At 40.6% G+C, this 72,089-nt stretch overlaps 3 protein-coding genes across 3 annotated transcripts in view; all 3 read left to right on the forward strand.

Moving 5' to 3' along the window:
- eif2b3 (eukaryotic translation initiation factor 2B, subunit 3 gamma) overlaps positions 1-9,479 on the forward strand; it is a 35,581-nt gene extending 26,102 nt beyond the window's left edge. The window contains exons 9-11 of the mRNA XM_037681324.1: positions 8-156; positions 2,978-3,081; positions 9,336-9,479. Coding sequence (XP_037537252.1) covers positions 8-156; positions 2,978-3,081; positions 9,336-9,388 — 306 coding nt within the window. The 3' untranslated portion in view covers positions 9,389-9,479. The remainder of the gene's footprint in view (positions 1-7; positions 157-2,977; positions 3,082-9,335) is intronic.
- A 17,011-nt stretch (positions 9,480-26,490) lies between these two features.
- On the forward strand, positions 26,491-50,751 carry ptch2 (patched 2). The gene is made up of 23 exons (XM_037682260.1): positions 26,491-26,643; positions 27,704-27,896; positions 36,131-36,320; positions 36,405-36,474; positions 36,573-36,664; positions 38,724-38,832; positions 38,949-39,035; positions 39,154-39,275; positions 40,279-40,426; positions 41,307-41,438; positions 41,528-41,683; positions 41,843-41,935; positions 42,024-42,149; positions 43,087-43,474; positions 43,562-44,086; positions 44,627-44,769; positions 44,895-45,075; positions 45,170-45,450; positions 46,084-46,221; positions 46,500-46,642; positions 48,915-49,320; positions 49,406-49,961; positions 50,079-50,751. Exons 1-23 carry the CDS (start codon positions 26,491-26,493, stop codon positions 50,111-50,113), a joined length of 4,467 nt encoding a protein of 1,488 aa, XP_037538188.1. The 3' UTR covers positions 50,114-50,751.
- A 20,190-nt stretch (positions 50,752-70,941) lies between these two features.
- The window catches only part of kif2c (kinesin family member 2C), an 8,469-nt gene continuing 7,321 nt past the window's right edge, over positions 70,942-72,089 (forward strand). Inside the window, exons 1-2 of the mRNA XM_037682265.1 lie at positions 70,942-71,021; positions 71,117-71,211. Of these exons, the coding sequence (XP_037538193.1) occupies positions 70,964-71,021; positions 71,117-71,211 (153 nt within the window). The 5' untranslated portion in view covers positions 70,942-70,963. The remainder of the gene's footprint in view (positions 71,022-71,116; positions 71,212-72,089) is intronic.

The raw sequence follows: 72,089 nt of genomic DNA on the forward strand, positions 1-72,089 counted from the left end.
CTCACAGATGGGATCAGACAGTATGGTCGGAGCTCTGTGCCAGATAGCAGATAAGACTTCCATAAAAAGATCCACTATCGGGAACTCCACCACCGTGAAGGAGAAGGTCAAAGTCGCCAACTCCATCATCATGCATGGAGTTACTGTCGAGGAAGGGTGAGAACACACACGTCTATAAACACACATGCACACACTTGTTGAAAACATGTACTTTCAAGTCCAGTGGTTTATAAGAAAATATTCTGAAACAAATGTGCTCTTTTCTGCTCAAGTTCCATGTGATTTTTGCCTTTTTTGTTAATATAGGTTGTGATAAACTTTCTCATTCGGTGCAGTTTTGTTTTTTATTAAATTTTCTTGATGCTTTAACCCAAATGGTGTGTGTGTAAGACAGATGCTCACATATATGTGTGTCTAGGAGGTGTAGCAGGTTTTGTCTTTTGTGCTCTCTGAGGTCAAATAGGAATCGCTGCGTGAACAAAGCATCTACTGGTGTGAGAGCAGCCAAAGACCAGTGCCAAACAAGCACAAAGCTGCTGAAGTCAAACAACACATGCATATGTTTCAGCTGGCATGTGAGAGATCTCTTCTTGGACGTTAAAATAAACACTTCTATTTTAATGGTTGTCCTTAAATGTGCTAAATGTTTCATTATCCCCAGAAATTTGACATAATGATTACAGCTTCACAACTGAATTTACTTTTCTATTACCATTAACTATTTTATTACTCAATTCTGTCCTTTTTTAAATTTCTTTGTGTTTGTTTTTTGTTGTTTGTAAAACAACAACAACAACAACAACAACAACAACAACAACAAAAGAATAATTTAGCAAAAATTTCCAACCACCACTTCAAAGAATTGGCCTAAATGTTTAAAAATGTGCAGCTTTTTTTTATTAGTGCAAATCAGACGTTTAAAAAGGTCTGTTCGAATTCTTTAAAAGTTGAAATGCCACATGAAGGAACTAAAACTGGCTCCAACTCCTCTGTGGAATAAAAAAATTAGTATAATCTGCTTCATAGTTTTATAATGGCAGTAAAATTAGTACTGATGTGGCTTGATGAACATTTGCAGACAACGAACATTGGGCTTAACTTGAAGAACGAACTGCTTTGTGGCTACGAGAACTTGCACTGGGAGCAGCAGTGGCTACAGTAAAATTAGCATCTAGATTGATCTGTTTAGCCTCATAGCCAAAAATCTTAGAGGAAAGACACTCATCTTGGCCTCGAGTCCAGATTTTAATGCACTCATTCATAGGCTCCTTTTCTTTTATCTCAATTTCTTACTCCTCCTCCTTTTCTTTTCATCAAGGCTCCAACACCATTGCTCCCTCTCTTTCTGTCCCTTACCATCTTTTCTTAAGCCTTTCAGGGACCCCAGCCAGCCACCCTCATCATGCCCGTGTAGGTGCACGCACAAAGCCATTAAAGAATGAGAGACAAGAGAAGGGAAGAAAGAAGCGAAGGGAAAAGCAAGCTAGCACGCAAGAAAGAAATTGCAATTCTTTCTTTTCTTGCTCTGAGGACATAAGAAGGAAGGAGAAAGAAGGAAAGAAAGAGCCAGTATGAGGGGATTAGCAGACCCTAGGCATGTCGCAAAAACCCCTCACATTTCTGGTTTCTTTGTTTGGAGCTGACCAGAGCTTGTTGACAAAGCACTGCGTGTTTGGGAGGGGGACTAGCAGGGGTCAACTTTATAGGGGGGTTGGCACAGGAGGTGGGGGTCGATATGTGTATATGTGTTTGTGCAATGTGTGTGTATGTGTGTGTTTGTGTAATGGGAAGGGAGGATGTGGGGGTCATGACAAGGAGGAGCCCTGGTGTTAGTAATTAGTGGTGTTTCAGCTTCGAAGCTTCTTTGGTGGTCTCTCTTTCTCTCTAATGTTACAAAACTCTGAATCTTGTAATCTCCCATCACCAACTACCACCACCACCTCCTAGGTAGTCACTTAAACGCACACACACACACACACACACACACACACACACACACACTGGCCTAACCACTTGAATAAAATAGAGCAATACGAACGTGTGTGTGCATGTGTGTGTATGAGAGAGAGAGAGAGAGAGAGAGAGAGGGGTACATGGGCCAAGTGTGTGTGCGTCACTGCCTGGGCAAGACCCACCTGTGTTCTCCACTGGGCTTCCAGAGCTACTGAAACACACACGTTCTCAATCTCACACACACTTGCACATACACGCCCTTTATGGTTAGTCGGCGGTGGACACAGAAGGCCGTCTGTGTCTGTCTCCAAGAATTTTATGGTGATGGTTTGGCTGAATGTGAGCATGCATGGTGGGTTGGCACTGCCGGCGTAGCGCAACACACACAAGACACTCACAAACTAGGTTGCTGTTATTATTGCCTAACATGTATGCTAATGACATGTCATTAAGTTCAGCTGATTGGATATTTTAGAGTTTTTATGGCAGGTCTGAGGATCCTTGATGTGGAGGGGAAAGTACGAGCTCTGTTGTGGCTCCCTGTCCACACTGTTTGCTCGGTGAGCAAGCAGCTGTGGAAGGAAGGCCATGGTTGGAGGTACTCCGGTGTGTGTATGTGCTTGGGCATTCATTTCTATACATAAGGGCCTAGAAAACATGCACCCAGGTTGAAAAATAATGTTTCAACACTCATCAGTCACTGACTCACCTCCTTGGAGCTTGGAGTTACCACGTAAGAGAAGTGTATTAGTGGATTTCCCTTCACAACTGTTTTACTACTTAGATTCAGTGAAGTCACTTTAAAGTCTATTTAAACGCTTTTATTTTATTTTTTGATCAAGCACTGCTGCGTCTGGTTTTAGGTGTCTTCTCTCTACCTAAAGGAGCGCTAGATTGTTGATATTAACTGTTTTCTGTGCACAGATGATCACCTCCTTACGCAGAAATTTAATGGGAAGTAGACACAAGTTTGTATAAATCCAGCAAACACTCAGTTCATAGAACTTGTATCTTTTATTTGCAGATGTAACATCCAGGGCAGTGTGATCTGCAGTAATGCAATTATTGGCAGAGGAGCAGACCTCAAATACTGTTTGGTGGGAAACGGACAAAGAATCGAACCAGCAGGTGAGACTAATAAAAACGCATGCACACGTAAAAGCAGATTCTGAATTTCTTCTTATTTTTTTAGGTTGTCAGCACATACCTTTAAGCCACACTTGATTTGTGACATATATTAATGATAAGATTTTTCTTTAAAACCTCCTAATTTGTGACGTTAAAGCAGAAAACACAGGATGTGGGTTGATTTTATTTTTTTTTTAAGCCAAATATAATAAAAAGTAGAAGCTCATCTGGTGTCCACCTCATGTGTTGTCATGTGAGTGGCTCTGCAATGCAGTGTGTTTGAGACTCTGTAAGCTGCTGTCTGCTGTGATTGAACAAACAACTCCACAGCAAACTTTGTAAAGTGTTATTTGTCCAGTTCCTATTAAGATCAGAGAGTTACTCAGTTGTTCTAATTAACACACTAGCAAATGTTAAACAAACAGATTTAACGATATATAATATTGGATCGTTGGCATGTTGTGTTATGAAAAATTAGAATATTTTTATACACCGTTCCAAGGCGGGACATATGGTATTTTCTTTGTACATCCGTTAATGTTCTCGTGCGCAAGATAATTTAACGAAACTTGATACACGCGTGCATCATCACTTGACGGGAGTGTCACATGCACTTTTCATCACTCCTGCTTCATGGTCAAGATCACAAATCAAGATCAAATGGTATACAAGATCTTTGATTGTCCAGATCATTGCTATAGATTGCTGTATAATAATTAGTTGATGGGCGAATAATGTGACATATGCTGTACTCTTTTCATACTTTATAAGGGCTTGACCAGCTGTAAGGTTAAAAGATTATATTTTTCAAAACAAAATGATTTTTCTTCTGCACAATAAATAACTGTCAAGGTTCTCATTTCCCAGTAAAAAGGACACATCAAAATATATCAAAATGGTTTAGGTGAAAGTGATGCATCAATTGCAACTGTATACTTATACACAAAGTGTCAAACTGTGTTATTTAATGATTCCAGTATCCATTGTAGTAAATAGCCACTACACTCAAACAAGTGCTATCAGTGAGAGGTTATGTCCAAGTTTTGTTGTTTTATTGCTAATCTCGTTTCATTTCTGTGGCTGACTCAAATAAAGTGTTAATTTAAGCGTGTGGTATCTGTTTATATGTGCCACCAAGCATTCTGAGCCAAAAAGAAGTTTATTCAGTCTGAAGTTTGATTTGTCAAATATTTATTTTGATATATTTTTTAATCTTCTTCTTGTCCCCAAAGCTAGCTGTGTGTACGACTGTGTCTTAGTGTGTGTTACATTGATGGAGGGGTTAGAGAGCAGGGCCAGAACAGGACCACCCGGAATTCAACAGCAGCAGCCTGCAGCCACATCCACATGCACGTGCACACACATGCACACACACCCTCAAACGTAAGAAATAGGGAGCAAGCTCGCCTACCAGACTGAGCAGCCTAATTGAGTGAACAGCAGGGAGCTCCAGGCAACAACGCTTTGAATTTGAGATAAAAACTTAATCAAATGAAACTGTTGAGACCTCTTTGGAGCAACGGGTGTGTCATTGCTCAGCAACAAAGCTTATCTTGCTTTAACATCCTTTTTTTATTTTAGTTATTTTTATTAAAATATTCGATTATGATACTAAACTCAAGAAACTTAAGTTCAAGTTCAAGTAGGTTTTATTATCATTCGCATTACATGTGGTACATGAGGTGGAATGAAATTGTGTACACAGGGTCCCAGTTACATCCAACAATAGCAAAAATATAAATTATAAAAAACGATAATTAAGGATCTAAGATATAAACTAAGAAATACGCTACACACTAATAGTGCAAAACAATACGCTGAACAACAGCAGCACGACCATGAGTCTGTGTGAGTGGATGAGTATGAATGAATACAGCAGCATGAAATAATCAGCAGCATGAGATCAGCAGCATGGATAATCAGCATCACATATCATCAATCAAACTGGCATTACAGTGATTTTTTTTTTCCTCTCACAGTGATAATCCAATATAGGGATCTATGAGTAACAGCTTCAGGGTAGAAGCTGTTCCTCAGTCTAGTGCTTATTCACTTAATGCTCTGCAACCTTAAGCCGAGTACACAAATGTTGCACAAAATACTGTAGTCGCACAAACCTCCAGCTTCTATTTATCTAATAGAATGTAGTAGGGCTGCACCAAATGCAGTTTTTTGGCCCATCACCGATCTCTAAAAAGTCTGACCTGCCTACTCAATTATGGCCGATACCGATTTAGTTTTATAAGCGACACTGTCAGGTGGTATAAGTCACAATGCACCTTCAATTTTCCAATATTATTTTATTGAAAATCATACCCTTGAAACAGTACAAACTTGTGTCAACTGGCCATGAGGTAGTGCTCTGAAATATAAATGAAGTTTAGACAATTGTTAAAACTACATAAAAATTGGTTTCTAAAAGTGGTATCGGCCGATATCCGATCACCCAAATTTAAGGAAATCAGGGCCGATTTATCGGTGCACCCCTAGAATGTAGATCTTTGTTTCATAATATCCGTCTTTATTGTCCCACATAATTTTAGTAAACACAACTGGCTTTTTAGAATGCACTTTTTATATTTTTATCAATATTTTATCAATAAATACATAATTTAAAAATAATCTCTTTAGTAGACTAGTAAACATGTGTTTTGTATTTGTATTGTGCGTAGTAGTGACAAGTCAAATGTATATAAATTGCTGGTGTTTTGTTAGCATAGAAACACGTAAGACACCACATAAATAAAAGGTTTGAATGAATAAGTATTTTACCATATTTGAAAGAAAGCACTGGAGATTTACAAGAGTTCACATCTGATGTCCTGGAATCATCCAGTTTATTTTATTTATATTAATCTGGCTTTTTTCCAGTAACACAATCAATATGAAGTACAACTAAATGAAAAAAATATCCTGATGCATGCTCAATAATCCAGGTAGAAAAATCTAAAAAAGTTAAATCTGGTCCTCTGGACCAAATTTATGATCCATCATTAGGCTGATGGTTCTTGACCATGTGATCAGCTGGTTTTGGTTGTCAGCAGCAAACCGGTTGATCCACTCTGAGAAGGTGTTATTTAAGAGACTGAGCTGAATACAGCACCTGAGACTGAGGAAGTCTTTCGGATGAAAGACTAAACATTTCTAATTTTTGTTGTTTTGCTTCGTTTTGTTTTTTGAATGTCCAGAGGACCAGATTTATCTTTTTTAAATGTAAAAAGTTTGTTAAAGATATCAACTGTTTAATTTAAATCTCTCCACAGCGGTTTGCAATCGGCTCCTGTCCTTGATTTTTATATTAAACTCTGTTAAATGGAAAGCTCCTCTCCTCTTTTTTATATTGTAGTCATATTAAATGTTTAAGTAAATACAATATTGCTTCTTGTTGCCAATGTAGCTGGCTGACCATAGGCTGCTAAAGACATTAGCCGCCCACCCCACTGCGGAGGCTGTTAGCAGCCAAAGACCACCCTGACAGCCTGAGACAAACAGACACACACGTTGCATTCATATTGGTCCATCGGGTGTTGATATGTAAAAGATGAATACCTCCTTCCAGCACGCTTTGATGTCCATTTATACAGTAACTATAGAGAAATACTCTTCTTTTCATTCTTTTAGCCTTCCCCACTGTGTTGATGAGAGCAATCTGTTCACAGTAAAATCACATCTTTCTGCATTTGTTGAGACAAATGCTGAACCGTTTTTATTTTAGGTTTACACTTTGCCTGGTATCAGCCTGAGTAAAAGAAATGTGGTATCCATGCAACACAGCGACACTAGTTTCTGACAGTTCATCTGGCTTTTCTTCCCTTTCACTCCCATCTCCTCTTCCTTCCCCTGCTGTCCCATGCTTCATTTGTCCTCCTCTTCACACAACAGTGGTAAGCTCATTCTGAGCAACAGATTCCTTCACACTAAAACCGGTCTGTGTGGATGGAACATTGCTCTCTGCCACCGTTTACTTTGGAACAGTACCGGTACCTTAGTGATGGAGGGATCTAAGGAGAAGTTGTGGCTGCGCTCCTTAAACCGAGTGTAGCTTTGGGTTAGGAAAGTTGATTAAGAAAGCCAAACTTGGTTCATTTAAAAATGAGTTGATTAGTTTGTAAGGGCCAGTGTAGCATTTAGAGTGAGTTGTATTCTATTCAAGATTCTGAAGCAGATATATATATTTTTTTTTATTAAATTTTAAGAACGAATTAATATTCAAACTACAGCACACTCTGTTTCATGGCTGCCTGGAACTTATAGATTTCATTTATGTATTTACTGTATCCAAATATATGCACCTGAAGTGATTTATTAAGTTGTCATTTAAAATGTTTTTGATAAATGAGATGTTCGTGACAACCTGCAGCAATAAATTTGTGATTGTGGCTGTTTTCCTTGTGTGTGGATCTGCTTAGACTGTTCCAACCTGCTGTTTTATCGCTTTAATGAAATTCCTAGAAAGTAATCATTGCATGTACCTCTACAACTGATTCACTTCCAAAGCAAATTAAAAGGCTGAATCCTAGTAGAATTTTTAATAGACCTAAACAAAGAGAAAATGAAAGGCAAAGTGAACAATTTAATGCTAAATGAATTCAATTTTGGTTAAAAAATATATATGATACAGGTCTAGACTAAGAAAAAAGTAAGTTTGAGGTGTCTGGTCTCTAACATCCCTTCCTGTATCAATATAGACCTTTTGCTTTTCTAATTGTTTGCAGTTATTTTTTTTTTTTTTTTCAAATAATCAATCAATTGAACATTTTGTGTGTAACTGAAACTGAACAAAAATCATGTACAAAAATAATAATTCTGATTTGGAGTATAATTTTTAATGTGCACAAAGTGTTCAAGCAGTCAAGTAGCTCTTGTTACATTAATTTAAAAAATTAAGTAGCATTGCTTAAGTATTGGTTCAAACTGTATTTGTGTAAATGTTCCCTGACTCTGTGCAAATATAGTAGTCCCTCACTACTTTGAGGTTCGACTTTTGCAGACTCACTCTTTCACGGTTTTTCAAAGTAAGATTGGACATGACACACAATTGGTTGATTGATGGATGTGCTACACGATTGGCACAGATTTTTATTTAAAATTAATTATTTTAAATTATTTAGCACATGCTGCACCTGTGTGCAGCCCACAGGTGCAGGGAGAAGCTCCCTCCTGCAAAGTGTCATGATCCCCACTCTGCAGGGGAGAAGTGGGTGTGGCCAAGAGTGCTGGCAGATTGCAGAGAGCAGCAGGTGGCAGAGAGAGGAGATCATGACATACTGTGCTCTTTTAGAGCGCTTAGAGTTTATTTGCTAGTTTAAGTTTTTATATATATATATATATATATATATATATATATATATATATATATATATATATACACTAAAATAAACTACTATTTTCACTTATTGTGGGGAGTGGGGCAGGGTATGGAAATGGAAATCCCTGCGATAAACGAGGGACTACTGTGTACAAAACACTCACCTGCATCACGTATTACATGTTCATTAGCACAACTTGTATTTGGTTGTGATGTTACAGTTGTAATTAATAATTTTGGTCTCAACACATTCAGATGGAGCATCATACATATTAAATTTATTAGTGACGTGGGCATTTTTACCTTTTTGATTTATTTATTTATTTATTTTTGTTAAAAATCTTTTACCGCAACTGTCAGAGGTGGACCGGCAAGTTCTGATGTCCATGTCTTAAAGTCTTTCATTTAAAATCAATACAATATAAAACAGCTTTATTTAACACTGTTGGCCAAAGTGTTGTACACTAACACATACAAGCATAAAAACTATAAACTCAACAGATACCATACAATTAATGAACTACCAAATCATAAAACAGCAAACTGTAAAAACAATAAAACAAATAACTTAAAAACAGTAAAAACCAACATTTCACGCTGATATAAAAGCCAAAGAGATGAAAAGGTGTCTTCAAATAAGATTTAAAAACAGGAAGTGAGTCAGCTTGTCTGACGTACAAAGGCAGCTCGTTCCACAGTTTAGGGGCGGCGACTGAAAACGCTTGGTCACCTCTCAGCCTCCTGTTAGACTTTGGAACGACCAACAGCAGCTGATCTGCTGACCTGAGAGTGTGTGAGGGAACGTACAGCTGGAGCAGGTCGGACAGATACTGTGGGGCGAGACCATGAAGACATTTAAAAACAAATAAAATAACCTTAAAATCAATCCAGAAACAAACTGGGAGCAAATGTAGTGATTCTAAATAAACGTTTCTTTCCTTTTCAGCTGACCGGACGAACGAGGTCATTGTTGGAACGGATCAACTGATGGAGATCTAACTTTTTCATGAAAGAAGAAAACCGCCTCATTAACTGACCTGAGAGCAGAAAACCAATTGAACAACTTATTTCCCAGCTGACTAACCAATCAGAAGCCTGGATGCTGCTTAACTGTTCTGCTCTCCTTGGCTTTATTTTATTTTTCTTTTTAATAAAGAGAAATTATCTTCAACTCATGAACGTTTGTGTTTATTTCATCAGTTGTTTTTTTGCAAGCAATGTTTGACTGAAGGTGATCTGTGGTGAGAACAGGGAACAGGTGGAAGAGAACTTGGAGAGGTGGCGGTATGCACTTGAAAGAAGAGGAATGAAAGTCAGCCGTAGCAAGACAAGGTGCATGTGAATGAGAGGGAGGCCGGTGGAACAGTGAGGTCACAAAGGTGCAGGACTTCAAGTACTTGGGGTCCACTGTCCAAGAAAATGGGGATTGTGGTAAAGAAGTGAAAAAGAGAGTCCAGGCAGGATGGAGTGGATGGAGAAAAGTTTCAGGAGTGATTTGCGACAAAAGAACATCAGCAAATGTCAAAGGAAAAGTTTACAAGACAGTGGTGAGACCAGACATGATGTATGGTCTGGAGACAGAGACATTGACAAAAACACTCACAATCCTGCCATCTGCAGAAGTTCTTGGATGACTCTGCCATTGTGGGCTGCATCACTGGTGACCAAGAAGCTGAATACAGAAGTGTGGTGGACAGCTTTGTGGAGTGGTGTGGACAGAACCACCTGCAACTCAACACTGGAAAAACTAAAGAGCTGCAGGTGGACTACAGAAAGAAGATCAGCCCCCCAACCCTATCAACATCAAGGGTACTAAGGTGGACACTGTGGACTGCTACAAGTACCTGGAGGTCCACCTAGACAATAAACTGGACTGGACAGCTACCACCAATGTCCTCTACAAGAAAGGACAGTCGCCTTTTTCTTCTGAGGAGACTCTGGTCCATTAACGTCTGCAGGACCATGCTGCAGATGTTTTACCACTTGGTGGTCTCCAGCGTCGTCTTCTATGCTGTGGTGTGCTGGGGCAGCAGGGTGAAGAAAGCTGATGCCAACAGACTCGGTAAACTCATGAAGAGAGCTGGTTCAGTTCTGGGAGTGGACCTGCAGTCTCTGACAGAGGTGTCTGAGCAGAGGATGCTGAGGAAACGGCTCCAGATCCTGAACAACACGTCACACCCCCTGCATGACACCCTGGACTCTTACCACAGCACCTTCAGTCGTAGACTGAGACCACCGAGGTGCTCCACAGAACAACACAGGAAGTCCTTCCTCCCTGTGGCTATCAAACTGTTCAACTCCTCCCCCTTTCTATAGGACAATAAAATTGATCCTGGACTACAATAAACACTTGACTGTTTTCACATCAAAACATTAAAACATTTTACACATGTATGCACTTGACCTGTTTTAGAACTTAATTGCTGGTATTTTTATATTCTCTAACTTTTTTTACATCTTGTGTGTTTCCTTGTGTATGTCCCTTTGTACTGAAACTCTGGCACAACAATTTCCTGTGGGATCCATCCATTATCTTTTACCCGCTTCTTCCATTTTGGGTCGCGGGGGTCGCCAGTGCCCATGTCCAGCAATCACTGTGGGAGGGGCAGGGTACACCCTGGACGGGTCGCAAGTCCATCACAGGGCCACATTTTAGAGACAAACGAGACAAACAACCATTCACTCTCTCACTCACACCTAGGGACAATTTAGAGTTACCTATCAGCCTAACATGCATGTTTTTGGTCTGTTGGAGGAAACCGGAGTACCCGGAGAAAACCCACGCATGCACGGAGAGAACATGCAAACTCCACCCAGGAAGGCCCCCATGCCAGGATTTGAACCGGCAACCTTCTCGCTGAGAGGCAGCAGCTCTACTAGTTGTGCCACCGTGCTGCCCTCCTGTGGAATCAATAAAGTTTTATCTTCTCTTGAGACAGGAGAAAGAACTGGAAGTGGCACAAATGAAGATGAGGTTCTCCCTAGGAGTGACAAGGATGGATAAGATTAGGAATGAGATCATCAGAGGTACAGCACAGGTTGAACTGGGAGATAAAGTTAGAGAGACCAGACTGAGATGGTTTGGACATGTCCAGAGGAGGGACAGTGGGTATATTGGTAGAAGGATGTTAGCAATGCAGCTGCCAGGAAAAAGACAAAGAGGAGATATATGGATGCAGTTAGAGACATGGAGGTAGTTGGAGTGAGGACAGAGGATGCAGGGGACATAGATGGAGGAGGACGACTCACTGTGGAGACCAATGAAGAGGGAAAAGCTGAAAGAAGAAGTTTGACAGAAGGCACTGAGCGGATCCAAGTGATCGTGTCACCACACTACCTATTATCAGATCATTACTGTCTCTTAATAGCAGTACTCAGTTACAGTGTTCCTGAGGGAGGAGCAGAAGCTCACACACTTTTGAATGTGTGTGTAGGTGTTTACACATGCACGCTGTGCAGCTGTGAGGACCAGAGATGGGGGAGAAAGCTGTAGGAGTGGCCACAATGGTGTGGGGGTTACGTTTATTTGTACACAAAAATGGTGTGTGCCTAGGCCCTGGACCACCCAGCTTGATCTTGTATCAGTTAACACCAACACCCCACCCTGACACACAGACATGGACACACACATAAATGCTGCAGAGGAGGAAACTGACTTGCGTCTGATGATATTCTCTTTCTTCTCATCTTCTGCTTTCTTTTCTCTCCACTGTCACAAAATTTATTGCATTCCAATGGAGTTTTTTTTTTTTTTCCCTTAAATTACAGGTTTTAAGTTTCTTAGTCATGTAGGAAGCAGATGCTGACAGGGATGTCTGTGGGGATACTTTGTGTGTATGCGTGTGATATTTTTTCTTCCTGTTGTGTCTGTGGCCTTGCTTGAGTCAGTTAAAGAGTCTCTTGTGGCCTGATTATGTGATGCATGTGTATGAGAAGAATGTACTCAACTTCAAAAACTTACTTTAATTCATGCCAAATACAGTGGTGCTTGAAAGTTTGTGAACCTTTTAGAATTTTTTTTTTTTTTCATAAATATGACCTAAAACAACAGATCTTCACACAAGTCCTAAAAGTAGATAAACAGAACCCAGTTAAATAAATGAGACAAAAATATTATACTTGGTCATTTATTTATTGACAGAAACGATCGAATATTACATATTTGTGAGTGGTAAAAGTATGTGAACTTCTAGGATTATCAGTTAATATGAAGGTGAAGTAAAGAGTCAGGTGTTTTCAATCAATGGGATGATGATCAGGTGTGAGTGGACACCCTGTTTGATTTAAAGAACAGGATCTATCAAAGTCTGATCTTCACAACATGTTTATGGAAGTGGATCATGGCACGAACAAATGAGATTTCTGAGGAGCTCAGAAAAAGAGTTGTTGATGCTCATCAGGCTGGAAAAGGTTAAAAAACATCTGTAAAGAGTTTGGACTCCACCAATCCACAGTCTGACAGATTGTGAACAAATGGAGGTTACCCTCCTCAGGAGTGGTGGACCAACAAAGATCACTCCAAGAACAAGGAGTGGAATAGTCAGTGAAGTCATAAAGGACTCCAGAGTAACTTCTAACAACTGAAGGTCTCTCTCACATTGACTGATGTTAATGTTCATGAGTCCACCATCAGGAGAACTCTGAACAACAATGGTTCATGGCAGGGTTGAAGGAGAAGCCACTGCTCTCCAAAAAGAACATTATTGCTCATCTGCAGTTTGTTAAAGATCACGTGGACACGCCAGAAGACTGTTGGAAGAATGTTTTGCGGACAGATGAGACCAAAATAATACTTTTTGGTTTAAATGAAAAGTGTTCTGTTTGGAGAAAGGACAGCAATGCATTCCTGCATAAGGACCTTCTCCCATCTGTGAAACATGGTGGTGGTAGTGTCATGGTTTGGGCCAGTTTTGCTGCATTTGGGTCAGGAAGGCTTTACCATCATTGATGGAACAATGAATTCTGAGTTACATCAGAGAATTATAGAGGAAAATGTCAGGACATCTGTCCATGAACTGAATCTAAAGAGAAGGTGGGTCACGCAGCAACACAATGACCCTAAACACACAAGTTGTTCTACCAAAGAATGGTTCAAATAAAGTTCATGTTTTGGAATGGCCAAGTGAAAGTCCTGATCTTAATCCAGTCCAAATGTTGTAGAAGGACCTGAAGTGTGCAGTTAATGTGAGGAAACCACCAATATCCCAGAGATGAAGCTGTTCTGTTCAGAGGAATGGACTCAGATTCCTCCAAGTCGGTGAGCAGGACTGATCAACAGTTACTGGAAATGTTTAGTTGCAGTTATTGCTGCACAGAAGGGTCACACCAGATACAGAAAGTAAAGGTTCACATACTTTTGCCACTCACAAATATGTAATATTGGATTGTTTCCTCAATAAATAAATGACCAAGTATAATATTTTGATCTCATTTGTTTAACTGGGTTCTCTTTATCTATTTTTAGGACTTGTGTGAAAACCTGATGATGTTTTAGGTCATATTTATGCAGAAATATGGAAACTTCTAAAGGGTTCACAAACTTTCAAGCACCACTGTACAGCTAATTACTTTTGAAGTCAATTAAATTCAAGATGGCCACAACAGCTAATCAACATTAGTTAACACAAGAATGACTATAATTCAGTCAAATGTATAAATATTGAGTAAAATTCAGTGCAGTAGTAGCTGAAAGTCATTTACAACAAATTCCCAGATTATGACACCTCATAATATTGCATGAGACTTCACTGGACATATTATCTATTTATTTTTCTTTCAAATTTTGACTAAAGCAGCATCAACTCTGTCATTTCTCAATATAAGCTGATCATCTATACCGCTGTCATGAACATAAGTGGATGACATGTGTTTCTTCTGTTAATAGTGTAATAATAAAAATAGCATTTTTTTTTTATTGTAAATTGTTTCAGATTTTTGAACTTGTCTTACTGACATGTTACAAAGAGAAAACGAATCGGTGGGAGAAAAAAAAATGCATTTGTTACCTGTAGCTGTAAAGTCCTACAAACAACAATTAAGGTTCACTTTGCACTCTTTTACTCAGCTGCGTTGACCCTTTTAGCAATATACCCACTCTGACCCCTGTCTCCAACCGCACTGATATCTACCAGCTGCTTATGTTTAGGCAGAAGTTTGTATATTTGCACAAAGACCACAGAGTTCCATCAGCACAACCCCACCCATAGCAGAGCCTGCCTATGAGCGCACACACGTGTCAGCTTGCATGTGTGTGTGCAGGCTCACCTGTTCGAATGATCATTTTAATCAACAGTTGCACGAACGCATAAACAATCTCTAGCATCCCTGTAAGAATAGATTTATGCACAAATGTGCACCTTTTCAGATGTGGATTTCTGACATAACGACTAAGATCAGGTGTCTGGTGGTCTCTGATTCCACAGCCTTGTTGTAGTTGGACTTTTAACTTAACACTCATGCATCCCAAACAAAAAACAGCACCAGTGAGAAGAAAAATGATCTACAAAATAAAACATTTTGATGCACTGATTGTTTTTTGGAATTTTAGCTACATCTGGATGGCAACCGAGACATAAACTTAGAACTCAGTTTGCCCTGAGTGCATTTTTATCATAAAATGTGTTCTTTTTGTTGATATTTACACAATAAAATCATAGATACAGTGAATATATGAAGACTAACAGATTTCTGGAAAGCACCTCAAGGCTGATTGAGGACATTTCAAATGGTTATATTTGAGTTCTTACTCCAGGTTCTTGGTAGTTTAAAAGGCAGCTCATCAAACTATTTTTTTCATAAATCCCTTGTCAGGAAGTTATCAAGATTTTAGGAGCTCACTCCTAAAAATAAAATCAAGGGGCGATATTGTTTTTGCTTGTTTGTCTGCAATATCAGAATATCTCATGAACCAATGGACAGATTTTATTAAACTCTTTGAAATTAATTTTTGGATATACATTTACAAGTGAGTCAAGGTTCTTTATTGTCATTCGCATCGCGTGGTGCATGAGGTGGAACAAAATTGTGTACACAGGGTCCCAGTTACATCCAACAAAATTATAAAATGTGAACGAAAAGCAATAATAAGATCTGATATGAACTAAGAAAAACATTAAACTAAAAATACCTGATTAACCTTTTGAGACAACCTGATGTCTGCCAGAGCTAATCGCCTCAGAAAACGCACAAACAGCTGTTAGTTTGGACTCTTAAGAGTTGGAGAAACATGTACAGTATGAGATTTGCAGTCCATGTGGATTTAAATGGGTTTACCCAGATAAATGAGGTGATAAAGCAATGAGCTCTATTACACATGTTGAGCCAGAATAGAAAGTTTTACTCCTGACATTTCCCCTAAATGTGGAAATATGAAAAAAAAAGAACCAGAGTGTGAGATGAACAGACTGGATGGATGAAAGAGACAAATGTGCGATACATGTACACAGATGTACAGAGAGGTATTGGGTGGGGTCTGCACTCTGGGTGGGGGGTTGGCGGAGTAGATGGGTGGCTTCAATGCTCGAGGGCTGATTGTGGGTGAGCAAGAGACACTCTCACACACGGAGCAAAGCAGGCCACCCAAGTGGTAGTCAGAAACCTGTGTGTGTTTGCCGCTGACCCCTACACATTAGCACAACACTTCCTCAATTTGTCTTCTGTGTTCTTCAACCACAAAATGAATTTCCTCCCTCCCTCTTTTTTTCTTCCGCACACTACCTTTCAAGATGTGAGCATCTCCCCACCTCCAACCATCAGCATCACCAACTCACACAAACACACCACATCCTCCCCATCGCCAACGTAAATGTCTGAGGACACACACGAACAAGATTTTAGTTGCTTGTGTCCCACTTTGCTAATTAACATTAAGATGTTTGATCAAAATTGAACCTTTTGAACATGAACAGAAGTAAAACACAATATTGCCTGTGTGACAAACTACTTTTGTGTCTGTTCTGAGGGGTTGCAAACAGAGAGCAATATAAATCTTTTAAAATGATCACTGCACAAACATTAAACCTTTCATTATATCTTTATCTTGTCTGAAATTATATGGTAGTTTCCTCCCATTGATTCCAATTTAGCGTTTTATTTTACATTACGGCAATTTGTAATAAAAATAAAATGTATTAACTTTTGAAAATGACTAAGATTTAGTTTTAATTTTCATACAAGGGAGAATTTCAATACAAAATTTGACAAAGATGATCATTTCATATTAGTAAGAGGAAGGGTTTTTCCTCTGTTATTAGCAAATCCCAAAAGCGCAGCCCCTTTTTGAAGCCATACATTTCAGCTGTGTTTGCTTCCAGACATATATGAGCACATTTCTTTGCCTGTGAGGTCCTGTGCTTTCTTTAAATCTGCAGGTCTGAGTTTGCATTGCCACCTGCTAGTTGCATCTGACAATACCTCTGCTACAACCACACAAACAAAGACTTAAAGAAAAGTGTGTTTCTCTGTCTCTTTCTGTGTTCTGTGTGTTTTGGCCCAGAAAGGCAACCATTCATTACGATGACAAAGGGGTAAAGAAATGCATTATCATAATTAATCTTGTGTGAGACTGTGGGTGGCAGTTCTGACTCTGCTCTGACTCCTGCAGACGTTCTCAGTGCAGGGTGACTCTCGTCGCCGCTGAACAACTTTTTACTTTACTTTTTTATATAGCAAAAGATCAAATTGTGTGTGTTTTAGTTTTAAATCAGATGGAAAATAGATGTTTCTTTTTGGTTGTTTCATTGACTCTTTTTCTGCAGCCATTCATAAAAATGTCCCCATCAGAATAACTGACATCAACTAAACAGAGATTTGGGACTAGCATGACAGGATATAAGACCTGTCAAAATTTTAATTTCGTTTTTCAGAAATGGAACCAAGACTATTGGATGTTTCCAATATGAAAAGATTATATATGGGCTACATGTTGCAATATGCAGTCATCTCCCCTCATGTTTACTTTTCTCTACTTTTTTGTCTGTCTAAAACAGGTCTCACTTGTAATTGACTCCTCGAGGCTCAATGTGATTAATCTGTATAAATAAAGGTCGAATGAATCAATGTTACTCATTGAAGGTGTTGTTTCAATAAAATAAATTTGTTTTTAATGTTCCAATTTTTTTATTATCCTTGCTCGCTGCCGAAGGTGTGTGAGTGTGTGTGTGCGTGCGTGCGTGCGTGCGTGCGTGCGTGCGTGCGTGCGTGCGTGTGTGTGTGTGAATGTTAGTGTTTGTGTGCTTGTAGAATTAGGAAAATATCTCATGAACCAATGAACATTTTTTATGAAACTTACTGAAAGTAAAAATAAAAATAGCTATAAATTGATAAGTTTTACAGATATTTTGATGGACTTGGACGTCCAGGGTGTCCCCCGCCTCTCACACACTGGTGGTTGGATGGATATGGGCACCAGTGGCCCCCACAGCCCAAAACAGAAGAAGTGGGTAAAGAAGATGGATGGATGGATGGATGGATGGATGGATGGATGGATGGATGGATGGTTGGATGGATGGATGGATGGATGGATGGATGGATGGATGGATGGATATTGATGTAAAATTTGTTGTGGTAGTAGCTGAGACTGATCCTCAACATGTTTTCTGAGTGCATAAGTGACATTTTTTTAAAATATCCAGAAAAAAAATGTCACTAAATGTAACTCTACAAATGATTATTCTTGAAGCCAACACAACATGACTGACATGGTAGTAGCTGAAAGTAATTTACAACACACACTTTTGGCGCTGTATCTTGCTATATTACAGGACATTGTACATAAGGTTTTTTGTTTATTCTAACAAGAGCTACAACTCCATTGTTCCCTATCCTGAGAAGATCTTCTAAAACTTTGCTGTGAAAGGCAGCAGGTGATAGGCATTATATTAAGAAATACTAGATCTTGACATTTTTACATTCTTTGGCCTCATTTATTGCTCTATTTTTTTTTATTTTTTTTTTGTCTTGGTTGAGTTCCTTCAATGTAATTTTTCCCTTCTTGTTTCTTATAGAAGGCCATGAAGAAATGCAGTCGTGAGCAGTCTCACTGCTTCTGTATGAAAAAATAAACACCTTCTGGGTTTAAACACTTGGCGACTCGACGGCTACGACGGCTGAGTGCCAGTGTGGTTCCGTATCTCTGCCCACAGCCCGTACAGAACCTGCGACAGGCAGCAGTTCGTGCACGCTTGAACGGCTGGATGGGTGAGGTCACTGTGGAGAGATATAAAAATGGAACAGCGATAGAAGGAGGAAAACGGGAGACCAGGATGGTCGTAAGGAAGAAAAAAGAAATGGAAAAGGAGATGGAGGTGTTGAGAAAAATTAGGTGCGAAGAGGGGAAGATGAAGCAGGGGAGAGGTGTTGAAAAAGAGGAAACTGAGGAGAGAGAACATGTGGGACAGAAGATGTGGAGGTGAAGGAGGGATCGGGGGGTTGTGTTTGGAGGCTGGGGATGTGTGATGGGACATAACTGCACAGTGCATGGTCATCTCCCATGCTTTATTTATCCAAGGCCTCCGGACCAGGCCTCGGACCTCCCTGAGTTTGTTAGGGCTTGAAGGGGCCCCTTACCACACAGTCCAATTCCTCACATTCCTCGTTCGCTGCCATTTCCAGCTGCTTGTTTCCCTTTACCGCTCAACCCGACCCAACCCAGTCCAACAGAACCAATTCCAGCAAAGTGGAGAGCTGGAAGAAGCAGACCTGCGAGGGCTACGTCAGGAAAGAGAGTTAACTTGAGATGAGCGTCAGTGAACTTGTGCAGAGTGTTGGTGACATACGAGAAATTAACAATTACATCATTTGACAAAAAAGTTTTGATTTATTTATATATTTTTAAACGGTTATTAGGTCTGTAAAACATTGTTTGCAAGAAGAAATAAAAACATCTTATCCTTCATTTTTATCCATGTCTGATGATACGCCTAAGATGATGATTTAATATGTCTTGATCTAGATCTGAACAGGAGAAAAAAAAAATCTTTGCATTACAGAGTTTAGTCATCAACAACAATAAGCGTTACTAAAATATAACAGTTGCATAGATATTCATTTGAAAATAAATCTTTAAAAATACTTTTTTTTTTTTTTTTACAATTGTGGTGAACTTTTGTACGATATTAGGCAAGTAAAGTTAATTCAAACATCCAACTCTGTAACTGCAGATATGACACTCTGCTACTAAACTTGATTTGATTTATTTTATGGAGAATGTATGTGTAAAAGCATTCTGTTCAGATTATTTATTTATTTAATTTTTTCAAAAATTACTTGCATCCAGAAGCCTAACTGTATTCACTGAGAGCTGTTTGAGGATGCTAATACTAAACTACATTAAATTAAACTCAGTAGAAGTTTGTGTATCATACCTACATTAACTTGATAACCTATACTGTATGTTACATGTGTCAAACTCAAGGCCCGGGGGCCAAATGTGGCCCTTGATGACATCTTCTCTGGCCCCTAAGATGATATGTTAAACCTAAAATACTTTTATCACTTGAATTTTTTTCAGTAATCTTTGATTATGATGTTGAAAGTGCAGCAGAGAACATCAAATGAGACAAATCAAACTCTTGCTGAGGAAGCTGCGACCAAGAAAAGATGTCGAGTATCTAACTTGTGTTCATGTAGATTCTGAAATTGGCCCTTAGTTTGAAAAAGGCTTTAATTTTGGCCCCTTTTGTAAGTGAGTTTGACCCGGGGTGACTTGTTAAGGTTTTGAATTATATAAAGAACTATATATAAACAGACATGATGCTGACGCCCCTAAAATGTATATTTTAAGAAAAAATTCTTGTTTTTTTGTGGGGGCTATGCTGCAAATTATCTAGTGTTGCACAATGTGTTCTCTTTGTAGAGTATAGGTTTTTTTTCTTCCTCCAGTGTTTAAAGTTGCAAAACAAGAAATAAAGGATGCACTGGTTGTATTTTTTGTATAGACTCCATAACAAGTGATGACTGCAAATTCTGTTGTTCTTGCAGGCATGAAAACAATGATGATGGACCTAAAAGCTCAGCAGCAAACTGTGCTGTCACTTTGGTTTAGGTTGATTTACCTCAGTTTCAGATTGTTTTACAGTCACCCTGAGGGCCTCAGATTAGCACCGGCCACCTGACAAATTCTCCACACAGCAGCACAGGTTGGTGTTTGTTCTTCACCCCCACACAGCCATGAGTGGGGCCAGTGGGGGCTCATATTAGCATTAAGTCAATTTTAGGAATCCTGTCTTTTTTCTTTTTTTTTTTTCAGGCTTCAACCTAAGGTGCACTGCTTTCTGAACCCATGAACTCATGCATGGCAAGAAGTGGAAACTTTCCAAAAGGTTTCACAGCGATAACCACCGAACCAGTCTGCACCAAAGTGTTGGCAATAAAAAATGTATGTAAAAAAATTCCTTCAAGTCCACCACTCCCCCTGCTCCCCAACACCCTTCCACTAGTTTCTTTTTATTTATTATTATTATTACAGTAGTGAGAGGTTGTGTCTTACAGGGTGTTAATAAAAATTTATCAACCAAAGTTTAGAAGCCATCAGCCTCAAGAGCAGTGGCGGTTCAAGGGGGTACCACAGAGTGACAGCTGCCACAGGAAAATATTTTGCCACCCCAGTTGCTACCTTATTTGTAGGATAGTTAATATGTTTATGTAAATTTTGTACAATGTGGAAAGTCAAAACACCCACTTTGGATGTTATCATCCACTAAATGGATGTTATTAGTTGTTATCATCTCTATACGCAGCATTCAGACTGCCATTCCTGTATCTCCTAGTAGGTTTCAAGGTACGTTCATGTCGATGATAATACAGCCATGTGGTTAGGTTAAGACTCAAGGGTCTGGGGGTTAGGTTTAGGGTCAGTGGTCTGGGTCAGGGGTTTGCTTTGAGAATGCTGATGGAGAAGTATAGAGAGGGTCAGAAAGAACTCCATTGTGTCTTTGTGGATTTAGAAAAAGCATATGACAGAGTGCCAAGGGAGGAGGTGTGATATTGCTTGAGGAAATCTGGAGTGGCAGAAAAGTATGTTAGACTGGTACAGGACATGTATAAGGACAGCAGGACAGTGGTGAGATGTGCTGTAGGAGTGACTGATAGCTTCAAGGTGGAGGTGGGATTGCATCAAGGATCGGCTCTGAGCCCCTTCTTGTTTGCTCTGGTGATGGATCGACTAACAGATGAGGTCAGGCAAGAATCCCCATGAACGACGATGTTTGCAGATGACATTGTGATCTGTGGTGAGAACAGGGAACAGGTGGAAGAGAACTTTGAGAGGTGGAGGTACGCACTTGAAAGAAGAGGCATGGAAGTCAGCCGTAGTAAGACAGAGTCCATGTGTGTGGATGAGAGGGGGGCTGGTGGAACAGTGAGGCTACAAGGAGCAGAGGTCACAAAGGTGCAGGACTTCAAGTACTTGGGGTCCACTGTCCAAGAAAATGGGGATTGTGGTAAAGAAGTGAAAAAGAGAGTCCAGGCAGGATGGAGTGGATGGAGAAAAGTTTCAGGAGTGATTTGTGACAGAAAAGTGTAAAAAAGGAGGAGGATGACTCACTGTGGCGACTCCTGAAGAGGGAAAAGCCGAAATAAGAAGAAGAGGAGGTCTGAGTCAGGTGTAAGGTTAGGTTTAGGAACACGTTTAAATAATGCTAACTAAAACAAACTTCCGGTTTTACATACAAGCTGCGATGCATATTATCACTGATAAAAACATAACTTTAAACCTACAATTTAGGAGGGAACAGTCTGAACGCTACCTATGGGAATGAAAACAAGTGATAACGTCCATTTAATGGACTGATATCATCCGAAGCAGAGAACACCAACTTCAATCTTGATAACTTGTATAAATAAAATTTGAATGAATGACTGAATATAATCACTCAAATTCAAACACATCTCTCTTGTACTTCAAAATGGTTTTACCCGACAACCAAACCTGACCCCCACTCCCCCAGCTGTGACTATAAAGGTAGACCTTGAACCATGAGGTGACGCCAGAATGAAAACAGCTTCCTGTCAGATGCGCTCAGCACAAGTCCTGCTCCTTCCTTGTAAACAGGACATTGTTCTGGTTAAAAGTTTTTAACAATTGCCTCAGATGATTTGTTTTCAGGTGCTGACTTGTGTTTATTCCCACAGTTTTTTTCCTTACTATTGTTTAGTCAAATGTATTTTCTCACATGTTTAACTGTAGTTACGTACTTCATGTTGTAATGAAAGCTCATTTAACACCATTAATGTGTGTTGGGGAGTGAGAGGAACTCAAAGCCCTTCACTGCTAATGTGTGCTGACATTGGTTCCATAAATACAACATGGCTGCTTCTAACACTTCTTTACTGGTGTCAATTCTCAACAAGTGAAGGTGCGGACAGTTGGTCCGGGATTGTAATACTTCTATGACAGACGCAGTGTCAAGACTTCCCAACCATCAAAGCAACGACTACTGGTCCTCTATCTTTGGAGCAACAGGCAACAGGTAAGAAAGCATCCGTTTAATTACCAAATAAAAGCTACAATAAATTTGGGTGACAGAATATTTCTCATGCCACACCTTTGCCACCATAAGATACAAACCTATCTATATCCAGCTGTTTACACAAAACCATTTTGATGTGAAACCCTAACATTTCTGTTGCGTATTGGGCTTTTGTGTACACGACAACTTGGGTTGTTTTCTCTGACACTGAAACATTTTGAATCTAGGTCTCAGAGTGGAGGTTTTTGGAAATGTCCAACGACATTTCAAGGGAAACCACAACTTAAAGTCACACACCCACTACAGACGGCTACAGTCAATAGTTTTTTCTGTGCTTGTGGGTAAATCAACAACAATAACAATGGTGGATAGCACAGTGCTTCTTGAGGTAGTGTAGCATAAATGTCTGTATATTTGCTCGTACACTCCCAGTTTACAACAAAAAAGGTTAGATCGTGTCATCTGGACCAGATTCTTTAAGTGAGGAACGTTTCGTCTCCCATCCGGAGGACTTCGTCAGTTTGCGGCCTGCCAATCAGATCTGTCCCATAGGTAGTCTTCACTGCTGTGTTTCAAGTCAACCTCCTGTTGGAATCTCAGAAGTAGGCTTTTAACACGTGCAAACAGGGCCCACCCGTCCAGTTTACATTTCATGACTCTTTACAGATTTATAATTCAAAGTTAAGTGCAGTAGCAAACTAACCTTATCGCCGGTCCGAACAAAAGTGTGCTCGTCATTAAGGGAATAATTGTTTCCGTGTTCAACTCAAGACAGAAGTGGCTGCAAACATTATTGAAATACAAAAACCACGGCGCCAACTAGTGACCTGGCATAATAACTTCAGCTGATTTAATATTTTTTGTGGTCTCATCTACACAGCAACTGTGATCACACCATTATGTGTAAAAAAGTCAATTTTCCACTATCAACATGGGAAAATCTCAACATTTTCAGGAATTACGCCCGTATAAACTGGGCCTTAGATATACAGTAGTCCCTCGTTTATTGCAGGGGTTACGTTCCCCCCTCAATAAGTGAAAAATTGCCAAGTATGAATCCTAAATTTATTTTAGTATTTATATATATTTTAAAGCTTTATAAAGCCTCCCCTGTTCTAAACGCTTAATGTCTCAACTATGTACTGTACAGTACTGCAAAATTTTACTCACCAGCTCTACACAACAGCAGCTCAGTTCCGGTCCGACTCCGTTCCAGTTCTGCAGACCAACCTTGCAGCTGAAGCCCACCCCCCATCCAGGTTGATGTATGCATATTTAATTGAGCTTCAGGATTATTTGAGACTTTCCTGCCAGTTCTGTGAGCTTAATAGATAGCATAGATTTGTGTTGCAAAAATTTCCCTCCATTTGGCAGAAAGCAGCAGCTGGAAGCACTGTTGACTTCTGGGTAACATAGTTTATTTTTATTTTTTTTTTTTTTGACTGGCGATACAGTATAGGCTTATTGAAAGAAAACTACAAGAAAGCAGCAGCAGGAAGCACTGTTGGCTTCTGGGAAGTGTACTGTTGGCTTCTGGGAAGCGTATGTTTTTTTTGACTGGCCTTACAGTATATGCTTATTGAAAGAAAACTACAAAATGACGGCGCCTGTCTGAAGTATTTTTTGTTAACTTTTTATCTTGTACTGTCCCAATCACATGAGTAATATTAAACTTGACAATTGTAGAAAAGCAGCAAAAGAGTGAGTCCGCGAAAGTCGAACCGCAAAGTAGCGAGGGACTACTGTAATAATTTGTGATGATTCTCTGGTGGCTGAGACGAGCTGGACTGGGAACCTCAGTCCTCACCTCCTTCTACAGGTGCACAGTGGAGAGCATTCTGTGCTCCAGCATCAACGTGTGGCATGGAGGCTGCACAGATGCAGAAAGAAAAGCTCTGCAGAGAGTGGTGAAGGCTGCACAAAAGTCTGTTGGAGTCAGCCTCCCCACCATCACAGACATCTACACCTCCAGATGCAGGAAGAGAGCCACCTGCATCATGAAGGACCTCACTCACCCAGCACACACACTTTTTGCCCCACTCCCCTCAGGCAGGAGGTTGTGGAGCATTAAGTGTAGAACCACTAGGAACAGCTTCTACCCTGAAGACTCTCCTAACCAGGACAATCAATGTAAGAAGAAGAAGAAAAAAGGAAATCATTGTAATGCCACTTTAATTGGTGATATATATGTGACTTACCTGTGTTGCTGATTATCCATGCTGCTGATCTCATGCTGCTGATTATCTCATGCTGCAATATTCATTCATACCCGTCACTACAGACTCATGTTTGAGCTTCTGTTTAATATACCGTATTATTTTACGTTATTAGTATCTAGCGTAGGCCTATATCAGATCTTTTAGCATTTATCTTAGTCTTAGATCCTTATATACTGTAACTTTTTATACTTTAGATTTTTGCTATTTTTATTTATTTATTTATTGTTTATTAACCTTTATTTAACCAGGCAAATCCACTGAGATCTCTTTTGCAAGGGAGGCCTGGACCTGAAAGCAGCCTAACATGCATGTTTTTGTTTTGTGTTTTTGGATGTAACTGGGAGCCTGAGTACACAGTTTCGTTCCACCACCACATGTGGGAATGAAAATAAAGGAACTTGAACTTGACATGAAAAGGGTTGAATCTGAAAATCCCCCACCTTCCTCACTTATTTATTTATTTGGTTTATTTAAACCTTTATTTTACCAGGAAATAAATCCATTGAGAGTATTAATTTATTTTACAGGGGTGTCCTGGGACATCATTTGACTAAAGGCAATAAAAAGATAAACCACGTTTGGATTCCTTTAAAGAACTCAGCCGCTCTTCTCTGACTGACGCTCATAAACGTTGCAAACTGTTCGCGTGTTGCTGTTGCATCAATAGACGCGCGACAAGCTGCGGAGACCAACCCAGGGTGGAAAAAAAAATGGGGGGGGTGAAGCTGCGAGAGTTGTGTGCACGGACGCGCGCGCGCGTGTGTGGCGGGCGTGCGCGTCCACGCAAAGTTTATTGAAAGAGTTCCTCTCCCCCCTCCTCCTCCTCCTCCTGCTGCTCCCCTCCCTCCAGCCCCCGCAGCAGCAGCCTGGGTGGTCCCCCACACACACACCCCCACCCTCTCCTCTCTCTCCACTTTGGTGAGCTGTTGCTTAGCAGCTAATAATAGGCGATGTTTGCAAAGTAATTTGCCACTTCCTTGGCCAATGGGAGCCGGAGCACTTTTCCATCAAACCTCCCTTTTCAGGATTTGCCGAGAGGCGAGCCTCTCCAAATGTTACCGCTGCGAGAACCGAGTTGGACTTGACGCGCACGGCTCGGACTCTTCTACTACAAGCGCTGCTGCTGCACCTCCTCTCTGAGCTTCCCTCCCCCCCCCCCACCAAAAAAAAAAACCTCTCGGGACGAATGAAGACTGAAGGATCCACACGGATTTGGGCGCATAATGTTGGGATGGAGTTTCGAGACTGCTCTGGCTCCTGCGTGGACGAGTAGAACAGCGAGCTTTCCGTCTCCGCTGCGTCACGCGCTCCGCTTCTATGTTGGATTATCGCCGTCGCTTCTCCTGAACTCGCATCGATTCCTCCGTGTCGCGTCGCTCCGTGCGCCCCCAGCTCATCCCCTCCGTGGACTATTATGGCCTCGGACCGCGGGGTCCCGGGGGCCACCGGCGGCGTCTTTGGAGACTTACTCCCGAGCTTTGCGCGCTCCCAGCCGCCTGCGAGCCCAGACCTTCTGCGGAGACCCAGCTACTGCCACGCTGCTTTCGCACTTAAACAGATCTCAAAGGTGATGCTTGAATATTATTATTGTCATTATTAAAGTTTGTGGAGTGGGTTTATCAAAAGAGAAGCTGATTGGACTCTGTCAACATTAATAAAATAGATGGGGGGTCTGAAGACCACCACCCTGCAGTGACAAGAATCAGGATTAGAGCCGGAGGAGAAACTTGAGGGCCATGTCGTGTTTTGACACTTAAAAAAAAAAATCTATAACAACAGGTTTAACTTGGCTGTGTGTCTGAGTGGAGTTGCTCATTCATTTCCCTTGCTGATAAGACTCAGTGGAGGGCTTGTTGTTCCCAGCCGTGCAGTGCGTGCGCGTTTTGTGTGTGTGTGTGTGTGTGTGTGTGTGTGTGTGCGCAGCCAGCGGAGAGCGCACTGCTCTGCGCTCGGGGTCTGTTTTGGAAATGTGGTGGGTCCTGTAAAGGAATTCACTGATTGAGTTTGATCTGACAAAGCATCTTTGGACCGCCCGGATGCTTGGACGTGTTTCAGCGCTGCTGAGAGGAGCCGCACCAGCCGAGCGACTGCAGCTTCTCAGGCTCACCTTCAGGGATTTTGGGACATTTAACGTTGAACAAAAGAGAAGAAACGTGTTACATACTGCTTGGTTTAAGCTCATACAGAATTCCTTCTTCGTGCACTTGCAACTTTGCACTGTACATAAAGTAAACACAGCATTTTTAAATGTCTAATATAAAGTGATTTTGTCTGATTAGCCTGATTAGCTTCTAATTGTTAACACATCCAAAAGTAAATGACCTCTATTCATTTTGATAGTATGGCTTATCATAACATTAAATCCTAATTATGGGCTGCCACTGGAGTTGGACTTGAGGGTTTAACAATGCAAGATATCTTGGGATTGACTCAGTGTTTGATCAAAACGCTTGTTTCAGTTTAATATCAGACAGATGTTGTGTCAAATGCTTTGGGCAGTAGCTGTCACCGTGCTCTACTACAGCGCTAGAGATGCACAGACAAATATGGACACAGTGATGTATGCATTTTTTTAGTAACGTCACATATTAATGTCCTTTTTCTCGCCCTCCCATCATGAAATCCAGGGAAAGGCGGTAGGTCAGAAAGCTCCTCTGTGGATCCGGGCGAGGTTCCAGGCCTTCCTGTTCTCTCTGGGCTGCCACATCCAGAGGCACTGTGGGAAGGTCCTCTTTATTGGACTCTTAGTGTTCGGCGCTCTGTCTGTGGGACTCCGAGTCGCAGCCATCGAAACAAACATCGAGCAGCTGTGGGTTGAAGGTGAGTTTAAGACATTACTCGTTTACTACGGCACGTGTTAGTGTTCAGCTGTGTTTGTGCGAAGCAGCAGCAGGACCATGGCAATTGTCGATTTTATTTGTGTAATGTGGTCATCTGGTGTGTGGGGTTTGGATTTCAAAATGCCTGACAGTTCGTATTTCACTAACAATAGTTGAAATGACAATAATGAGCTGATGAAGATGCAGGGTGACCACATTAGTGTCATTTTAGTGCCACAGGAGGAAATAAGTGTTCAGAGGCGGACGTTAGTTTTGTCTCGCTACACTTTTGAAAGAGCAGCAGCAAAGTCAAATATTTGCAAGTTTGTTTGAAGTGGTTTAAAGAGCACACAGTTCCTGCCTGTGCTTTGTGGACGGGATTTTTTAATTTATTTTATTTTCCGCATAAAGCTTTATCTGGGAAATACATACGCATGTGACACTTTTCTCTTAAAAAAGCTTTCTGCTCTTCTTCTGTCAAACAGAAACATACTTCTGCTTAGAGTGGCCTCCTTACAAATTTACCAGCGCTCGCCATGCTCCTTCCCTCAACACTTCTTAAAGTTATCTGCACATATTCCGAGGTGAAGGCAGCTTTATTTAGTTTTTCACACCGGCCAAATTCCTTTTAAACCCTCAGGCTTTCTGTGCCGAGCCTGATCCCCGCAGCAGATGGACTGTGTGAATGGTTAGCCATCTTTGAGGGCTCTGACCCCTCCCCCTTCGAGCTCCCTGTGTGGTCCCTAACTATTCTTGGATTCCATTCAACAAGAGGCAAGCAGGCAAGCAGGCACCACCTCCCTAACCCCCCCCCCCCTTCCTCCATCTCTCCTCCTCACCAGAAGAAGGAAGAAAAAAATAATAAGTGAATGCAGCTGAAGTTTACCCACCTGTTTTGCATGCTTTAAAAGCGCCACAGCAGTTGGTGAATATAAACAGACTCTATAGGGTTTTTAAGCCCACCAGGAACAGGCAGCTCCCAGGACCTGCGTGGAGATGTCGCAGGAGTCCCACACCGCTGGTGTCGGGAGGAGTGTTGGGAGGCCGTACGCTTCACTTGCACAGGAATTTGAATGACACCCCTACTCTCCTCACCCCCACCGAGTCACACTTGTAAAAACATTATATGTAGGATGCAGGCGCTACAATGATTACTTTGAGATGTGAGGAAATCAAGAGAGTTCTGAGCAAGAACAAGAGAAGGAAACATGTTGCCATTCCCGTTGGTTTCCATCTGGTTCGTGGGATTTCCTCTTGAGCTAATTGGCCTGGTTGCCTTTTAAAAAGAGATGTTTAGATGTTTGTGTGCCAGTTGTTTTGCTGTGGGATTCAGAGAGCTGAAATGAAAGGGGGGGTCTGAAAGAGAACCCTGTGCCTTTAAGAGGCTGTGGCCATGTTTCTAAAGTTTCTGCCTGCCTTGTTTCCACCAATAGCCCATTGACAAAGCTGCTAGGGCCTCAATGGAGAGTAAAGTGGTTTGGTAACAAGGAGAGGTTAGTACTCTCTGTTTCCCTCTCTCTCTCGCTCTCTCTCTCTCACACACACACACACACACACACACAGATACAAACACTCATGCACCATTGCACATGAGCCAGAAAAGAAATAATGCACACAACTAAGATTTCAATTGAAGAGGCTCAAAGTGTTGTGGTTAGGTTTGATTAAATGTTGTTTTTTTTGTTGTTGTGTTGTAACTGGAACAAAACTGAATGTCTGGTGTAAACATTCAGACTTCTATCCCAGTTTTCTCCGAGTAATCGACACCGTGTGTTAACACTCGGCCTTCAAGGTGTTAAGGAGCATATGCTTCCTATCATATATTCATACGAGAACAGAGAGCCTTCCCCCTAGAGTGGACACACACACACACACACACGTACACTTGTCGTCTTTGTCACCTCTGGCTGTGTTCAGCTCGCCTGGCCATCTGTCTGCCTAAATGTTCCTGCCTGTGTTTATATTTCTACCTGTGTGTCTGAAGTCAGGCCACCAGGGCGTTTTTAATTGCTTCCTGTCATGCTGCAGGACTAAAACTGAAGCAGGGCAGCTAGCTAGAAAAAGTTGATGAAGAAAACTTGAAAATGTGTCCTATACATTCCCATCTTCCCACTTTTACTTGCATCAGCTGGCTTGTCTTGAGGATTCTTGTGCGTCTGTGATGTGGACACGCAGTAAGGCTGAAGGATTCATTACACCTGCAGGTGATGCAAAATGCAACAGCATCAGGGTGTTTAGTCTGTAATGGGGATTAAGATCTGTTTCTGTCTCAGCCTCAGAGAGAGAACCTGTGGCAGGCGTGGCCCATCAAATCACCTAACACTCCCTCTGCTCTAAGTTACTTGCACTTAGATGACTTTACATCAATAATAATCAATAATAATGAATTGAATTTATAACGCACTTTTCATTAACAAAAATCTCAGGACAAATGTGTTTCAGAGTCAGTAATGAATCACACAAATGTCCAATTTATATCTTATTACTTTAATCCACCTAATTTAACACACTAATCTGTCTGAGATTATGGTGAGACCTGAGCTATTGTTCACAAAAAAAAAACATGATAAAAGAGGTTCAGGAAGAAGACTGATGAGAGGAGACAATAGGGGGGTTGTGACTCTTGTGCATGTTTTTATTTGTTGTTGTTGACCAACTTGTGATCTCTCCACTTCCTTCTGCTAATTTATACTTCTTTCTACTATGTTAGCTAGTATTCAGCTGTTTCTTTGCTTATTTCACCTTTGTTAAGCTAATTTACTCGTTTTTGTGCTCATCACTGCCTGTTTAAACCAAATTCAGCAAATATGTGTTTTTATGATTTTTCTGCTAACTTAAGCTTGTTTCAGCTACATTTCAGCATGTTTTAAGCTCATTGCAGCTGTTTTTCAGCAAGATCTTCAGCAAGAAGCATTCGCACTGCATTTTCGCAGGAAATGCAATTTCTCTAGTTGTTGTTCTCTCCTGCGCACACATGAACAAGCATCAAGTGTGAGACTGTCTTTTGCACTTGTTCACTTCCCAATGAAGTGCAATGTGAAATGTGAAAGAATCCAAAATCTGGCTGAAATTCTACCTTCACAATGCCCCACTTGAAAAAGCTTGTTTGGGAAGGTGGAACAAAAATGAGCAGCTTGCAAAAAGAAAAAAAGAAAAAAGACTGTGTTTACTCTGACATCAACTAAACTCATCTTTCTTGGCAGGGTTTGGGTGAGGCATGACAGACATATACACAGACTCAAGCTGTCCAAATACAAATGCAGCAAGACGGGGCCTAGCAGTCGCACCACATGTCCCATAAAAAGTGTAGAAGAGGGGGAAGTAGAGCGCCTGCACAGTCCACATGAATGAATAGTGACTGAAGTGCGTCTTTAACTTGCAGTGAAATTAGACGGGATATGAGAAGATCAAGAACGAGATTGATTAGAAGAATGAAAAGAGGGGGGAAAAAAAACACCTCTGAGTTTACGCAAATGAGTGAATGCACACGTGGGCATCTCGGAGTTTGGAGCAGTTTCTCTAAACAAACCTCAGAGCGGTGCAGCAGGTAAATGCTATAATTCATTGGAGTGCACACAGCAGCCCAGTTCGGACAGAGAAAGGGAGCTCTATGAGGCATTATTGAAGGTGAATAGTGCGCGGTGGTGCCCCAGCTAGATAAATAAACTCCCAGCGTTCAGGGCCCGGGACCTCACTGGTAGAGAGAACAAACAAGACCAGAGTCAATCTGGGTCACTTCTAAATGTTTATTTCACCCCCTTCCTTCCATCCTTCAGTTCAACACTACCTCATTCCATCCTTTTTCTCAGCATCCCCCACCCCCCACAACACACATCAACATACAGACCAGGACCACCCCTTACAAATAAACACACAATGAGCAGCAATAAACATGACACACACATGGAGTTCGCTTGTACTGTACATTAAACACAAACATAGCCCTTTATTTCATTTTAAAGTGTCAACTTTGCACCAATGTATCATATATGTATTAGTTTGTGATCATCAATCGTTTGCAATAGTTATAAAAGACAATTGGATTAATTCATGCTTCGTTTTTTTTTTTATTCCAAAACTTGGGACAGTTGGTGTCTTGGCTACACTGAATGTGATGTTCTTAGAAAGGCAACAAAGCTGCTCCAAAACTGGATAATAAAAGCTCAATCAGTGTAGTGTGGCACCCTTTCTTCTTTCGGCGAAGAGAAACTTTTGTCTCTGCTCCAGGCGAAATAAACCAGCACCAGTCACCTTAGAGTTTGCACCATTTGCATCTGTCTTCACACCATGAAATAAAATTTAAAAAAAGTAAAGAGAGAGGTAGACGGAGACTGAACATTTTCTTGGTACTTGGGAGTGAAGAAGAGAGAGAGAGAGAGAAAAGAAATGCTTCTTGAGCCCAATAAATTCATTTCTCATCTGAATGCGACCAGCAACGTGGAAAAATTTTGCTTTTCAGGCAGGCCTGAATGTATGTTTCAACCACACATTAAGCAGCATTAGTGGTCAGTGGAGTGTCTAATGTGACTATTTTTCACAGTGGCCAACACTGCCCATGATTAGCATAATTAGCAGAGGCAAGCCTATACATATGGAAATAGAAAGTGCCTAAATGCCAACCGTGGTGGAAATTTATGTGTGGTGGCTAACACCACTGGCACATCTGAATAGAATGTAAGTGAAACTGATTTTTCATCTTGTTTTGCTGTTTATACAGTTGTGACTGCTGGATAGGCTGACCCGCAGAATTTAATCAGACTGAAATTGATGATGTTGTTTTCTTGTGTTAATGCACCCAATGGGATTATCCTCCTAAATAGTGTTGTCTTTGACACTTCAGAAAGAGATGCACTGTATTTCTATAGGTAAGACAGCAACGTGCCAGCTTCTCTTCCATGCCCCATGTCCTCTCGCCCTCCCATGGCTGACTCGGTCATTGTTTTACAAGCTGGGAAAGTTTAGATCAATTTGTGTGAAAAAGCTCTTTTCTTATTTGGCTGTTTGTTGGGGAAACATTTGAAAGAATTTGAAGGGCTGAATGACTGACTAAAGGGTCTGCATTCAGCCTGGAGCTGGATTGAATGATTGTATGGAGGAAAGGCCCATCTGCTGGGAGCAGCCTGCTTTAGGTGGTGCCCTGGCTGGGGGATGCCACAGGGCATGGGCACACTTAGGACCTAAAACGGTTGATTCTGGTAAGTTAACTTAATAAAATAATAACTTAATTTGAGATTTGTGATAACATAAACAAGGTCATGGAGAAGTATTTTCTCATTTAGTTTCTTTTTAATTAAAGTTTTGTGGTGAATTCGGATGTACTCATGTTGACACGCTGCGTAAATAAGCTAAAAAAAATGGCATGTGAAAGCATACATGTCACTTCCAGCCCTCTTCGTTTTGGGTCTTCCTCTGTAGCAGCGTGGGGCCTTTCAGAGGCCCCTTAATCCAGCTAATCTACCACACTGAAGTTTGAAGGTGGCCTAGTCTGACCTAGCATGCCCTGGAACTGGAACCAGGCCCATAAGACACCATGAAGACATAACTGAAAAGATTGAAATGCACATAAAAGTGGACTTAGTTTGTCTCAATTTTGAGGAGCCGCACGTTTTTCCCTGATATTTTTGGGCTGTTTCGTTCTTAGGGATGGGTGGTTCAGGTAGGCAGGAAATGACTGAGGCTGGTGGAGATGGGATCCAGTGTTTACACTGGTGCATTCACATGTACAGTACTTGCTGGGACAGGAAGACGTGCTGTAATAAAAATAGCATTGCATTTATAGACTTGTTATTGCGATTTACTAGTGTTTCTTACTGCTTTCAAATCACGTTTAGCGATGACTAACAACTTTATGTTGCACCTAACAAAATACACTTACAAGACAAGACGATGGTCAGATTTCCTGACAAAACACCCTCAAATTGTTGTTGAATTATTTAAAGTTCTAGTAATTTCCATTTTTAAATTGATTTTAACTAGTATAGACAAATATTCCATGTGTTAGGTGAGCACGTGTAGTACAACTACCAGCTGCTGGTGAGATAAAACCTCTGTTTCCATACTCAAAGGAGCTTACTTCCCAGGGTGGGAAAATGTCTGAGAGCTGTCTCTTTAAGGCTGTTTGAAACGCAGGCTGAGTGAAGGGGGAGAGTCTGGGGTATACTGAAAAAAGAGTGAGAAACAAACTGTTCGAAAAAGGGAAGAAAAGGATGAGAGAAAGAAGCAGAGGTGGAAAAAGAGTGAGGTTAGCATAGCGGAGCAGCGGCAAGCCGAGTTTCTGTGGAGCTCTGCAGAGTTGGGTGGTTGGGGCCGGACCAGGGGCCGAGGAGCGAAGGCGAGAAAAAGAGTAGAGAGACAACTGCTGCCTGTGTGGTCCAGATGGGAGGAACGAGACACAAATAGCTATAATTTACTTCAGGAGGCCTGTAATTACAGAGCCAGAGTCTCTCCAAGCCACCCAGTTCCTGTTGGGATCAAAACCCTGCTCTGCAGAGGTTAACATACGAAATGTCAAAAAAGGTTTAACAGATGTCAGAAAGGTCCGCAAACGGAAAAGCTTCCATTTTGTAGGAGTCATTTTTGATTGGAAATCTGTTGAACTGAAGCTAAACTAAGTGGAGTCATGGTGTGCTGAACATGTAATTGCTGCTTTGCACCCAGTGTGATGTTGTTTTTTTTGTTTTTGTTTTAAATAGGTACATGACAGCGTAAAAGTGATTTATTAAGTCAAATATGCTTCAAAACGTAGATTTAGTCCTGACCACTACCGTCTCTGTAATCAATCAACCTTTATTTATACAGGTAAATCCCATTGAGCCTCGAGGACTCATTTACAAGAGAGACCTGAAAAAACACTACCGTCTCTGTAAACTTAGATATTTAATTTTATAACCATTTTGAATAGTAATTCACGCACAATAAAAGCTGTATGACAACAATATTTAGAAAAATAAATGCTGGCGTTATATTTATCCCATGTTAGGGGTATTTTGTTTTCAGGGTGCACTCATTTCAGAACTCAAAATTATAAACAAAGCCTGAAATTTTGAAAAAATTGTGTAAATGTAATTAAAGCCTTGAAAGCAAAGCGTAATGTTGGACTGTTTCTCCAAAGCCCGGAGTCCTAACCTGATCTCACACTTTAGCGGCGAAGGCTGAGTACCGTAGTTTGTTTTTTCTTTTCTCCCCATCAATTACAGCAGCCTGTTCCAGGCTGGGGGGAGGTGTAGAAAATGTGAGGGAATGAAGGAATGAAAAAAGGGAGAAAAAGAAGACAGAAAGAGGGACACCGATGGAGAGAGAAACCAATACAGTTGGGTTATAGGAATGATAGATATTCGAAAAGAGGTAAAGCCATAAGTAGGTAAAAAATGGATGAGATGGTTTAGAAAGGTGGTGGCTCTTGTTTCCAAACTTTGCAGCGTTCTTCTTTTCTCCCCCTCCCTGCTTTCTCTTTCGCTCTTTGGGGTTGTCATGTAGTAGAACAGCAAGAGGGGCAGACAGGCTCTCTGTGATCCAACGCGGCATGTTTCATGTCCACTTGGCACAGGCACAGAACCCCCTGGCTGGCAAACTCTTTTCAGGGCAACCTCCTGTAATTAGGGGGCTGGGGTCTACCACACTGCACAACATAGCTCTGCCTCTTTCTCCATATTTTAAATCTTTTTCTATCTCTTTCCTGCTCATCAGAACCACTGAAATCCATATGTCTAACTTCTTGAGTCTGTTATTCGTATGTGTTTTTAAAAGCTTATTAAAGATTCCTCTTGGACTCCTCTGTTCTGTTTTCTTCTGGACTTTTCGTCTAAACAATGTCAAAGATAAACATGGTATATAAAACCAGAAACCAGAGAAAAGCAGGTCTATAACAATCCTTTTCCATGAGCTCAGATTGTTTGAATTCATATCTGCTGCCTGTAGCACTACAGTAGAGGGTTTTGGGGCATCAAAAAGCTGATTTTGCTAACTAACAGGGCACATCTGTTTCACAGAAGCAGCCAATGAGAAGCCATATTAGTCATTTCTCTTGGCCAGACACTGCCTTGTGTGAAGTGCCTTCAAAACCAACACTGGCGAAGGCCAAGGGCGTTGGTCAATATACGTATGTGTTCTTGCGCAAGCATGTGCGCATGCAGTATTTATGTTTAAATCTTACATTGCAAAAGGCTCAAAAAGGTGTATTTTTGTGCATTAAATAAAAACTTTGTGTTCATTTCTTCCCTCTTTCTTGCTTTTTAGCTGGCAGTCGGGTTAGCACAGAGCTTCGCTACACCAAGGAGAAGCAGGGAGAGGAGTCGATATTTACCTCACAGATGCTTATCCAGACCCCCAAAGAAGAGGGCACAAATATTCTTACCCAGGAGGCTTTGTTGATTCACATGGAAGCCGCCCTGTCTGCCAGTAGGGTGCAGGTGTCACTGTTTGGAAAGTAAGTGGACCGTACTATGTGAAAAAGTTTCTAACGTGCTTTTGTCACCAGGTTGCAATGTAATTTTCATCTTCCGTTTGATAGATCATGGGATCTTAATAAAATATGCTACAAATCAGGAGTGCCTATCATAGAAAATGTCATGATTGAAAGGGTATGTTGACAAGGAAACCACTTTTTTATTCCTTTAAGTGCACATTTCTCACTGTTTTGTTGGGTTTAATCGGTCCTTCTTTCTGTCTCTGATCCCAGATGATTGACAAGCTTTTCCCCTGTATGATAATCACCCCATTGGACTGTTTCTGGGAAGGGGCCAAACTACAAGGAGGTTCTGCCTATTTACCGTAAGTCTTGGAATTTTCCTTCCAACGTAAACCTTTGCAACATTACAACTCTTCATAGAAGTCTTGTGCTCTCACTGTGCTGCAGCCGTCTTGTCCTGCTAGAGCCTTATGAGGGTCTGCAGCGTTTGGCTGGATGGAGACATACAGTCAGGCTTTCAGTGGCCTGTCAGTGGGTGCTGTGACTGACAGCGGTGATCAGTAATAGAGTTCTTTTAGGGTCCGAGAAGGGGCTGGAGAAGGTGGTTGGTGGCGGGGGTTCTGACAGGGAAATTCAAAGGAAAAAAGTTGGGGAGAGATGCAGCAAAATGAGGGAGGGATGGAGGGAGAGTAGATGGCTGTAGCAGCAACTGGGTGGTGGGTTGGTAGAACAGAGGGCGGGGAGGCGGTGGCAGTGGTGGTGGCGGTGGCAGGGGAGCCCTTTGGGTCAGACAATGGTAAGCATTCTTTCAGTTTACGAGTGAGTGTCCATCAGTGCAGGGGCCCCAGAGAGGAGGGGGGTGGGGTGGAGGGTGGCTTTGTCAGCTCACGGCTAACACTCGGCATTCTCATGGTAATGCCCTGGGCTCCCAGCTCCCAAGTTGTCCAACAAATAAAATGGGCAGTATTCAAGCCTCAAGTCCCCCGAGAAGGACAGAGAGAGGCTACAAGACAGCTAACAGTGGAGTCTGGGCGTATTTGCAGATTCCGTTTTTTTTTTCCTCTTCTTCTTTTTCTACCTCCTTTTTTTTGTGGAACAAAGTTCTCTTGAGAAATGGAGTCACTGAAAGGGATTCCTTTTTTGTTGTCAGAAGTGATATTTCAATCGAGTGCTTACTTTAGAAAAGATAGTTTAGATCATAGCAGATGTTTTTGTGCAACAAAATCATTTGTTTACTTATCTGTTTGAGTTGACTGCGCTGTGTTGCATGACAAGCCAGCACATACAGAAACAAACTCAAGTTTCCCATCTTTAGCATCTCCCAGTTGGCTTGTGTGAAAGCACTGACGAGGGGAGAAGGGGGTCTTTTTGATGATTCACACACCATTCACGCGTTCCCGTAATCCACACCCAAGTTTTCAACATTTGTTGTTATTTATTAAGTGCTCATTACTTGTTTTTTTTTTTCATGTGCCGCTAAAGAGAACTAGCGGTGGTAAGGACAGTTTAGGAGGCATGTTTTAGATGGTTTTTAAAAAAAGCAATAGAATGAGAAGAAGAGATCTGAGAGAGGCAGATGGAGGAAATGGGTGAGGAGAGTGGCAAAGAACAAGAAAAGAACCAATCTATGAAAAAAACAAAAGGGCCCGGGCCTCGTTCAGTCAAGCAAAAACTAGCTGATAAAGGAGTGTCTTTGCAACTAGCAGCAAAAAGGAGCCTGGTATGTGTGAAAAGGAGAGGAGCTCCTCCAAAGGCAACTGAAGGAGGATTGAGCTTCCATCTGAAATACTTTTGGATTATTTTATACCCTGGTCTTTTGTTTTATTATTCCAAATTACAAAACAAAGGCTAACCGCTCTCAAAAGTTTTAGCATGGAGCAAACTGTGGATGCTATTGAAGCTAATTTATGCAGCAGTAATCAAAAGTATCAAGTCTATCACAAAACATAAAGAATAACTAATTTGCAACTTCAATGTAACATACATTATACTAAAAGTAAGCCATTTGTCAGTAACCATCTCTCTGCAAACTGAACTGAATTCTCCTCATCCGTAAATTAATTTTTCTTTCCCTCCCTCCCGTTCGTCTTTATCAAGATGTTTGGGAGGCAGAGGTAATTGTTATGACTCAGTGCAGGGCACCGAGGAATGAAAGTGAGCAGGCAGCCACCCTGCCTTTTTCCTGGGCATTGTGGCAGTGTGAAACAGGATAATAAACGCTATTTTATCCTGTATCTGCAGCTGGCCTCCTGCGTAGGCCTGTGCAACAGACACGCTACAAAGGGAATCTGATCAATTCTGATCGCAGTAAATGTTAGCAATAAAGAAGTTAAGATTAGATAAGTTTGGAGTTTCTTCTGCTTTTATGCTGTTACTGCTTTGTGCTGATCATGACCACAGATCTGTGTGTTTGCTCTGCAGAGGTATGCCAGATATCCAGTGGATGAATTTAGATCCTGTCAAACTGATGGAGGAGCTGAGCCAGTTCACTTCTTTGGAAGGATTTAAAGAGATGCTGGACAAAGCCCAGGTGAGACACTGAAACATAAACTCATCTAGTGACTTAAATATTTGAAGAACTTTTTACTGAAAAGCATATATTATATCTTTAGATAATGAGACTTTTTTTTTTTTTTGATTCCTCAGGTGGGACATGCTTACATGAACAGGCCCTGTCTCGACCCTTCAGACCCCGACTGCCCCCTCAGTGCACCCAATAAGGAAACGGAGGAGGTACATTTAAACATACGAATGAAACTTCAACAACATGTAGTAGGTTGAGCAGAGTAGCTCTCCCTAGAAAAACAAAAAAGTCAACAAACCAACATTTTCTGACTGCTTGTCCATTCAGAGTCCTGACATTGCTGGGCGTCTCCAGGGTGGTTGTCATGGTTTCAGCCGGAAGTTCATGCACTGGCAGGAGGAGCTCATCCTGGGAGGGCGGATCAAAAGCAGCGAGGATACTCTGCTGAGGTGTGTACATCTAAAAAGAAGAAAAAACAAACACGGGCACTGCATTACAAGGCTAATTTTGCATCATTCAAGAATGTTAGTTCAATGTGATTTTCATCCGCCAGGCAGACAGACAATCCACTGCTGAATCTGTGTTTAACCCCCGTGAACCCTACAGACACATGCTAGGAATGCATCGAACTGGGAGAGATCGGTTTCCTGAATGACCCCGCTCTTGGATAGGCTAATTAAAGATGACTGACAGCCACATAAAACCTCCCACTCTACTACACATTTGTTGCACAGAGGAAGCAAAGAACAAGGAGAAGACACGTGTTTATCTGTAGCTGCATGCACAAATTTCTTTATTAGATGATCCTAGGAAGTCATGCTTTTTTAAACACTGCTGTCATCAAGTGGATTTAAAAAAACACGATGGGTACAAATGAAGTGACAGGACTGGGTCAGAGGCCAGATCAAGACCCACGCAAGCTCAAGACTTGAGACTTGAATAAAAGCGGATTCTAGTTCCATCTGTGTGAGTCACACTTACTCCTTGATGATTTAAGATAATTTATTTACATTTTGGGCTTCCAGTGCTGAGGTGACGCTTAAAAACCTGAGGAATCTGGTATACCTGTAGACCATTAGTTGGACTAGATAACACCTGTGCTTCGCTGTTTGTTCGGGAAGTCAGACAGAGCAACGTCTGGGAAAACGCCATCCTGCCGTAATTTACAGGAATTTTCAAAGAGGTGTAAGGTGTGGTGATCAACTGGATAACTTAATGTTTGTGTTATGAGACAAATGAGGCCCAGTACAAAATTGACAATTTTTATAAGGTTTTGTGAAGGCTGGATCCTTTTGATCTAAGCTGGTTGCTCCCTGGGCACATAGCTGCCCACTGGTCCACCTGGATGTATCCCAGGTTAAATGCAGAGAACCAATTTCGCCATTGTATGGGAACATACAATGATGACAACACATAGCACTTTACTTTATTTTACTTTGATGTGTTTTGCAGTGCGGAGGCTCTCCAAACCATGTTCCTGTTGATGAGCCCCAAACAGCTGTACGAGCACTTTAAAGACGACTATGAGATCCATGACATCAACTGGAATGAAGAAAAGGCTACCGCTATCCTCGAGTCCTGGCAGAGGAAGTTTGTGGAGGTGCGAACACGTGCCGGTTTCTTGCAATGTACTCATTACACATTTTAAAAAGCAAAAATTGAGCATAAATGGATATGCATCTCCCTTTGCAGCTTTGCTCTGATATTATACACACACACATACACACACTCCAGGACTTACTTTGTAGTGTTTGAATTCCATCAGTCTTCAGCTCTCTTGTAAAGTGAATCGCAGGGCAGAACAGGGCACCAGGTTTGTGTGTGTATCTGTGTGTGTGTGTGTGGTAGGGCAATCATCTCTCTCTGTCAGAGCCCTAGTTATAGGAACAAGCTGTTGCCGTGATAGCTGACACCCACCACTGTGAGGGTAAGGGAGGGAGGCAAGAACCGAGGAGCTAGTGGAAGGGAGGAGGGGGTAACAAACTCCAAACGTAAACTGACAGAGACATGAGACCCTCTCCTGACACATTAAAGAACAAGAACAGATTTGTTCAAGATAGCAAAAAATGGCTTACACATGCAGGTAAATGGCTTTTTGGGGGATAAATTTGTGTCATTTTATGGCACAGCAAGCAGAGAGTAGCCGCCTGAACCATGTGATCCCATCCTTTTCACCTCTGACCTCACAACCTCTGGCATCTGTGCTCATTACTCCTCAGTTGTCACACACACACACACACACACACTCACACACATGCTGCCACATGTAAAAACACATTTGCACATTCATCCTCACTTTCAGACACAAGTATGTTTCCAAGTCACAAGGGCTTTCTGCATTTAAAATTATGAAGTATTGAAGAGAGACCCGGAGAAGGATTTGTAGTTCTTGTTGATTTGTTCTTCAAGTTTTAAAGAACATCTGCCTTTTTATAGGCTTAATGCAACGCTTTGTTGATAATGTGTTGTTTCTCTTGCAGGTGGTTCACCAGAGTATCCCAGCTAACTCCAGTCAGTCCATGCACGCTTTCTCCACCACGACCCTCAATGACATCATGAAATCCTTCTCTGATGTCAGTGCCATCAGGGTAGCTGGAGGATATCTGCTCATGGTGATTACCTCGTTCCTTATCATTAACTAATGGGTTAAATGACAAATGGTCTCTCCATGTTTCGACTGACTTGTTAATTTCTTCTCTAGCTGGCCTATGCCTGTGTAACTATGCTCAGGTGGGACTGTGCCAAGTCCCAGGGGGCTGTTGGACTTGCAGGGGTACTGTTGGTGGCCCTGTCAGTGGCAGCAGGCCTTGGTCTTTCCTCACTTCTTGGTCTCTCCTTCAATGCTGCAACCACACAGGTACAAGACAGAGAAAACTGCATGTTTCATATGATTATAAGATGATTTGACCTTAGGAGAAGGGGGTAACCCTTTTATTTAAAGTCCAGCATTTGATGTTAACTTACTTTAAACGTTCATTCTGACCCTTTGGCTCTGCTGATGTGTTTCCCATCCCAGGTGCTTCCCTTCCTGGCACTAGGGATTGGTGTGGATGACATGTTTCTGTTGGCTCACTCCTTCACAGAAACAGGAAGTAATATCCCTTTCAAGGTACTTTAAAATATTTCCTAGACTGCTCGCCTCTTGCGCGCATCCCCTCTCTTCTCGTCTGACTTGTTTCTGTGTTTTTTCCGCGAAGGAGCGTACAGGAGATTGTTTACGTCGTACCGGCACCAGCGTGGCTCTCACCTCTCTCAACAACATGATTGCATTTTTCATGGCTGCCCTTGTGCCTATTCCCGCCTTGCGAGCGTTCTCTTTGCAGGTATGTATATTTTTTGTTCTGTTTTTGGGCAGGGGTGATGGTGGGGGACACAAACCTTCTCACGCCTGCGCAAAGACATAAGCACAACAAGCACACAAACGCACACCGTGAGGCCTGAGGCTCCTTTGTAAATGAAAGAGATAACTTAAAAGAGGTGACATTTATTCAGAGTAAGAAAAGTCTTTGTTCCCTGTTTTATTGCCACTGCACCTAGTGTGCCAAGCTTTTTTTTTTCTGTGGGGATGCATGTCTTTGCATGTGTGTGTGTGTGTGTGTGTGTGTGTGTGTGTGTGTGTAATGGGGAATACTCTGAGTACCGTGAGCAGTGAACAAACTAGAGAAGCAGACTGAAAGAGAGAAGGAGAAGGAGGGAGGAGTGGATCAGTATATCACTGGCCCGTCAAAGCGGTTTTCTCTGATCTGTGACTAAACTGTGGGTGGTCTGAAACACGCACACGTACACACGCACACACGCATGCACACACACCCCCACACACACTCACACAGATGTACACACTGGAAACTATATAATAGAATGTCAGCTTCAGGGGATGGGTTGTATAGGAGGGGTGGTGGAAGTACTGGTGAAGGGTGATGGTTTTGCTCAAACTCTCAATATGTCTGCCCGTCCGTCTATCCGTCTGTCCATCCGTCTATCTGTCTGTAATATTCCCTCTGTTTCAATTTTTCAAAAGTTATTTTCTTTCTCTTCTTGCCGTCTTTTTCATCCCTTCTGGCTCACGTAGTATTCCTGGCTGTTGATTTACAGCAGGGCTTTTCTTTACTTAGTGGGCTGTGTTCTCAGACCCTGAAAAAAATAGTACTGACTTTTCCCAGCTGGGGCTGAGTGTCTGTAATTTCACACACTGCTCTGTCTCTTCTCACTTTGTGTTTCTTTTTTTTTAAATAGTCCTTCTCTCTGCATTTCTCCGTCTAGGCAGCCATTGTGGTTGTGTTCAACTTTGCCATGGTGCTGCTCATCTTCCCCGCCATCCTCAGTTTGGACCTCCATCGACGTGAGGACAAGCGTTTGGATATCCTCTGCTGTTTATACAGCCCGTGCTCTGACCGCGTCATTCACCTCTCGCCGCACGATTTGTCGGACGCTGGCGAGCAGCCGCACACGCCCACAACAGGGGCGGGGCATCCGCACCAATATGCCACTGGATCAACAATCACCACCAGCACACAAATCACCACAACAGTGCAAGCGTTCACACAGTGTGATGCAGCCGGACAGCATATCGTTACGATCCTGCCACCGACTTCACAGATCTCCACCAGCCCTACCTCCATCATCGTCTGCCCCACCTCACAGGCTCAAGGTATTAAAGAGCTCTCTGATTATTGTTTTATAGCATACAATTTAAGTTAAATTAATTTTTTTTTCAACTTGTATTTTCTCTTTTTAGCCATCTCACCTTCCCCTACCACCACCTCTGTGCCTGACCCCTTTGGCTCCCAGCTCTTCACCCCTACCTCCAGCTCCACACGGGACCTCTTAGCTCAGGTGGAAGAGTCTAAATCAGGGAAAAAGTGTGTCCCGCTCCCTTTCCTGCACTGGAACCTATCCAGTTTTGCAAGGGAGAAATATGCCCCTCTCCTCCTCAAACCCAAGAGCAAAGTTATTGTGGTTGTCCTCTTCTTGGGCCTCCTGGGTCTCAGCCTCTATGGGACCACCATGGTGCACGACGGCCTTTACCTGACTGATATTGTGCCACGCGACACCAAGGAGTATGATTTCATCGACGCCCAATTCAAGTACTTTTCCTTCTACAACATATACTTGGTAACCATGGATGGATTTGACTATGCTCGATCACAGCGGCTGCTGATCCAGCTGCACAACGCCTTCAACTCTGTTAGATTCGTGGCCAGAGACAGCGACAACAAACTGCCGCGCATGTGGCTGCACTACTTCCAGGACTGGCTCAAAGGTAAAAATAAATAAATAAAAATCAGAGACAGTTGTACAAGTTTGTAAGGGATTCATTAAATCAATGCCTTTTTCCTCTTGAGGGATATGTAAAAAAATATGAGTCTCGTTGATTGAGGTAGTGTATTATTATTATTTTTTTTTACTAAAAACAGTGCTGAGCTGAGGGTGTGGGGCAGAGAATACACAAAGGGTGAGTGAAAGTTCACTCGTGCTGTTTCTCGCCCTCCACCTGGGCTCAGGGGTGTTGTAATAGATAGGTTGAGGTCATGGGTTATCTCCATGTGTGTGTGCACATGTGTGTGTCCTTAGGTCATAATGTGTCAGAGGCTCAGTCAAGAGGAAGTAATAGTTAACCTGTCAATCGGGGCCAACTAATATAGAAAAAAAAAGGAAACATGATATTTCACCATTTTCAACATGAATGTGTGAACAGATGTCTGGAAAACCTTTATATTTTTATGGGAATAAAACTTGAGGCATTTATAAATAAGAGCCTCAATATGTTTTTCTTTTTTTGTGTGTTTTACCTCACACATAGGTCTTCAGGCTGCTTTTGATGCTGACTGGCAGGCAGGCAGGATCACGGCTGACAGCTATAGGAACGGTACAGAGGATGGAGCTTTGGCGTATAAGCTCCTCATTCAGACCGGCTCCAAGAAAGACCCTTTTAACTACAGCCAGGTATGTTCAAGACCTGCACTGAAAAGAGAAACAAAAAGCTTTTGAAACAGATAAACAGATGTCAATGTTGTTGGATAGTCTGAGGTTTTGTAAAACCTAAATGTCCCTTTTGAATCCTTTTCTAGCTGACTTCCCGTCAGCTGGTGGATGCAGAGGGTTTGATCCCCCCAGAGGTGTTTTACATTTACCTGACAGTATGGGTCAGTAATGACCCTCTGGGTTATGCTGCATCCCAGGCCAACTTCTACCCTCACCCCAGAGAGTGGATTCATGACAAATACGACGCTACAGGGGAAAATCTGCGCAGTAAGTTATTTATTTTGAACACATGAATTTATCTGGAGTGGATGTACCTGAAAATGCTTTGCTGCATGAACAATTGCTTCTTCTCGTGTTGCAGTCCCAGCTGCAGAGCCTCTGGAGTTTGCTCAGTTTCCTTTCTACCTGAATGGCCTTCGGCAGGCCGGCGACTTTGTGGAGGCCATCGAGAGCGTGCGGGCCATCTGCGATGAGTTTAGCCACAAGGGTGTGCTCAACTACCCTAACGGGTACCCCTTCTTGTTCTGGGAGCAGTACATCGGTCTCAGACACTGGTTTTTGCTGTCCATCAGTGTGGTCCTGGCATGCACCTTCCTGGTTTGTGCGATTCTCCTGCTCAACCCTTGGACAGCTGGCATCATTGTAAGTCAAATATTCCACTACCCTAAAACTTTCATTTTCTGTCTAAAAGAAAACAAAAAAGGAACAAACTAGATGTTATTCCTGAATCCACCTCCACCTTGACTTGGAAATTAAAAATGTCTTTTGACCTCAAATACATCTCCCCTATTTATGCTCCGTCTGTCTTTTCACATGGTGCTATTTGATAGCATTTTTGATTAAGACGGAAACTGTTTTGATTTAAAAAAGTGCAGGCTGTTATCTCACAAACTAACTAAATTAACAAGCAGATGTACATAAATATGGGGGAAAATGGTGAGTGAAACGATGCCCATGCACTTGTGTGTTAGAGTCTGTCAATCATTCTATTCATCACCTCAGGGAAGGAAGATGAGAAGTCAAAAAAGATAGAAAGGAAAGGGGGACTCTGCTATCCTAAGGAGGTGGAATTTGAACCAGTGTGGTTGAGATTTTAGGAACATGGGAAACGAACTGAGTGGCATAAGAATGTAAAAAGACAACTTAACTTATTGAAACTGACATAATCACAGTATGAAATACTATAACTGAATGCTTTCTTAAAGGCTGCTGGATTTCTCCATTTTATTTCTCAGGAGTTGGTAACATTCCCTTTCTTGCATGTGTGTATTCCAGGTGTTTATCTTGGCCATGATGACTGTGGAGTTGTTTGGCATCATGGGCCTGATTGGCATCAAGCTCAGTGCCATTCCTGTGGTCATTCTGATTGCCTCGGTGGGCATCGGAGTGGAGTTTACTGTTCACATCGCGTTGGTAAGTCCTCAAACTTAGCAGAAAGCAACAGCACAAATGAAGATTTAAGTTAGACAGAGAGGTAAATAGATGAACAGATATTTTGTATGAAGCATGATGCGTTTTTAATTGTGTACCTTTGCAGTTAAATGTGTGTGATTACAGACTTGGTCTTTCATTTGGTCTCTTAGTGAAGTGTAGTAATAATCAAAGCTTGCCAAGTTTCACCACAAACACATTTTGTGTAATCGGAAAGATTCCCAACTTATTTCTCTTTCCTTCTTTCCTTTCTGCCACAGGGCTTCCTGACAGCGATTGGCAACAGAAACAAGCGCTCAGCAGTGGCACTGGAGCACATGTTCGCCCCAGTGGTCGATGGAGCAATCTCCACATTGCTGGGTGTTCTCATGCTGGCAGGGTCAGAGTTTGACTTCATCATGAGGTGAGATGTGATTTCTCTCTTTGTGCATGTGTGTAGCTGTTTGGCTTCATTTGGGTGCAGAAGAAAGCCCAGTGGGGGGTCAGGGTTGCATGCAGGTGGAAATGTTACGTCCCTGTTTATGCACAATCAGTGACAACTAGGCAGCTGGTTCTGTCACTCCAAGAGCATACACATCCTCAGAGTGCAACAAATGGGGAAAACATCAGTGGTGTGTAGCAGCTGCTTGTAAACATGGAAGTGTTCTGCGGCCCACTGGGTGGTGTCTCTCCCTGACTCGCTCTCACACAAACACAGGAATCTGTAAAAATTCCTGTCATCCATTTGGCATTCTTTCTGCCTTAATAAAAAAAGTGAAGCTAATTTTGAACTGGTCAGCCAGTCATTTCGTCTGTAGCCTTCCAACAGACAGCATTCCCCTCTCCCTCCCCATCTTTCCCCAATAGAAGCGTGTGTGTAAATCTTGTATACGTGCTCTCTCATGTGTGTATTTTCTCCCGCTTTATGGGTAAAATAGGGAAAAAAGAAAAAACGCTCCATGATTTTAAGCTGAATGTGGTCTCGGCTTTTACCCAAAACCACAGCCTTGAGCTCACAGGCTGCACCAGGCCTCCATGACCTAAAAAACTTTAAAGTTTTTGTGAACAAATGAAGGCAGAAGCAAAAGGGAAATGGAGGAGAAGTACTATTAGGGTGGTTCTCATAAATGCATTGATCAGTGGTTAATCCTTCACAGAATTGTAAATGTATAGAAGTTAAGTTAAAAAAATGTGTTTGATCAGCATTAATGGAGTTACAGAAGAATTTTTATTGCTTCTTGGTTGTTGTGCGTCAGATGACGGGGTGAGACAGAGGGGTCTGGTCTCTGTTGGAGGTCTTGTTTAGCTGCAGCTGTAGTCAGGTAGATGAGGTGATCCAATGTTGGCTAGCTGGGGAGCTGGATAAATATGCTGCTGTAAACATCTCCTGGCCTTGTAGTGCACTGAATAAACAGCAGGCCTGATTCAACTCTGCTCACAGACTTCTCACACAAACACTAACAGAGTGTACATGCACATGTAGACACACAAAGAGAAACACACATATGTATAGGCATGTAAACAACTCTTTCTCGCAGACACGTATGGACACACACATGCATACACACACACGGCTCTCCGGGTCTGACAACGACTGGAAAAGATTACAGTTTAAATAAACAAGAAAATTCCTGACAGTGAGACACTGTTGGAGGTCCCCCCATCGTCTCTTTCTGTCTTTCTTTTTCACTTTCCTTTTTCTGCGCCGCTTACATGCACAAGAAAAGGTGAACATTTTGATTTCATCAAAGCAGTAATTGCCTACTTGTGTGCTCAGGGATGGCATGTGAATATGTTTTGTATTTGACAAAGCACGCCAATAATCTTTTGACGAAATGAGCGCAAATGGGGACTGTAGATTACTTCCAGGGAGAAAACCGTGAACCATTTTCCTGAAGCATGACCTTTGCCAATAGAGTAGTAGTAATAATCATTTCAGCAGTCCATTCAAGGAGAAGTGTGTTTCCATAACACTCGTCAGCTATTATCCCTGCCCTGGCTGACTCCCCACCCCCCGCAAACCCCATCATCAATTTTTTTTTCATTGCACTTTTTTTTTTTTTACCTCTTAAAGTCTGGCTGGTGGTTAGCATCTCACTGTCTCTCTATGCTTTCTGTTAGTGTTTAAGTGGAGTCCTCTCTAATTTTCTTGAGGAGCTCTTTCTTGTGGCCTGCCTCCACCCCTGGCCTCCTCAGAGCTCCACTGAAATGCTTACACACTCACACACAAAAAAAAATACATGCACACATGCATACAGTGTGAGTACCAAAAAAAAAAAAAACCAAGAGTGAGAGAAAGTTTGGAGCTGCAGCACTGCAGGCATGAAAGCATGTTTAAATTGAGTGGAGTCAGATTAAACCCCCCACCCCCACCCCCCACCCTGCTTCCTCTGCTTTTGATACACAAGTGTTGGGCTTTCCCTTCTTCCCTTGAGCTATTTCTCTAGCTCATATGCGATTTATGTTTGTATGCATGTATGTGCATGTTTTCTTTAATGTTCTTGTTCGTATAAAACACAGTTCTTGTGGTCTCACATTAGGAGGAAAGAAAGACTGAACTTATTAGTTTGTTGATATTCCACGTTTTTTTTTTTGGTTTTTTTTTTTGCATTTGGTTGATAAAGCAAGATTTAATAAAGTTGCAACTTCTTGTTTATATTCTCTGAACTCATGTTTTATTTTGCTGTACTTTTCAGGTATTTCTTTGCTGTGCTGGCCATCCTGACTGTTTTGGGGATGCTAAATGGCTTAGTTCTTCTCCCAGTCCTCCTCTCAATGATGGGCCCTCCAGCTGAAGTCACCCCCGTTGACAATGCCAACAGCCTGCCGACACCTTCCCCCGAGCCTCCTCTGCCTCCACCAATGACCCATCATGGGTACTACACGGGCCAGCAAAACCCACGGTCGCCTCATCACCAAGCTTTTTCAGAGTCGTCCGATTCTGAGTATTACTCTGAACTGACAACAACATCGGGGATTGGAGAAGAAGATTATAAGTACTGTGATCGGAGTGCGTACCAGGCATCACACAACGGCATTCCTCCTGCAACTTCACATATACTGCTGGAAGCCAGCAAGAACCCCAGCTTCCCAAAACTCACGGTACATCCCATAAAGCCAAAAACCTCACAATTACCTTTGCATTTTTTTTTTTAATAAGACTAACCTTTAAACTTATCTTTTGTAGGTGGTGAAGCCATTCAGAGAAAATGTCACTAGTGGGAAGGTTGAACCGTTATGTGAATCCTCTCACAATGCACAATCATCTCCTGGCTACCAGGTTACCTGCTGGGATGGAACCAAGCAGGAGCAGCAGAACGGGCGTCAGAGACTACCAGCTCAGTCCATGCAACATTTACCCAGTGATAAAGCTCACTTTCCTGGGAGGACTTCTCAAAGTGGCCCCAGGCTACAGAACAGCAGAGGGCCTCAGCCAAACAGGACTAAAGGGCCAAGCTATAGTCATAGCAACTCTGCAACACAACAAGGCTCCACTGGGGGACCTGTTACCATGGTTACAGCCACGGCCTCTGTGACTGTGGCTGTGCATCCGACCTTACCAGGGGCGGCATACCATGGCTACATGCATGAAGGTTTTGACACAGACAGTGAGTCGGACTGTTTTCAAGCCACTAAAAGGACTTGTGGTGACAAAACAAAATATCCCTCATGTAAGAGAGACTCTTTAGAGCTCCAGGACTTGGAGACAACACAGGACCAGACAGAACTTGGCAAGACACAAGGTGAGTTGGGTTTTGCGCCTCAACTTTTTCTCTTACCTACAAAAGTACATCAAGACAAGTAGCGAGCTTTAGCTCAGTTTCTTTTGCTAATCCGACTTTGTGTTCTGTGTGCTGCAGGTGGGCTGAGGATCCAGGCATCCAAACATTGCTAGACTCCCTCCCACATCGTGTTCTCTCATTTTGTGTCCCCGGTTTCCAGAGCACCTTGATGTCCACAAGGCATCAGTTCATGCCTTGAACTCTCAACTGTACATAAACTTGGACATAAACAAAAACTCCTGAAGATTCACATCAAAGACATGAAAACAATGCTTGTTTTAATAATTATATAAATCTATGAGTATATATTTTAATACTAAAAAAGAGGGAAGCTATTTAAAAGAGTACCGTATAACTTGGGTATACTCAGATGTAAAATATTATTTTTATGTGTGGTGGCTGATGTTTTTTTTCTCCACCACACACTGTATAGAATAAGAAATATTCTATGTGTTTTCACAAAAACGTGAGATGTTATTAGGTTTTTGAACATACATGGTCAGTGTTGTATTTCTGTTTGTATTGTTATTTTGTTGCTGCTACACTTCATAACTATTATTGCCTTAAAATGTGCAGTACCCCCTTTTTTAAGGCAACAAATACCTTTCACAGTATTACGCTGTGAGATATTGCATCAGTCGTATTATAAGTAAACCCATTTCCTTTCAGTGTGCACTGTAAACAGAAGCAGATACTGTTTTCCTAACAGCAGTAGCCGCCGTGCCTTCAGTACGTCCCCCTCTGTCACGATCACAGCGTTCAAAGCTCAGTATTATATTCCCACGTTGTTGTAAATACGTGTTTGTCTCGTCCAGACACAAAAGCGTTTGCCTAGAAGCAGTAGCAGATGGATTTTTATAGTTTGTGATCATTTAGCCACCATGCAGGTGGCATGACGCCTAATTCAGATTATTATTATTATTATAATTTTAATTAAATCTGTGTCTGGTTGTCCCAATGTCCTCTGCAGTTTTAAACTACTTGAAGGAGCTGTGATTTTTATTTTTCTCTTGCAGTTTTTGTAAGCTCTAATGTGGGTGGTGCTTGCCTTTTGGCACTTTGTGTTTGGCAAATGTGCCGTTCACCTTCCCGTGTTGATTTTAAAAGGGAATTATGAAATGCAAAGGGAGTTATTTAATTTAATTTTATTATTTTATTCTTTCTTCCCCTTTGCTGGCTGCTCTAGAGTTGAAACAGTGTTGGTATTGTTATGACTCCTAAATTATTCCATTACAAAAAGCGGTTCAGTCTTGCCTCAGCTTGCTTTGACTCACTTTCCGGTTTCTTTTGTTTGTTGTTTGTTCGTGTGAGACTTTTACACACTGCATTACAAATTTGCTTTTGTTGTCATTTGTAGGTTATTTATCTTCTCACACAGTTTCAGTTCAGTATTGGTCTCATCACTGCCAGGTTTGATTGCAGGGATATGTCAACGTCATATTAAAGTGGCAGCTGTTTCTTTGAAATTTTTTTTTTTCCTATTTTTTTTATATGAAAGAGGAGTCAAGCTACTGCAAGTTGTGAATAATTAGGCTGAACAAGCAAAGCACCATTCACAGTTTGATCAGGTCGCAGTTTGGAGGGTCACGTCCCATACTGGTGGGGAGGGGGGGAATTAAGCTTCTGCATTGGTTTGTTGTTTATTTTCAAAAGAACTGTTAATGTCATGCCTTATAAATTATTTATATTAAAATTTTTATTTTTGTAGTTTGTACAGATGCTAGTATCTAGACCGAAGTTCTATTTTTAAAAGAGTAAATATATATTATAAATAAATATATCTATTTGTCACTGAGTCGTTTTTGTTTTTTTTGTTTTATTGTTCCGTTTGCCTTTTGGTGGGGGGAGGAGGAGAGGGGGCTTGGGTGCCATGGTAGGGAGCAAATGATAACATATTACTGCAGAGGCTTTTTTTATTTTATTTTTATTATGCGTGCGTGTGTTTGGAGCAAAGGGTGCAGTTGGAGGACCATGAAGGAGAAGTTGTGCAGGAATGTGTTGGCGTTTGATTTTCCTCTTGGCCCCCCTCTCCTCTTCATTGTCATTTTTAAGATGTTCTTGTCCACGTCTGAAACACTGTGACTTCTGAAAACTATGCTCAAAACAACCCATATGTGACCGTGATGTTCCCTCACCTGCTATAGAAATTAAACTAACAGAATAAATTGAATGAAAATGTTTTTCACTTGTCCTTGCTCATCTTTTGAAGTGTGTGTTTTTCGCAGTCCTGCAACTGTTCTTCTCAAGATCCACTGCTGAGACATTAACAAGAGGTTTAGTGGAAAGATGTGACAATTTTATGCTTAAATTCATATTTTAAGCATCACTTCATGAAACTATATTTACATTTATCAGATAACCAAAAAAAGCACAATAACACTGAATGCTTATTCTTTAAAGGAATGCATAACTGTATTCAATGAGTTTTAATTCAAGATGGCCGCCACAGCCATCTACAGACACATTTTGTGTTAATGCTTGGAGCTTATGTTGAGGATGACTCTGCTACAACAATATCTAAATTTAGCTCCATATCGATAAACCTGACAAAGCTATAACCATTTTCTAATTGGCTATTGTTGATCAGCTGTGGTATTTTTTTGGGGGGGTGACTCCAAAATTGAATCAGTTGTAAGAGTATGTTTAATTAAAAATCACTCCAGTGGTTCATGATGTATTTTTTTAATTAACAGAGTTGATGCCAACTTTAAAACTAGATGTAAGTAAAGCTCTTGTGCAGCGTGTAGTGCTCAAATTATGAATGAGAGATGACTCTCAGCTGTCACCACAACAATATTTATCTCAGTATTTCTAAACTTTAACAAATTATAACTTTTGTTGTTGTTATTCTGTAAGACAGTTGGCTGCGGTGGCCATTTTGAATTGTGTTAACTCCAAAATATATTCAGTAGTAAAAGTACATTCAATGATAAAAATTTATTAAAATCTTCCCATCTATAATTTGCTAACAGAGTTGACTAATAGCTATTGGCAAAGTTTAAAAAAAAATATTGCTTGGTCAGTTTGTGTGCAGCTTATGTGTTGAAAATGACTGTCAGCTACCATAACAGCCATTTTTGTGTTTTCGGAGTCAGTCGGCTATAGCATCCAGCTTGAATTGGGTTCACTCCAACATTTAATCATTTATACATGTTCACAACTCATGTTTTCTCCATCTGCCACAGCTGAACTTAGTTGTATAAGTTGAAAATGAAATCCACATTTTATTCAGGAATTTTGGCTTTATGCATATATTTATTATATTACGCTAAACATATTTCCAGAACTCACCAACCTCAACTTAACATGCAACAAGTCAAGAAGAAATATTGACAACCAAACTGACCAACAAATATAAAATTCATTAAATGTATCTATTTGCTTTGGCTGAATATAATCTCTATAATCTTGGGAGGTGCAGTGGTCAGTATTGTACACTCACAGAAAGATTTTGCAGTTTGCACAAGTTTGAAGGGTTTTCATATTCCTCCAATGCATGTGAGCTTTTCCACTCCACTTTCCTCACACAGACCAAAAAACATGAACATTGGGTTAGTTTGAGATTATGAATGGTTATTTGTCTCATATATCCCTGTGTTCACTCTGTGCTGACTTTTCCAGGATGTACTCCACCTTCCACCTATTGACCACATAGGCACCAGCTCCCTGTGACGCTAAAGAAAAACAAATGTGCATAAAAATGAGGAATTAATAAATGGCAAACAACCTTTATTTATTTCTGGTTGTTTTTTAAATCTAATAATAAAAAGGTGTTGCACAAACTGAAGGAATGCATGAGATATGTTTAACTTGACTGTTTTCAATAAATCCTTTTTAAGACAGGATGAGAAAGAATCAGGGATTTTTCTTTTGTCATGCTCCGATTTGTCATTCAAGTTAAACACACAAAAAGTGATCATTCAAAATAGTTATATTACAGATGACAATAAAAGTGCACATCTTGTAATTAGCACGTTTAATAGACGCTCACTTAACGGTGCGAGTTGTTGTACCGTGAAACATCTCCTCTCTGAGCAGTTACTTGATATTAGGAGCTGCTGAACTGGAGTGCTGAATCACCTGAAAGAGCCTGGGATCACTTGCTCCCTGAATTATTGTTGTGACTCTCCTGTCTAAATCTCTGCCATGGTACACCACACCCCCATCACACCCTAAACACACACTCATGCGCTGCACATTCATAAAGTCTCAAAGACAATAAACATGCTTTGTTTGAACATTTGAGCATTTATTTACTTCTAGTTTTTCCAACTCAACCCTTGAACCACCACCTAAGTTCCTTGAGTGCAGAATTTTGTGCACATACATGTAGCGAGCCTTTTATTTTGCCCCGTGCATACAGTAAAACGTGATTACCTCCCTCACTTCACTCCTAATACACTCACACAAACACACACACATGCACACAAGCCCACCTATGTAGATGAAAGGTAAATGCTGTAAATGCCTTCACTTTTTCCACATAACCAGCTTCTCGTTTGTCAGCCCAGGTAAAGCGGCACATGTCTGAATCTGATACCTCAGTTTTTTGAAGTTGCTTTCATGCACATCCACGTCTAAACCAAGCTGTATGCACACACACACTGTAACTGTTTAAGCTCACAGTACACAGTACCATGTGCAAAGATTCAGTATTTGCCAGCGGAAAGGTAACATTTCCGTTTGCATGCTCTGCTGATTCAGTTTTAATTATGCACTTTACAGAGTACAAATTTGTGAAATGAGTGATGTTTTTCCTGGAAGCGTGTGATACATTTAAAGTTACGACTCTGTGAGGTCAAAACATGTACATGTCAGAACTGGAGCGCATTCAAATGTACATAGACACCCATGACAAGAATTAAAATAATCACATAGATATCCATGTAGAATTAAAATATAAGTAAAATGTTTTGGTCAGAAGTGTCTTTATTGCTACAGTTACCATTATTCTAACATTGGTGTGAAAGTGATCCTACATTAAGTAAAGCTACACTGATGCTAAAAGATAATGTATGTTTCATTTGATTACTCTGGCTTGAAAAATGTTGTGTGGCACTGATTGTTGTGCAATAACATGCTTAATACAAGCACACTGAGAAATATGAAATTAAAAATGATGGAAACCAACTTGTCATTCATAGTATTTACAGATAATCAAAATAGGTACATCACTTTTACATTTTTGTCACTATGAGGCAACACATGGATGAAAACAGTATGACAAAGAATAAACTGCAAAACAAAAATAAAAAACATCTTGTGTCAAACAATTCACTTCTCAGATCAATAAAAAGTCAAGATGCAAGGTCTACAAAAACTCATTCAAAGTGCTCCTCTATATTAAAAGTACCGATAATGCAAAGAAAATACACAAAATATTAAAACAGGTACCGTTTTTTTTTTTGTATTCTGAAATTTAAGTAATCCAAAAGAAAAAAAATTCACAAGTAATTTGATTACTTTGCAGTTTGGTAATAATGCAATCCCAATTGCTTAGGTTTTTTTATTTTCCAAATACAAAATACCCCAAATTACTGTTTAAGGGATGAATGTAGATTTTTACTTAACGTTCTTTTGCTCCATCATATAGTTTATAAGAATGTTGAGATTGCGGTGATACTAACAGGAAAGGAATGTTGCTATCTGTACATTTCAGTGGGTTAGAACACAAACTTTCCTCTTTGTACGGCTGCGTCAGGGAGTGTGAGAGTGGTTAAATGAGCCCCTTGGTGTGATAGCTGTGCAGTGTGTGGGCCCTGACAGCAGCTGATGCTCCAGATAACACAATCTTGCTGCACCAACTCCTGACCTGAGTGTGAAGGTGAGATCAATGGAGGAAGAGAAAACACAACGAGGGAACAAAAGGCTGAACGCATGATCTTGTGATGCTAGTGTGTGTGTGTGTGTGTGTGTGTGTGTGTGTGTGTGTGTGTGTGTGGGTGGGTGGGTGGGTGGGTGAGAGAGGCTGTGTGTGCATTTTTGTTTCAGGTTACCTTGTGTGAAACAATTTTACAAAAAAAAAATATCATGCATTGTGTGGGAACCAACTGCTTTTTGGGGACCAAAGCCAGGTCCCCATAAGGAGAACTCTTGTTGGAGGGTTAGAGGTTAGGTTTAGGACTGAGGTGGGTATTGTGGATGGGTTAGGGTTAGGCATGTACTAGTAATGGTTAGGATTAGTGTAAGGGTCAGGGTTAGACTATAGAAAATGAATTGAAGTCAATGCAAAGTCCCCAAAAAGTATGTTTACAAAAACGTGCGTGTGTGTGTGTGTGTATGCACTGCTTGGGTGGGCAGAGGATGAGCATCTATTGTTAATAGAATTCAATAGAGCTGATTAGTAAAGAACCGATGCATGTGTTTGTGCATGAGTGTGTGTGTGCGTGTGCTGCGTACATGTGAGTTAAAACATGCACTGGCATGCATGTCTGTGTAAAACAGAAGTTGGTGTAATTGCACAGAAGAATGGGGGAATTAACAAGAAAGCAGGGGGGTGGGGGTGACGTGGACTTTTTAGGATGTATGAAATGGTCTCCTTCCAGCAAAGTGATCAATGTTTGCAGAACATTTTTTGCTGATTAAATTCCATGCACAAAATTAAATTTTATATGGGTTATTTGTGGAGCAGAACTGCTGCTGAGCTCAGCTCATTTTCCTACAGTGTTACAGGCAAACTGATCACCAAAAAAATGTATATTGATCACTTTTACATATTATTGCCCACAGCGTAAGACAATAATGTTTTGCGTGTGTCTGTGTGTTCATCTTTAGCAAAAGTACAATATCTTATTATCTCTCATAATCAATGAATATATTTTATTGTCATTGTGCATGTTGTTTAAAATAACGGCCTTATAATAATAATAGAGACCCCACCATACTGAACAACTGGACCAATCTGTAAACTGTTTTCTTGCTAAGGTTTTAGAAAAATTGATAAACTCCCAAGTCAAGAAGTATTTTAATTATTTTAACATCTTACCTCTGGTCTGGTTTCAGGAAACAACACAGCACAATGACTGCTTCGCTGAACTAACAAACTACACAGTTTGTGTGACAAATTATTGTACAGGTAGTGAGTAACATGGAGATGAATTAGGATGGTAAGGTAGTGACATACATGATACAGCCACATAATGCATTAGCAATAAAATATTAGGTGTCACAAGCTAATATTAGTCATATTAGTTGTCACAGATGTGGCTTGGTGTAAAGTTATTGCCAGTTGTTCAGTGTTATTTAATGAGAGTTCAGTAATCTGACAGCTTGTGGATAATAACTGGTTTTGAGTCTTTGAGTCTTTGAGTCTTTTCGTGCGCGATGGCAGACTCCTGCATCGTCTACCTGAGGGTAATAGATGGAAGAATCCTTGTGCTGGGTGGGTGTGGTCTTTAATGATGCTGTGTGCTTTATGCAGACATCGGATGTGGTAGATCCCCATACTTTTGTGTTGTAGTGAGTGTACTGACTGAAAGGGAACTAAAAGAGCTTAGCCAACACAAACGGCTATAATTCAATTAATTTTACAGATTTTGAGCTCCATTTTGTTGTGAACAACAGTGAGTTTAATTGGTTTGACTTCATTTGGATTTTCATGCACATTTTTTAACTCTCATTTCTTTGCAACATACAGTAATTAAAGCACGCAATGTAGGATACACAAGACCAGTATTACTCACAGTTGTCATTATTACAGCTGCTAAGGGATTAAACATAAATCTGATAATCAACAACATTAAAGTTAACCAAAAAAAAACAACAACTTATTTCCAACAGTTTCATTTCAAGAACCTTCTTATCTGTTGGGTTTATCATTTTCACTGGAACATGTAGCAGTTGAAGCGTTAAACCTCATTAACATGAGGACTCTAAATTGTGAGAAGTCATCGTGGTCTGTGACTGCAGGTGATGTCATTGTGTGACTCCTCACTGCATAGGACACTCCTGCACTGTTTCCCAACGTTTTTCCTCAAAAAATGCAAATCTTCTGACATGCTCATTCACGCACTCACTTGTGTATCATCCTGAGTCTCCAACACTGAATGCTCTGTTGTTTTTTTTTTCCTGTTACGTGTATTTATACAGTATGTGCTCCATGTGTCGTATGACGGCACGCTGCGCCACATTGTTGCTCCTGCTGACTTCTTCTAATCACGTCTCGCAGAAACGGAGGAAGAGCGAGATCAATATTTACTTCAAGCTCTCCTCGGCATAACAAATGTGTTTGTAATCTTTGCCCTGCGTGTGTGTGTGTTTGGTATAACTTGGCCGTGACCAAGCCTGTTGAGGGGTGGCAGGAGGAGGCAGAGGAGGGATATGAAGTTCCAGGCAATCATGCAGACGGGCGGTAGGGCACATATAGTGTAAACATGTTTTAAATAAACAGGAACAGCGTAATGCCCTTTTAATTGATTCATTCTGTGCTTGGCTGTTTACAGAAAGGCCTAAATATGAGCCTCGTAAGGCAGAGGCCTTGTGTTTAGAAGTGGTTTGTTTAGTTCAAACAATAACAGTTTGAACACCAGATGTAGCTGTGGATCCGTCAAGCTGTGTCGAAGAACTTTGTGAGTTTTGTTGTGTTTTCGACGCAAACCTTTTTTTTCTTTTTTCTTGTCTCTCGTTAGCCATGGGTTTCCATTTGAAAGGTCGATTTTAAGTTTGAAAACTTCGGCAGCACTCGCCTGTGTGTGTGTGTGACTGAAGTTTAAATTGCAACCACAACGTAATAATATGGTGGCATGGCACTGAGGGGGTGTCCCAAAGGGATGACAGGAGGGAAGGGGGTGGGGGTCGGCAATTAAACATATGCAGACACAGACACTTAGGGTGAGACACGCACGCACACGGAGGGAGAGAAAGAAAGCAAAACCAAACACATCCAAGTGGGGTAGTAAAAGCTAATGAAGGCTCAGCGCGGGGCTGGCAGAGTCTGCCATTTCATGTGGTGAGGAGGAGAGGTGGAGGAGGAGGGCTGGGGCAGGCTGGGGGGCAATAAGGGAAAAAGCCCTCAACAGAAAGTTAAGCAAACCAGAGAATAAACTCTAATTGACACCATCCACGGGCACGGTTTTTCAATATTGTTTGTCTCAGGGGCTGCCAAATCGTTTTCTGGGCAAAGGAAAAGGCAAACAATGGCATTAACACATTTGGGTGCAATAACAATAAAATCCTACACTACGGTGTAGGTAGTGACTTTAACGAGCTCAGGTTCTGTAAAAGAAAAGACGCTCGCCCAGTAATTATCTCAAACATGAGTTATAATGCAAAGGGGAAAAATTACAGGCTTGATGCTTGGCTGTGACTGTTATCAGAATTTTTCAGAGATGTAAAGGTTTTTGAGCGCGGCACGTTCACTGAAGAGGCCTGGGTTTATGATAACTGCTTAGGGCCACTGCAGCAAAGTATGATTTGATAACAAGGACATAAAAATGTCTAGTTTGTTTTTTTCATCTCATTGTAGGTTAAAGACAATAATTCAGAATGGCCTTTAGGGGCAAATCTGTTATTCTACTTCATTTATTTATTCGTCTTAGTGGTATCTTAAAAGACTTACTAGAGGTTGGTGTGGTTGTTTTCAAACGCATCACATGGAGGTTGGTGAGGTTTCTTTCATTTTTTGTAATTTAATTTATTATTATTTGAACCTTTATGACTTTTTGCCTCCGTCAACAAAACAAAACTATGGGCTGTGGTAACAGTGGTCAGTGCCGTGGTCTCATAATCCTGAGGCTACAGATTCAAGCCCAGATTGTACCAGGAAGGGCACCAGGTGTTGCCAAATCTTTCATGCGAGTTTGCAAATATGCAGAAGGATGTCTCTGAAAGAAAAACAAACTCATTTCCCAGCATTTCCTAACATATTATATTATATTATTACTGTTTAGCGTATATCTTAGATCCTTGTATACTGTTTCTTTTTTTAAATAGGTTATACTATTGCTATTTTTTGATGTAACTGGGAATATAATTCAAAATCTTACTTCTAATCTACAAAGCTCTCAACAACCTAGCTCCATCTTATAGTCGAGATCTTATTGTTCCATATTTTCCTAACTGAATACTTCACTCTCAGACTGCTGGCTTACTCGTGGTCCCTATAGTTTCCAAAAGCAGAATGGGAGGAAGATCTTGCAGTTATCAGGTTCCTCTCTTATGGAACCATCTTCCAGTTTCTGTCCATTGACACATTGTCCAATTTTAAGACTGGGCTTAAGATTTTCCTTTTTGATAAATCCTATAGTTGGGGTTGGCTTGTTATACTGCTATAGGCTTAGACTACTGGAGGACAAATTGACCTCATCTCCTTAAATGAATTGTTAAAATTGAATAGTTTTCATTTGATACTATTTCTATCTTAACGTGATTCTTGACCTGCCATTGTGTATCTGTTCCTCCTTCCTGTTCCTACCAAACCCAGCCAGTCGAAGCAGATGGCCACATGTCCTGAGCCTGGTTCTGCTAAAGGTTTCTTCCTCATGAGGGAATTTTTCCTTTCCACTGTCACCTCCATGCTTGCTCAAGATGAGAGTTCTGCGATGGAGTTAAACTCAAAGCAGTCTGCTCCTCAGATAAATAATGTTAACTTGTTATTTTTATATATGAATGTTTCTGTTCAGTGCTCTGATATGACTTATGGCATGACTTGGTGCTATATAAATGAACTGAATTGAATTGAATTGAATTGACCTTGATTACACAATTATACAAATACATACATAAAAAAAATCACTGTAATGCCACTTTATTTGGTGATATGTGACTTATCTGTGCTGCTGATTATCCATACTGCTGATCATGCTGCTGATTATCTCATACTCCTGTATTCTGCTCACCACAGAATCATGTTTGGGCTGCTGTTGTTACGCTGTATTATTTTACATTATTAGTGTTTAGCCTATATCTTAGATCCTTATTTACTGTTTCTTTTTATACTTTAAATATTGCAATGTTTGGGTGTAACTGGGACCCTGTACAGGTGTTTCACCTCATGTACTACATGAGATGGTAATGATAATAAAATGGGCATGAACTTGAACAATTTCATTCCACCTCATGTACCATGTGATGCGAATGTCAACCTTGATGTCATTATTATGAGCTAAATTCACTTTAACACAAATTGTGACACAGAAACAAATAATTTTAATTCATTAATGTTAAATACAGGACAACATTGGTTTAAATAAACTAAACATTTTATAATTCAACACCACTGTTAAATTATCTTTGTGTTAAGTACATATATACTGTTTTATTCTCATAGTTTTAAGCATTTTACAAGACCCTTGAGTTTTTCTTAAACTTTTTGATTTTATTCTATTAGGATTTTTTGTATCAACTTTTTTATTTTATTTTGTTTACTTTAAAAACCCAAAGAAATACTAAAATAAAGTTATGATAACCTGTTACAACTTTTTGTGCACACGTGCAGATTTCTTTGGGATTCCGTGACACACAAAAATAGAATTAATAGTGAGACGTTTCTGTTGTGCACCTCAATTCTGTGGTTCAGGGGAGAGCAATAAAACTCTGCCCCGTTGGTGTAAGTTTGTCTTTAAAGACTCTGGACTCCACATGTTGTAGATCACTGTTCTTTGCAAGTAAACATCTGATTTCTCTGCTGAGCCCCGTAAAAAATGGGAAAGAGAAACAGTGGTGGGTTTGTGGATTAATTTCAAAAGCACTCTGACACATTACCGTTCTATTCATGGTTTGTGGTTTTGATTGGTGTTCTCCTTTAGGAGGTCGTGTTCAGGCCTGCTGTATTTCAATCTTTACGATTTATTTAAAGAAACCAACTTGATTCAAGGTTAGAATTTAGGGGGGGGGGGGGGGTTCACAGTCATGGCGATAGCCTTGTTTCAGACATGTTTAATTTTCTTGCTAAAGTTTAACTGATCCGATTTGCAGATTGTTTCAAAGTGAAGACTTTATTTTCACTTAGGCTTTTGGTGGAAGGTAGCTGAATTAGCTTTTCTAGTTTAAAGTGAAAATTGATGGGGACTGGGGGGGGAAATGGTGAGTGACAGATAGACCCTGTGGACCAGTTACTGACTGAACAAAGAAACAGAAGGTCCATGAACTGTGTAAAACTAAAATAGGAAACTGTCTTATATGCAAGCAATGACAGTAATTGTTTTATAAAAGGGCAGCTGATAAAACCTCAAATTGTTACAAAAGTGTTTTTCTATGGTGCAGATGTTTTATCTCACTGAATTCTGACGTTTTTCTCAAAATTCTAAGACTAAAGTCAGAATTCTGAGGAAAATAAAGTCAGAATGTAGTTTTTTTATGCACAATGACCCTAATCCTATAGTTTTATAAACTATGATGTGTAATATTCAGCAACTGCATTACATATGAAATATTTACTCACACTTAAGTTGCACGAAGACTTGTCAATTGTTTTTACGCCAGATGCCCTTCCTCACGCAACCACAGACCACCAAGCCCTCTGTGTGGAGCAAAGAGCTGCTATCTAGGGTGCCCAAGGGAACAGATGTGGAGGTTAAAGGCCTTGCTCAAGGGCCCAAAGTGCGGCAAATGTGGGTGAAGGCAGGTGTGGGTGTTTCACCTATCCCACCCACATTTTGATGTCGTCGGTACCGGGAGTTGAACCAGCGATCGTCCTAGCACAGGTCCACCTTCTCTAACCTCTGCACCACAACTCACACAACTCACACTTAAGTTCTATATTTTATTTAAATAACAATTAAAAAAGATGATTGTTAAAATTGTTGGGAAAGTATAGTGCCATGTGATGCCTAATATTTTTTGTTTTCACTTTGGAGATGTTTCAAGACTAAGTTGTTGTTTGTTTTGTAATTATTTTATATATTTTTTTAAATAAGAGGCATATATTATAAGCTTTATCTTCTTCTTTCTGCACCCTTTTCATTGAATGGTTTTTCTTTTTTGTTTGTTTTTGATTCATTAGTTTTGTTTCTTTTAAATTAATGAATGAATAAATAAAAAAAGATGTGATCTTGTGAGATATTAAATGAAATGCTGGAGTACTGTGCAAAAACAAATAAATAAATAGTAATAATAATCCCCAAAAACTTTTCATTTGTCAAATACTTGACCATTCTCTGAAAAATGTTTCCTGTTCAACCATAAAAAGCTTTGAAACTCAAGGTATGAACCAGTGTGTCAGCACATACAGCAGTCAACTAAACTCATTTTAAATTAGTTTTATATGCAGTTTGTTGCAAAAACACTCTTTTCTCATGTATTTGGTTTATTGTAATGTTTAATGGTACTTTAGCACCAACAAGGTGCTAAGAGTTAAAAGCTGTTAACTTATGATGGTAAACGTCATTCAGGTTCTGTCAGATATTTTGCTGTCTCTTCACCCCTATTTTGTAAAGTCATAACTTTTAGACACAATTCACATGATGGATGTAGATTTTTTATTTTTAGTCCTGACACTTCTTTTGTCCTCCACTTTTCTGCTTTTTTCTATTTTTTAAAACGTGCTTCTGATACAAATACATGAAAATGAGCTAGAATCCAAACTTTCAAAGACATTCGAGCTAGAATAAATATTGATCTTTCCTTTGGTTTATCCTTTTTAACAAATAGTACACATATAGTGCTGGAAAATGGTGTTTAGCTTGAATGGCAGAAAAAGCAGAAAGTTTCCCTTCCATGCCCAAATCCCATGTGACCTGCTTTTAGTGGTTATTTTCTATCCAGGACTGTCAGTGCTAAGTTTGGAGCTTTATTTTCATTCCTCACCATTTGTGATTTTTCTTGGAAAGGTTTGGAGGTTTGGAAACGGATGGAGTTTGTGTTACAAATACAAACACAATGTATGGAATACAACCAAGATCACAGGTGAGACGTGTTTCAGATATTTTGTACAGTACATTTCGCAAGGAGGTCTGCAGCTGCAACATGGAAATCTCATTTTCTTTTATCTGATCTTTGCCTTTTCTATAAAGTTTTAATTATTTGGTATGGTTGTGGCTGATAACATTAAATCACCTCATCAAAGTACTGAAAGAAACAAACTTGTTTCTTCTGTGACTCAACTCTCAGTAAGTTGATGGATTGGTGACAGTTTATCAGTAATGAAGTTTTAAAGCAACTTTGTGTACGACCCTGACATGATAAATTTAGGGTGGGCTCACAGCCAAAGACGAAGTGAACGAACACAAAGGTGGGTTAAATAGTAATTGAGCTAATGCTATTAATGATGCAGCTAAAGAGTAAGCTTTAGTTTATACGGCACCAGCATGACTGGGAGGGGATGAAAAGGGGTCAGCTTGGAACGTTTTAATGGATCCCCACATGATGAGAATACTAAGAGACAGTCAGTTTAGTTCCTTGACTGAAGAAATTCTGAATCCCTTCCGAAGGTGCTCTGGATTCACATAAAATCAGTTTAGGAAGAACCTGAGCGATAAAGAACACAAGAAGAGGAGAAGTTCTGTTCTCATGTTGTCTGATGAGTTTATGTCTGGCTGCAGGTTCTGTTTGCAGCTATACTTCTCTCTGCTGGCTGTATTGTAAAATGCATCGCAAACTGAAAACATCAAGGAGGATATCTCTATGCAACATAGATGTTAGGTAGATTTTCCTTTTCAAATAGATGCTAATACACAAGGTAAAAAAGAAAATTAGAAACGAGTAGGAAAAAAAAACAAATTTTTCAGCTAATTTGATTTGATAAATGAAAAATAAATACAAGAGCTAAGCCAAAATTGTTAACGTTTGCTAAAAACTGATGATCAGTTTTGCTATATTTGAAAATAATCCAAATCTTCAAGTTGTTTTATAAAAACAAAGGGTAACAATCAATTAAGCTTTAGATTTGTTAATAGGTTACCAAATAGTTATTTTCGATAAAATCATGTGGAGAAAATATCAATTAAATATGCATCTAATTATGTTTTGTTCTTATTTTTCTTCATTCTTTGTCTGTCAACCTTCCTGGGTGGTTTTAAAGGGTGCTCAGCTCCCATACAATGAGCATGTGTGTTTATTTAGTCAGTGTAGGAGGAACAGAGCTTTGGCTCCAGCCAATTTTCTTTAAACTGAGAAATTATGTTTTTGAACAGATGTGAAACTGGGAACAGTTAAACAGACTCAAGGCCAACAAGTCCCCTCAGAACAACCACCTGAGAAACACCTTTAAATGCTGCTGCTTTTCTTCATAATCAAACTCCTTTCACTCAGTGTAACAATGTGGCGGCAAAAGGAGACGTCTGCTGAATTACTGTTCAGTTAAATATTAAACGGTCACCTTTGTAACAAAAAAAAACCAAACAAACATTTAACACAGCAAAGCAATCTGTCTTTAGATTTTCAGGACGTAACATGCAGCAAATGAGAATTAGATATACAATAATAAATAAAATTCAAGTGCAGCTATCATTGTCTGTAAACACATTTACCGTGCCACTCATGAATCCAAGTTTAATCTCTAACATGCAAAGAAGCCATATGTGAACACCAAACAGAAACGCTGCCGTCAACTCAGGGCTGATTTAAAATGGACTGAACCAGAAAAGAAAACATCTGTGCTCAGACAAATCAAAATTGGAAAGTGAATCCACAAAAATCACATCAAGGTTCAAGGTGACTTTATTGTCATTTGCATCACATGTGGTGCATTAGGTGGACGAAATTGTGTACTTCATGGTCCCAGTTACACCCAAAAATAGTAATAATATAAAATATAAAAAGAATCATACAAGGATCTAAGATATGGTAAACAATAATAATATAGTATACAGTAATATGGTGTATTATGCTCCAAACATGTTCCACGTGTTCCAAAGTAAAGAGAAGATGAACCATTTGGCCTGTTATCTGCGCTCAATTCAAAACCCTGCCTCTCTGATGATATAGGGTTACATTAGTGCATATGACATGGACAGATTATACATATGGAAAGGAATCGTCATTGCAGAAAACCATGTACAGGTTTTAGAACAAACTATGCTCCCATTAAGACATATTCTTTCAAGGAAGGACTTACATTTTAAAGAAAGGAAATTGTGGAGCATTACGGTAAAAGAACCACTAAACTGAAGATCAGCTTCTACCCAGGCCATTAGACTTCTAAATCCCTAACCAGAAAAATCACTGTAATGACACTTTAACTGAAGATTTGTCACTTTATCTGTGCTGCTGATTTATGCTGCTGATAGACCTTAAACTGCTATAATCATGCCCATCTGCTCACAACAGACTCATGTTCAGGCTGCTGTTTGATACACCGTATTATATTAAATTATTATTGTAAGTATTGTATGTACATATATATGGGGAGTGGTGGCGCAGAGGCTAGATGATCGGAAGATTGCCGGTTCAAGCCCCAGTACCGACAACATCAAAAAAATGTGGGTGGGGTAGGTGAAGCACCCACACCTGCCCCCACCCTCATTCGTCCCACTCTGGGCCCTTGAGCAAGCCCCTTAACCCCCACCATCTGCTCCTCCGGGTGTCCTAGATAGCAGCTCTCTGCTTCACACAGAGGGATGTGGTAGCTCGGTGGTCTGTGGTTGCATCAGGAAGAGCATCCAATGTTGTGCGAGTTTGCTCGCTGTGGCAACCCCTGACGAAGGGAGCAGCTGAAAGAAACTTACTACTATGTTTTGTTTCCTTATTTATGACATTTCAAGGGATCTTAAAGCCAAATAAATCTAACTTTCTTTGCAGAAAGCTTTAGTAGATATGGGCTATAATTTTAAACACCACACAAATTTATTATGTATAAAATGCAGCAAATTTACATTTAGGTCATTTGCTTTTTTAATGAACGCAAGGCTGCTGTGGGCAAACTGGAGCTGTGAAAATGGATGGGCCAAGTGACTGGAGGAAAGGGGGAAGGCGCTAGGAGTAAAAAGCTCTGAAAGAAGGAGGAGGATGTAGGTTTTTTTTTTTTCTGGGTGGAGTAGGGGGTTGAGGGGAACATAAGGGGGAGGGGAATACCACCCACCAAGCCAGTTGTGCAGAAGTTCTGGGGGTTGGGCTGCCCACAGGAAACAGTTGTGGCTCAGTCCCAGGCCTCACACCAAGCAACCCTGGGCCACCCAGTCACTGGCAGACAGACCCACCAAATGGCCCGGACAGTCGACCGACAGGGATTTATTTATTTTTCATCCCTTGGTGGCTGGGGGAAAATTGCTTAGCACAAGATGTTTATTGGAGCTTTGATTTGTCATGTGTCTGTGTTAGCTTGAGGGGAATGTGTTTACATGAGTCAAGCTTGTGTATAGTCAGGTTTGGAGGATGTATGGGTGTGTATTGGAAAAATAAAAGGGGGGGGGGGGGAAGAAAGGGGAAATGTGAAGCCTCCCACACTGAAGGCAAAAGGCTGAACTGCATTATGGGTCATTCTCCAGCTGTCACTGATTGCTGATGTCACGGGAGACTGGTTTGCAGAAGGTGTGGGAAGAGACAGACAGCATGTGAACAAACACAGGAATCCTGTTTGTGCATGGATGAAAAGCAGAAAGAAAAAGGCTTCTGCATTTAGCATAATTTGGGCTTGTAAAACGAAAACAAAACCTGCCACAAGATTAAATATTAAAGATTAATGTGTGATGTGTAGCATTTTTCATGAAATCATTCACGTTTTGTCACGGCACAAATGACTTGATTCCTTGTGTGTGATTGTACCTTCACAGACAAACAGCTAATGTTGCCCAACACAAGTCAAGCTTGTAAAACTGAAACAACAGCCTTGGTGGGGTCAAAGTTTATGAATACATGACTTATTTCACATCTGACACATTTCTATTCACTAGTGATTATATGTGTGTCACAGACATACTGGGTTTCATTTGATTACACAAAATGAAAAGTGTTAACACATATTGGCTATGGCTATGGGGCGACAAGACCTGTCTGTAAGAAGGGGTGTAAACACTTAAATGAAAGGCTTAGCATTCTTTAAAGGAATGCACTCACTTCCTTTCTGCTGTTTTAAACTAAAATCATCTCACAATATATTGAGAGAGCCTTTTGGTTAAATCTTGAAAAAAATTAATAATCAAGGTCAAGGTTTCTTTATTGTCATTCGCATTGCATGCGGTACATGTGGTTGAACGAAATTGTGTACACAGGGTCGCAGTTACATCCAACAAAAGTATAAATTGTAAAAGAAAAACAGTAATAAGATCTAAGATATGAATTAAGAAATACACTAAACACTTAATAGTGCAAAAACAATACGCCAAACAACAGCAGCACGAACATGAGTCTGTGTGAACAGATGAGTATGAATGAATACAGCAGCATGGATAGTTAGCAGCACATATCAACAATCAAGTGGCATCACAGTGATTTTTTTTACAGTGATCTTAGTTTAACAGCTTCAGGGTAGAAGCTGTTCCTCAGTCTAGTGGTTTAAGGCTCCATTATACTCGTGCAGACTTTTTTCCACGCTGACTCATCACATACTGTCTGCAGAGGGTTCAGACTTCATACTTGACCGTCCACCCTGAGTGGTTGCACCCCAGCTCTGCAGACAAGGGGTGTTTACTTTCGGGGCAAATTGAGGTTGCCGATTGGTCATTTGTTGACACGCCTACTGGATTGATTGACATGTTGAAAAAATAAACAAACAAAAAAACAAAACAGAGGAGGAGGAAGAGATCGCTTGCCTCTTGGGAAAAAACAAACAAACAAAAGAAAAGGCCATCAAACCAGACCAGGGATGAAGAAGGGGAACTTAATACATTGGTGTCGCATACAAAACAGTCCGTCGCTGGGCAGTTTATTGTGTGACACAGAGTACATGTACGTGGTGGTAAAAACTGAGCTTAACATGGACATGCTCAGTGGATGTCTGCTTCGACTCTAATCCGGTACGCACGGACCTCCACGGACTGACGTACGCCCGACTACACTGGAGCCTGCTCCTCAACCTCCTGCCTGAGGGGAGCGGGGCAAGAAGTGTGTGTGCTGGGTGAGTGGGGTCCTTCATGATGCAAGTGGCCCTTTTCCAGCATCTAGAGGTGTAGATGTCTGTGATGGTGGGGATCTGACTCCAACAAACTTCTGTGCAGCCTTCACCACTCTCTGCGAAGCTTTTCTTTCTGCAGCTGTGCAGCCTCCATGCCACACATTGATGCTGGAGCACAGGATGCTCTCCACTGCACACCTGTAGAAGGAGGTGAGGACTGAGCTTCCCAGACCAGCTCGTCTCAGCCGCCTGAGGAAGTAGAGTCTCTGGTGAGCTTTCTTGATCAGGCTGGTGGTGTTGTTGCCCCAGCTGAGGTTGTCATTCAGGTGCACACCAAAGTACTTGTAGCTGGAGTGGAGACCACTTCCACCGCAGATCCTCCATATTTAGGGGGGCGGGGGTAGGTGTGTTTGTTCCGTCTGAAAATCCACGACCATCTCCTTCATTTTCTTGATGTGAAGGTTGTTCTTCCTGTACCAGCTCTTGAGGTGTTCCACCTCCTGCCTGTCATCATGAATTGATCATGATTTGACTTTACCAAAAGTTCATCAGTTTTAGCTGAGTCCCCATGATTCATTTTTGAAAGTGTCATTACATTTTGGATTTCTGACATCTTTTGCGAACTTTTAAGTTCAAGTCTGCTTTAAGAACAGAATTGATGTAACCAGTGAATATTTGAGTAATTAACTGGGAATAATGCTCAGCTACTACCACAACAAATTTTAACTAAGTATCTGAAAAATTGACACTTAAAGCCATTTTCAATTTTCTAAGAACAAACTGCTCTGGTGGCCATCTTGAATTGGGTCTCAAGTCTTTAATTTTCATTCATTTAACCTTTTTTATCCAGTTTCGTCTCATTGAATTACGAGGACTCATTTTCAAGAGAGACCTCTTTTAGCCAAAACCACAGATAAGGTACACACAACAATAAACAGCCATACAATACATATAAAATGAAAAATGTAAAAAGTTGTGATGTAAAAAACACGCTACATTATGAAATGAGATAAAATACTAAATCATGTCTGTATTGTAATCTAGAAACTGAGTAAATATTTAGCTTGAAATAAATAATATAAACTTGAGATTATATAAATGTGGATTTTAATTAGCTGACTGGTGTATTTATTGTAACTGAACCCCAAAGCCATATTTTTTACATTTTATTATAGCAATAAGCACTCGTTTACCCCACACATTTGATGCAAGCAAAATAAAATGACTTTATACAAAAAAAAAAAAAATTAATAAAATCACAAATTAAGTTTTTGAAAATACACTATTCTCATTAAGTCATTTAAAAAAAATAGCCAAGGTAATATACAAATTTTAAAACAAAGACGAAAATTGGAGCTTCAAAAATGTAAACATGGAAAGGCACACTGCAGGACTTGACTTGATTTTGTCAAGGGAAATTTGTTTAATATTGTCTTTGTTTTGCTCTCTGTATTTGCACTGCCATTTGCTAATCTAAAAGAACTTTTGATAAAAAAATTAATTAGTAAAAATGTTTTATTAAGCTGCCTAAAACTTTTTCTGTGAAAACCTTTGCTTAAAAAAAATCACCTTACTTTAATTAAGTAGGTAGAATGGTTATTACACTTGTATGTGACAAAATAAATACAACTGCTTATAAACCTAATTTATAAACATGGCTTAATAGAAGCCCCTCGACTTCTAAAAAAATCCCGTTTTTTTACCGAAATGTTTTCAGATCGTGAAGACCATTCCTAATTAATCCAGCAGGTGGCGCAGGAAGAGGTGCTGCCCTTCAGCTCAACAACAGAAGAAGAAGAAAATCTTTGAAAAGAACCAATCAGATTGTTAGAAAGCTACAAGCGACGCAAGTTTAAACTTACGGTTGTGTTGTTCCAAGTACCGGTACAAGTTAGCGAAAGAAGGACAACACAAAAAGACAGGCAAACATTTTTTTCCGTGTTTGTTAATGATTTGGGGCTTATTTTTGTCGGCGACACTGCTTACTGCTTATTCATTTTTTTATTCCATCCGGTAGCGACAAACACAGTAAGCTAACATGAACGGTAACCTGTCGAAACTTGTTGGAATGAAGGTTCAGATCAGCCGCAGTGATGGTGAGGTTATACGTGTTTTTAACTTATTTTCTTCCAAATAATAAATGGACATCACCAGCTTGACTTGATACTGATTTGTTTTGTGTGTCAACCAGGTCGAGTCCACTCGTCGACTGTGAAGTCCGTTGATGAAAACAAGTCTACAGTGATGGTGGAGTGGTTGGAGAGAAATGCATGCCGAGGAAAGGAGGTCAGGAATTTATTCACTGGAAAAATGGAAATTAATTACTATAATAATCACTAGATGACTGTTAAGTCTACCTGGCCATCTTTAGTAAAACCATATCTAAGTTTTGCCTCTAGACTTGGACACCAGCCAGTCGAGGCATGCTTAACTTCTTAGAGAATCTAGGTTGAGGAATTCATAATAAATTGTACATATTCTGTTTTAACACATGTTTTAATTTTTACACAAACAACTTGAACACCCAAGACAAATGGCTCTAAAACACACCCACTAAAATTGAAATAAGCAGTTTTATTGCATTTGTTTTTCGATGTGTTTATTTGTCTGTATTGTTGGCAAAAAATATCCCATAAACCAGTGGATGAATATACATGAAGTTTTAAAAAAAGTAATCGTACAACTGATTAACTTTTATTGTCAACCCAATGAAAGATAAGCCCCGCAGCTAAGGAACTCTAAAATATATTTAACTCTGCTGTTTGTTTTTCAAATATTCAGCTCTGGTAGTAGCTGTGAGTCATTGACAACACCGACTATGAGCTCATCATCTTTGATTTAAAACGTGGCATCAACGATTAGAGTCAACTGTGTGTATAAACAGAATATTTCAAGAACCACTGAGCAGATTTGAGCAAGTCTCTGTATTAATTGGCTGTGCAGCTGAAACGCATCAACAGTTGGAGTCAACCCAGTTCAAGGTGGCTGCCACAGCTAATTTACCTTGACCCAAATAAAAATGGACGTTATTCAGCCAGTTCTACAGATGCTGAACTTCACTCGTGTGGTTGTATTTGAGTCATCCTCAACACGCGCTAACATTTATGTGCGATCTTACGATATTGCATGAGATTGTTCATAATGTCGGTTACATAACGGCTTTA

Source organism: Nematolebias whitei, chromosome 9 (assembly GCF_014905685.2).
Source record: "Nematolebias whitei isolate Nwh7 chromosome 9, NemWhi1, whole genome shotgun sequence".
NCBI lineage: Eukaryota > Metazoa > Chordata > Actinopteri > Cyprinodontiformes > Rivulidae > Nematolebias > Nematolebias whitei.

Excerpts from the sequence above, each read along its gene's own strand:
- ptch2 (XM_037682260.1), top strand. The coding sequence starts at position 26,491 with ATGGCCTCGGACCGCGGGGTCCCGGGGGCCACCGGCGGCGTCTTTGGA. Across the intron at positions 38,833-38,948 it reads AGATGCTGGACAAAGCCCAG|GTGGGACATGCTTACATGAA; the intron begins GTGAGACACTGA and ends TTGATTCCTCAG. Across the intron at positions 39,036-39,153 it reads CCAATAAGGAAACGGAGGAG|AGTCCTGACATTGCTGGGCG; the intron begins GTACATTTAAAC and ends TTGTCCATTCAG.